At 48.4% G+C, this 71,801-nt stretch overlaps 1 pseudogene; it reads left to right on the forward strand.

Moving 5' to 3' along the window:
* The first annotated feature begins 13,496 nt into the window (after nucleotides 1-13,496).
* Nucleotides 13,497-14,306, forward strand: LOC128061262 (developmental pluripotency-associated protein 2-like; annotated as a pseudogene).
* Nucleotides 14,307-71,801: the final 57,495 nt, after the last annotated feature.

Genomic DNA, 71,801 nt, shown 5'->3' on the forward strand with positions numbered 1-71,801 from the left:
GATTGCTGTCAATTAAATATAAAGTTGGAAAAATTTAAAAGCAGATTTCTTCAACAAATAAACTGCAAGATGATCAGGGAACCTATAGATAAAAAAAAATTTAAATGTCAAGTTAACCAATCAGTGGATCCTGATTCAAACAGACTGTTTTTTAAAAAAGAGAGTATTTTTGGCATCAAGGAGACTATTCATAATACAGCATTGATGATTTAATTATGTTGAAGTTTATTTTTAGGTGTGGTGAGATTAAAAAGATTCTGTACTTTTTGTGCATTTAGAAATATTTACAGATGGAATAATATACTCTCTGGGATTTGCTTTAAAATAATAACAGTTGGAAGGAGAGGGTAGAGGTCAAGATGAAATGAGGATAAATTTGACAACATGTTGATGGCATGTGAGATCTTAGTCCCCCTACTAGCGATTGAACCGGTGCCCCCTGCACTGGAAGCATGGAGTCCTAACCAACGGAATGTCAGGGAATTCCCTATTTCTCTATTTTTCAAAAAATATGTTTGCAAAAAAAAATGTTTACAATTCCTCATAATGAATGCCCCATAATAAAAAAGTTGAAAAAAAATTTTTTTTAAAAAAGGACACACAGGGACTAGGATTGACCTTTTGTTGCAAACGGACTCAGCCACTGAGAGGTATCCCATGGGCTTTGTTGTTTTTTAGTTACTAAATCATGTCGGACTCTTTTCGACCCCATGAAGTGCAGCACACCAGGTTTCCCTGTTCTTCGCTAACTCTCAAAGTTAGCTCAAACTCATATTCATTGAGTTGATGATGCCATCCAGCCATCTCGTCCTCTGTCACCCCTTTTTCCTGCCCTCAATCTTTCTCAGCATCAGGGTCTTTTTCAATGAGTCAGCTCTTTGCATTAGGTGGCCAAAGTATTGGAGCTTCAGCTTCAGCATCAGTCCTTGCAATGAATATTTGCTGGGAAAAGGCTATTCAGACTGGTCCAGCCAGCAACTCCCTCCAGATGCTCCTTCCTAAGGCTCAGTAGGGCTTTCCAGGTGGCTCAGTGGTAAAAAATTCTGCTGTCAATGTAGGAGACATGGGAGGCTCAGGTTTGATCCCAGGAAAGATCCCCTGGAGGAGGAAATGGCAACCAACCCCAGTATTCTTGACTGGAGAATTCCGTGGACAGAGGATCCTGGCAGGCTGAGGTCCATGGGATTGCAGAGTCAGACATGACTGAGCAAGTGAGCATGTATGAAGGCTAAGTATCCAGTGTCCGCCAGGGGGCGACTGAGACCATGTTTAACTGACCCAGAGCCGAGGGGCTGGACTGCTATTTTCCGGACTCCCTTTGAGATGTGCTGAAATTTCAGACTCCGTGGGGAAAGTTTGGGCACATACCTAAAGATGTGCAGAGGGTCAAGGCAAGGGCTGAGATAGCAGGAATGTTGCTGAAAACCTGTGGATGAAAATTGGGCTTTCCTGCTGATTTCTCGAGAGAATTTTATTTCTTTGGCTTCTATCCCTGAGTTTCTCTAGTCTCCATTGTGGGTTTTTTATTTTTTTAATTGTTCGAGGGGGACATATAATTCATATATCATAGTGTTTACCCATTTAAAGTGTACAGAGTAATCATTTCTAGAATATTCACAGATATGTGAAACTACCACCTCCTTCAATGTTAGTTTTTTGTTTGTTTGTTTGTTTTTTAAATCCCCTCAAAAGGAAACTGCTGGACTTCCCTGGTGGTGAAGTAGGAGGGACTCCGCCTGCCAACGCAGGGGATACAGATCCGATCTCTGGTCCAGGAAGATTCCACATGCCACCGAGCAACTAAGCCCGTGTGTCACAACTCCTGAGCCTTTGCTCTGCAACGAGGGAAAATGAAAGTCGCTCAGTCGTGTCTGACTCTTTGCGACCCCATGGACTATACAGTCCCTGGAATCCTCCAGGCCAGAATACTGGAGTGAGTAGCCTTTCCCTTCTCCAGGGGATCTGCTCAACCCAGGGGTTGAACCCAGGCCTCCTGCACTGCAGGCGGATTGTTTACCAGCGGAGCCACAGGGAAGCCTGCAACAAGAGAAGCCATCACAGTGAGCAGCCCTTGCACAGCAACAAGGAGTAGACCCCGCTCACTGCAGCTAGAGAAAGCCTGCACGAAGCAGCGCAGGCCCAACACGGCCAACAACAGAAAAGAAAGAAACTGCAGGCCATCTGGCTGTCTCCTGACTACCTTCCTGACCCCTGCCCCTAGCTCTAAGCCACCACTGATCTACTTTCTGTCCGTAGATTTCCCCACACTGGATATTCCCTTGTGGTTTTGATGAGTGAGGAGGCTTTTTTCTCTCTCATCCTGGAAGTGAGAGCATTATGGGGACCCCCTCCCCCCGAGGGCCTCCTGTCCCTCCCTCTCCGTAAGCTTGGTCCAGAAGTTGCAGGTTGCCGTGACACCCTCTAGACTGCTCAATGAAACTGGCTTCTCCAAAATTAGACTCTGAGGAGGCTGGGGTCCACTGGATCACAGACCCCAGTACACACATGTGTGCACACGGGAGGAATTACAGTGGGCTAAAGAGCAATTTCAGTTCAGAGAGACTCCGAATGCCCTCATAGCTGGCCAGGGAGATTGTATAGCCCCTGTGGAAGTGAGTTGCCAGTTTCTCAGAAACTCAAAGTCACCACATGACCCAGTAATTCCACAACTAGGTTTACATCCAAGAGAATTGAAACTGTACATCTGTGCAACAGACTTGTACACAAATGCTCTTAGAAGCATTATTCACAATGGCAAAAAAACCCAGAAGCCACCCAATGGCTATCAACAAAGAAATAGATAAAATGTAGCATACATGTACAACAGAATACTATTCAGTCATAAAAAAGAATGAAGTACTGATACACGAATGAACCTTGAAAACATGAAGGTCAATGCGTGAAACCAGACACAAAAGGCCACGTATTATATGATTCCATTTGCAGGAAAGGAAATAAACAAATCCATGTAGACAGAAAGTAGATAAGTGGCCGCCTGGGGTTGGGGGAAGAGGGAACTGGGAATGACTGCTAATGGGGATGGGGTTTTTGGGGGGAGATGAAAATGTTCTGGGGTCAGATAGTGGCGATGGTTGAATGACCCTGTAAAAAGTTACAGTGAATTTCACACTTTAGAATGGTTAAAATGGTGAGCAGAGAAAAAAAGACTGAACCCGAGGGGCCGTCTTTCAGTCAGGGAGATGGGCAGTAGGTCTGAAGACTCCTTCTAGAACGGCGGTGCAGAGCAAAATCTGAAATGTTCCAGATCATGGGCTGCAATTGCCCTCACCGCTCCCCTGAAATGGCTCTTGTCTGGGTCACGGATGATATGCTCCTGGTTTTCTCCTGCTTCTCTCAGGGCTGATCTTCAGCCTCCTCTGCTGGTCCCTCCTTTTCTGCCTCCCAAGTGTCTCCAGACATCAGTGCAGCCTGAACTGTCCCTGCCTCCAGCCTCCCTCGTCCACCTGCCTCTCCATCTTGCTGAGATGCCCAACAGGAAGTTCAAAGCTAACTTCTGCACAACCGCTTCCGCCCTCCCCATCCCAGTCTGCTCCTGACCCCTGTGATCTGTACTCCATCTTTCCAGTGGCCCAGGCAGAAGACGCTGGGGTCATCCCTGGCTCTTTCTCTCACACTCGACATCCAGTCTCTCGGAAAAATTCTTTCAGTTTGGTGACGTGAGAAGATGCTCCGGATTTGACTGTTCTCACCACCTCCCCTGCTTCCTCTCTCGACCAATTACTGTAATAACCCCCTGGGGAGTCTCCCTTTTGCTCTTCCAGAATCTTCTCAATATAGCAGCCACACTGATCATTTAAAAAAATAATAATAATAAATTTTATTTTGGACTGCATCGGGTCTTAGTTGTGGGATGTGGGATCTTAGTTCCCAGATGAGGGATTGGATCCAGGGAAGCCTCACATTGATCCTTTTATTCATGAATCAGATCATGTCACTCTTCTGCTCGAAACCTCCCAAGGCCCCCATTTCACTGAGGGGGGAAAAAGCTGAAGTTTGTTCTGTTACCGAGTCTAAGCTTGTACTGCTCGCCTGACAGGACAATAATTGAGACATGAGTTGTTGGGGCAAGGAATCGCTTTATTCAGAAAGCAAGCAAACTGAGAAGATGGTGGACTCACGCTGCCAAGAACCATTCCAACTCTTGCCCGAGTTAGAATTCTGGCTCTTTCTATACTAAAAGAGGAGGGAGCAAACTCAAACACAATCTGCTTCCACTCAGACTCTGGAGGGGACGTGTTCATTTCTGTGCATCACCTTACGGTCAGCATCACCAACTCAATGGACGTGAATCTGAGCAAACTCTGGGAGATGGTGAAGGACAGGGGAGCCTGGCATGCTGCAGTCCATGGGGTCGCAAAGAGTCAGACACGACTTGGTTACTGAACAACAACAAGGCTGCAGTCATTGACCGATGGACCTGCTCAGGATGTTCCCTGTGAGCTAACAAAGGTGTTTTAGCTTAATGCTCATTACCTGGGAAGTAGGGTTCCCAGAGCTGGGCTATTATGTATAATTTAAGCTTATGGGCACCATCTATACAGTGATTAACTTCCAGCCACTTTACCCAGGGAAGGATGATTGAGCTGTGTGTCAGCAAAGAGGAGTCTGCAATGCCAGACTGCAGCCCCATTTAATTTTTTTATTGTGGTAAAATACACAGAAGTTTTCCAGGTGGCCCTAGTGGTAAAGCATCGACCTGCTAATGCAGGAGACTCAGGTTTGATCCTTGAGTCTGGAAGATCCCTTGGAAAAGAAAATGGCAACCCACTCCAGTATTCTTGCCTGGAAAATCTCATGGACAGAGGAGCCTGGTGGGCTACAGCCCATGAAGTTGCAAAGAGTCAGACATGACTGACTGAGCATGCATGCATGCAAAATACATGTAACATGAATGTTGCCGTTTAAAACCATTTTAGAGCATGTACTTCAGTGGCATTAAAGGCATTCACATGCCGGGCAACCACCATTATTGTTTGGTTCCAGAACTTTTTCATCACCCCAAAAAAAGACCCCACACCAATTAAGCAGCTGCTTTCAGTTCTTTCAGACTTCCCTGGTGGCTTAGACAGTAAAGCGTCTGCCTACAATGCGGGAGACCCGGGTCCAATCCCTGGGTCGGGAAGATCTCCTGGAGAAGGAAATGGTAACCCACTCCAGCATTCTTGCCTGGAAAATCCCATGGACCGCGAAGCCTGGTAGGCTACAGGCCATGGGGTCGCAAAGAGTCAAACACGACTGAGCGGCTTCACTTTCTTTTCAGTTCTTTCTTCCCTCCAGCCCCTAGAAATCACTTGTCTGCTTTCTGCCTCTATAGATATACCTATTCTGGATATTTCTTTTTTTTAAATTAAAAAAAAACTCAACTCTTAGTTGAGTCATGTGGAATTTACTTCCCCGACTTAGGATCAAACCTGAACTTCCTGCATCGGGGATGTGGAGTCTTAGCCACTGGACCACCAGGGAAGTTCCTCTATATGGGCATTTGCAGGGACCTGGGATGCTGGAATGACCAGGGGAGGGGGTCGGGATGGTCCCAGAGCTCCAGGATTACCCGCTAAGTCACATGGCTTTGCTTCTCAGGTTGAATGTGCTTTAGGCAGAAACATCACGACACAAAGCGGTTTCCTCTTACAGCCTGATAAAGAGGATCCAAGGAGGGCAGAAAAGCAGGCCAGGAACAGGAAGAAAACTCACGCTCAGATAGAACATGTGATTCCATGAGTATCTCAAATATGCTCAATCCAGCCAAGATCGTGTCTGCAATCAGGCCGATGAGAAGTCCTTGCACAAAAATAGCACCCTTGGAGATAAGAAGATGTTTCTTACCAGGAGAATTTTCTTTTGGGTCTTCACATAGTTCACCAGTGACTCTGGAGGGAATTTTGAGGAACGAAGGCAATAAATGTGATGAAGAGGTTGGAGGGCCTGATTATGAGTGAAGATGAAACGACAGCTTGGCCATAGCCTGGGTTTCGGGGAGTTATGGCCTCCATTTGGCAGATGCGAAGGGTCCCAGATGGAAGGAGAGGTTGGAGGAGTCTGGGAGGGTATAAGTAGGAGTAATGGTGTGATATTATGAAAAGAAAGCGATAGGCTGTGGATAAGGTGGTTTCTGGGCAAAGAGCCTGTTTAAGAAACAAATAGCCTCCGAAGGGCGGTGGATGTGCCTCATGGCTCGTTAAGGCAAACGTTTGGCAAGTCTTAGAAGCTGCTCTGTTGGGAGTGACCACCTCCTCCCCAACTCAGATGCTTCATCTCCACGCCCCTTGTCTCTTTCACAAGTTTGGAAGTGCCGTGTGGGTTTGCAACCCAGGTCTTCAGGGTGGTGGATGGAGTTCTGGGCCGTGAGCACAGGCTCAGAGGAGAGCTTAGCAAGGAGGAGCAGATAGATGAGCTGGCTGGAGAGCATCTTTATCTACCCAGGGAGAAGAGGATGGAGGGTGCTGTTGGAATCCTGGGGTAAACAACACATGTGCTTCTGGCCTCTGGCCTGAGCCAAGCAGATATTGGAACGGTCCTACCCGGGCCAGTTTCTTTGATTTCTATGGTTCCTCTGCCCACTGGGTTGTGATGCCTCAACGTTTCTGGTTGACAAGGCAGTTTCATGTCTATTACCTCCTTGATTGTCCTTACTATTTGAAGCTGACCCTTCGAGTGGCAGAAGGATTTGCATCATCTTGTCTGTTCCCCTGATTTGCTGTTGAGAGTATTGGGGCCCCCAAAGAGCAAGTGACTTGATCTGAGGTAGCTGGTGATTCCAGACCTTGCGTGTGGAACACTGGAACCACGCGTGTGACACATATGAGAATAGCGCTTTGGTAAACTCCAGAAGGTTGCCTCTGGGAAGAGAAATGGGTGGCTGGGGGTGGACAGGGGCTGGAGAGAGACTTACTGTGTTTGCCCATGTACACTGAAGATTTAAAAAAATATATTTATTTAATTTTCTGATCCAGAAGTTGCCCCTTTCTTTCTTTTTATTTATTTGGCTGTGCTGGGTCTTAGTTATAGCATGTACATCTAGTTCCATGACCAGGGATTGAACCTGGGCCCCCTGAGTTGGGAGCACGGAGTCTTAGCCACTGGACCACCAGAAGTTGCCCCTTTCTGACAGCAGAGACCATTTGGAATGTGGCCCACTCCTGTGTCTAGAATTCTGCCTGCTCTTTTCCCCAGGAGCCAGTCAGCTCTCACTAGGGAGGCAGCAACCTCTGAGCTGGTGGTGTGGCCACAGGGGCCTCAGGACAGCTCCCTTTGGCTGGTGTCCACACTGCGGTCAGTGGTCTGCATGGAAGGGGCAGCGCGGGCCCTGGAGCAGCCATCCCCTCTCACTGGCAGAACTGGACGCTCTTCACCCAGTATCTGGTTTCCTCGTGCTGCTTCTCCTTCAGGAACAAACAGTTCATCAAGAGCGAGTGTAAAACCTTGTTTTGTGGGTCGGGAAGGCCACCTCTCACTGCTCCATTGGAGGAACCCATTTGGCTCCTGGAGTCACCCCTGATGGCTAGTGGACAGAGACGAAGCTGTCCATCCTGGGAGCCCCACAACCCTGCACAGAGCCCTTGGATTGGCTGACCTCTGACCTCTGAGTCGGCTTGTTGGCAGATGGGCTGGCTAAGGGTAGGACCACAGCCAGACTGCTGCGATACAAATGTCACCCTGCCGCTTAGCAGCTGTGTGACTTTGGGCAACTTACTCAACCTCTCTGTGCACTGTGCCCCCAGCTTCCATAACATGTGGTAATAATAACACCAACTCCACCAAGCTCTTATGAGAATGAAATGGTTTGGTAGCTGCTCTTAGGACAATGCCTGGCACAAAAGGTTCTGTAAGTTCTTGTCACATAAACTGAAGCAAAGAGGGTGATCCTCAGCAGGACTCTGGCTCTCTCTCAGGTACCAGGGTACTTTGTCACTGTGCTCTTCTGGTGCTTAGCAATTTTTTCTTTCTTTGGCAGCGCTGCCTGTCTTTGTGGGATCTATGTTCCCTGATCAGGGATTGAACCCAGGCCCTTACAGTGAAAGCACCAAGTCCTAACCACTGGACTGTCAGGGAATCCTCTGGCACTTATCTATTTTTTAAAAAAGAAGATTTGTTAATTTTATTGATTCTTTTGGGTGGTGGGGAGGAATCAGTTTCTTCCATTGAATTTCTCTACTGTTTTCCCATTTTCGGTGTAATTGAGTTCTGCTATTTATTAGTTCCTTATTTATTTACTTATTTGGCTGCACTGGGTCTTAGTTGCAGTATTTGGGATCATCAATCTTCCTTGCAGCTGTGGGATCTTTAGTTGTGGCATGTCGGATTTAGTTTCCTGACCAAGGATCGAACTCAGACCCCTTGCATTGAGAGTCTGGAGTCTTAGCCAATGGACCACCAGGGAATACCCTGGTACTTGGCTATTTGTAACTTATATTATTGTTATTGGATCCAGGGTGGACATTGCCTTAAATATCTGGGCCCCACACACTACCTGGTGCAGCATCTGGGTCATAGCAGCTCTGGATGAGCATTAATGAATGAATAAGCAAATGAAACATCCCCCTTCTTCCACATTAATAGACTGTTCCTGGAACAATGAATCACCAGGAAACAACTTTTGACTTGTCTGCTGGGGCATCTGGGTCTGGTTGGGAACTTGTAGGGTCACTGTATGACCTCAGTGGGAGTGCATGAGCCACACAGGTGCTTCAAATCCAGGCAGGCGCCAGGTGAGTGGCTTGGCTTCTCAGAGTGACATGGAGCAGGACGTTATGGTCCTGTCCCCTACGCCCTCTGCCTGTCTTTTGTCTGTGGACAAACTTTAGTCAAAGAATAAGTTTAATCAGAGCAGTGAGAAACACAACAAAGGAAAATAGTCACAGGAGACCAAATGATGATAAGGTAGTCACTAAGCATCGTCAAGGACCTTCAGCTCCTTCTCAAAGACTACAGCTAATATTCTGGGCCATATCCTGTCAGCTGTCTCACAGAGACTGAAACAGCACGTGGAGAAAACTGCATGATGAGCAGACTGCACCCAGGACATGAGCTGCCACACTTCCGAGAACCGGCCACAAGGAAATGGAAACAGACTGACCCTGGAACTGAAGACTGACTGTACCTAAAACAACCAGGATGACGTTGCTCAGACACTGATGACCAATTTGAAGATGACTGTCAGAGCTGACTGTGCTGTTTCTGCATGGAGCACTCCCCCTACTTCTCTCTATAAAAGCTCTTGCCCCACTGGTTGCCAGTGTGGGGTGGGGAGTCAGCCTTTGGGCAGGTGTCCACCACCCTCCCCCAACAGTTGCTGGCATCTGAAAGTAAGCAAACTTTCCTTTCCACCAACCTGGCCTGTCTATTGGCTTCTGAATGGTGAAGAGCCAGATCCCACACACTCTTTTGGTAACGAGAGGAGGAGGCTTCCAGCCTGCCAGGCCCTAAGCTGCTGACCCCAGGAGAGAATTCAACAACAGGCTCTCCCCATACTGCCAGGAACAGTGGGGTCGATTCTTCCTGATCAAGTCCTAGGATGGGCCAGGTTATTAGAATGCTAGAGTCCTGGTGAGCGGTCTATCTGTGGAAGTCAGACCAGCAGCTCCAAGAGGCACCAAGTGTCCAGAGAGAAGACTTTTGCTCCCTGACCGATAACTGGAGAGACTAGGGAAGAAGAACCCTGGGAACAAACTAATGTTGCTTATCATTAGGGCAAAGGCACATGCACACCTTCATCCTTTGACTCAGGACAGTGGGGCTTCCCTGGTAGCTCAGAGGGTAAAGAATCCACTTGCAAAGCAGGAGACCCTGGAGACCCTGGTTTAACTCCTGGTTCAGGAAGATGCCTTGGAGAAGGGATAGGTTACCCACTCCAGTATTCTTGGGCTTCCCTGGTGGCTCAGATGTTAAAGAATGTGCCTGCAATGCAAGAGACCTGGGTTCGATCACTGGGTTGGGAAGATCCCCTGGCAGAGTGCATGGCAACCCACTCCAGTACTCTTGCCTGGAGAATCCCCATGGACAGAGGAGTCTGGCAGGCTACAGTCCATGGGGTCGCAGAGAGTTGGACACGACTGAGCAACTAAGCCCCCACAACACAATCAGTCCCTGGTACCCAGGGAAGTCCCACCCCATCTGCTCACATCTTAACTGGCATCCAGAGGGGTGATCCCTTCTGGGACACCCAGAAACAAGGAAAGATATGCCTGGGAGGCTCCTGGCTCCATCACACCAATGTCAGCTCCTGAGCCCTTCTCTGCTCATGGGAGACCCAGATGCTGCCTCTGAGTGCATGGAGCCAGCTGACCAGAGGCAGGAGAAACCTGACATCACTGCCTTGGCTGCAAGTCGGAATCATCAGTGAGAGAGGGCAACAGCAGACGACCCCCTCTGGCAGCCTCCAGGCTCTCACATTTAAAGTCATGAATGTGGTCACTATGAGAAGCATTAGACAAGCTTTGGGTGGTGTCCCATGCTGGGGGAGAGACCTTGGTGCTCCCCATATCAACAGTGGGAGTCGGAGGCCTTCCTTCGAGCAGGTCACATCTCTCTGAGTGCCCACTCCCCTTACCCAACCACGAGCGGGGTTGGGGTGGGGCTGTAGGGAGGGAAGGGCCCCAGAGTCCAATTTCAGTCAAAGCAAAGATCAATCATTGAAATATTAGACATTGCATCCTTGTACAGGACAAAATGCTTGTCTGGATGAAGGCTGCTGGATAAATTTAAACTCTATCTTTGGGGAAAATCTTGGGAAATAAGCTCTCTTTTCAAGCGGTACACTTCATTCAGTCAACAGACTTGAATGACATTCAAGTGACATTTAAATATGTCTTGAAGCCTCACCGTGGCCTGAGCACCTTACTGTCAGCAGGGAGCCAGGTGCATATTTGGCCCTGAGGATTCATGTTTGAGATGTGGGCAGATAATTAACAATGTGCAGGCAAGTGCTCTGACTGAACCACCCGCAGAGTTGTGGGGAGCCTGAGGGACGTGGCTCTTTGCAGGATGAGAGGCGGGGCACTGAGTCAGGGAAGGCTTTTCAGAGAAGGTAATGCCTGAACTGAGTGATGAAGAATGAGTAAGCATTTGGGGGTCGGAGGTGGGGGTGTGATGAGAGCATTCTGGGCAGAGGAGGCAGCAAGAGCAGAGATCCTAAGGAAGGAAAACATCGTGTGTGTGTGTGTGTCTGTGTGTGTATGAACTGTGTGGCTGGCATAGTAAACAAGATGGGGGGCAGTGGTACAAGGGATGAAGGAGGAGGGAGACAGGGCTGGATCAGGGAGGCTGTATGTTCCTTGCTAAGGAGCTGTATTTTACTTTATTAGGGATGGAGGTATGCAAAGGCAAGTGAGTGAAATGCCACATGTATTGTTTGGGTCTCTTTTAGTCCCATATTACAGAAACCCAGTTGCAATCAGCTTGAGCACAAAAGAACCTGATGGCCTTTCAAAAGTGAAATGTCTTGGGGACAGTTCTGTCTTCAGGCAGAGTTGGATGCAGGTGCTCAGACAATGTTGACAAGATCCAGCCTCCTGCTGAAACCTCCTGCTGAGTCTTCTGGCTAATTTATAATTAAAATAATATCTGGGTTTCTGTTCTTTTTTTAAAAATTATTTATTTATTTTTGGCTGTGCTGGGTCTTCACTGCTGCCAGGACTTTCTTCTAGCTGTGGTGAGCAGGGGCTACTTACTCTTTAGTTGCTGTGCACAGGCTTCTCATTGCAGTGGCTTCTCTTGTTGTGGAACACCAGCTCTAGGGCACCCAGGCTTCAGTAGTTGCGGCTCCTGGCTTGGTTGTTGTGGTGCATGGGCTTAGTTACTTCTCAGCATGTGGGATCTTCCTGGATCAGAGATCAAATCGATGTCTCCTGTATGGGCAGGCAGATTCTTTACCACTGAGCCAGCAGGGTAGCCCCCGGTTTCTGTTCTTGATCTTCCTACTCCTCTTTGTCCTAGCCCAAATCTGTTTGCAGAATTTGTTTGCTGAATCAATAAAAAGTAGTGAACATCAGGTGCTGTGAGCCACAGCTTTCCAATAAGCATCACAGTTGATGTGATGTTCTAGGTTATCTTCCAGGTCAAGATGACCTGTGGCGCGCTATGTTGGCTTCACAGACCATGGGTTCAAAGACACATATACCACAGATGATTCAGAAGATTAACCCCAGCGCCTATGTTCCCCTTAAGAAATCTCTAACTCAGAGACCAAGTTGGAGTGGATCTGAGACTTGTTTCCCATCCCCTTGCTTGGAGACCTGCAACAAAATCCTTGCTTTGTTGCAAACCCCCACTCTCAGAGTTTGCCTTTCTTTGCATTGGGCACAAGAGCCCTTTGCTTAGATGCAGCCCTTTGCTTAGATGCACCCTCTGGGTGGGTATCTTTCCCAGATGGGCACTCCTTCCATGATGGCAAAGGGTGGCTGCCAGTAACCCCAGCCTCCCATTTTGCTGATTCAGCAAGCCAAGCAGAGAGCACCTTGCTCCAGAAGAAGTCCTGTGACTGCTATCATTGCCTGGGATTGAGTCACAAGCCCATCCCTGAGCCAGTCAGGGTGGCTGATTTGCCAGACTTGGATCATGTGCATGCCCCTGCACACAGTGGGTAGGGCATTCAAGTGGACTGAAGGGAAGGGTGGGATGGCCTCCCCAAAGTAAAATGTGGGTGCTATGGTCAGCAGAAGGGGAAATGGTGTTCTGGGCAGCTAAAAACAACAGATGTCTAGTTCCATATTGTGTGACGCCATTTATATGAAATGTCTAGAGGAGATAAATCCAGAGACTGAAGGTGCATTGGTGGTTGCCAGGGGCTGGATAGAGTGTGAACATGAGTGATGGTGGTTTAACGGGTAGGGGGTTTCCTTTTGGCATGATAAAAATATTTTAGAACCAAACAGAGGTGGCGTTTGCACAACACTGTGAATGTACTACTAAATGCCATTGAGATGTTAACCACTTTACAGTAGTTAATGTATTATTATTCTTATTATTTGGCCATGGGTTACCCTGGCCATGGATTGAACCCTGTGCCCCTGCAGTGGGAGTATAGAGTCTTAACCACTGCACTGCCAGGGAAGTCCCAACAAAGGTTAATTTTATGGTATGTGAATCTGGTTGGATAGCATCACTGATTCAGTAGACACGAACTTGGGCAAACTCCAGGAGATGGTGAGGGACAGGGAGGCTTCATGTGCTGCAGTCCATGGGATCAAAAAGAGTTGGACACGACTTAGTGATGAACAACAACAACAAATGTGAATCCTACCTCAGTAAAAAATTAAAAAACAAAACAGAAAAATGGCACACCCATATTATGAGAATTCCTTTGAAGAGGCATTAGGTAAAGGAAAAATGATTATTACATTGGTTCCAGTTAATGAGAGAATCAACGTGGATCTGCTGAGTACAAGTGATCAAGTTCATCCTCCTTAAACAAATGAACAGTTTGAGGCTTGCCCCAAGTCTAGTTGCAGTAAACCAATTTCTCCTTGCTGACCATGATGCCTCCAATTGATAAGTTTCGTCAGGACACTTTGCAGAACTGGTGCCAACAACTTGAGTGCCAGTGGCCAGAAAATAGAGATTATCTGAGACTCCAGAAACTTGCTTATGCTGAAAAAGATGAGTAAATTCCTGAGTCATCTCAGGAGGCCAGATTGCAGTCATGTTGAAGGAAACACAAGATGGTGACCAAGAGTGCAAGCTTTCGGAAAAGTAGGATAAGTGAGAGCAAGGAAGGAACTAATATGGTTGAAGTGATAACTTCAGCTCAGGAAGCCATGCTGGCAGCATGGTCAGAATTGCTGAGGGACTTCCCTGATGGTCCAGTGGTTAAGACTCTGCACTTCCAGTGCAGGGGCCACCGGTTTATCCCTAGTTAGGGAACTAAGATCCCACATGCCCAATGGCCTGGCCAAAATAAATACATAAAAAGATGTTAAAAAAAAAAAATTGCTGCAAGCCATTCAACCTAAGGCTGTGAATTCATGGCCCCTTCCTATCTCTGTTTAGCCCATTCTGCCACAAGGTTCAGGTGTCCAGCAGTGTGTGGTCCGTGGCAGACTGTTCCCAGCAGACACAGAAGGTTGGGTTCACCTGCAGTTCCATGCAGGTCAGGCCTGAGTCCCTGACACTCCCAGGAGATGTTCTCTCTCTTCCTGCTACCTGCCGGCACTTTCCCATCCTCAGACCTAGAAGATAATATGGTATGCCCTGAATATGCTAAAAGAAATAAGAAAATTATGAAAAGATTAATTGCAATGGGGAAGAGGAAGAAACTTGGTTTGGACACACAATCAATGCTTTTTTGAAATAAAAAATTAGTAATTTATTTTTGGTTGTGCTAGGTCTTCTTTGCTGCTCTCAGGCTTTCTCTAGTTACTGTGAGCGGGGGCTACTCTTCTTTGTGGTGCACAAGCTTCTCATTTTGATGGCTTGCACAGGCTCTAGGTGCATGGGCTTCAGTAACTGCAGCAGGCGGGCTCAGTAGTTGTGGCGTTCAAGCTTAGTTGCTCTGCTGAACAGGGAATCTTCCCGGACCAGGGATCAAACCTATGTTCCCTGCATTGGCAGATGGATCCTTATACACTGCACAACCAAGGAAGTCCCATCACTGCTTTTAGATGGTTCATATCAGGAATCCCTGGTGGTCCAGTGGTTAGGACTCAGTGCTTTCACTACTCGGCCAAAGGGGGAGGGGGAAAAAAGGAATATAGATGGTCAGTGTCTTAATACAAAATAAATGGTTATCAGAAGGGAATGGGTTTGGGATGCGTGAGATGGGAGAAGTGGGGGGTAATTGTACGGTAATAATGGTAGCTAGACTATCATGGTCTACTATTTTGCAATGTACACAAATAATTAATTACTATGTCGTACATCTGTAACATAATGTTATATACCCATTTTACCTCAATTAAAAGATCTGTTAGAAAAAAAGAAACCCAGAACACCATGATATCAACTCCCAGGCATCCTGGGACACCTCTTTATTTCACAGGGCCGCCTGGATGGCATGAGTAGGAAGGCTTTCCCTTCCTTCTCTTTTCCGTTTTAAACCTCAGAGAGTTGGGGCTTGCAGTGTAGTTGAAGCCAGAGGTGATTTTGGGTGTGGCCGCTGGCAGAGCCACTGCCCACCACCGCGGCCGTGGAGACCTGGATGCTTGGTCCAGAAACTGAGCTCATAGCTTATCATGAGACCTGGTAGAGCGGGCTCCAGTGAGATGCCAAGGACGTCTTGTTCACTAGCTGTACCTGTTTTCCTCCCGGCTTTGGGTGGTGGACGGGAGCTGCACTCCACAGAACTTAACGCTGCAGCTCCAGCTGGCCAGGAGAACTTGGAACGCCGGATTGCCATCATCTCTTGGCACTGAGCATGCGCAGATGACGTCACTGCGAAAGGGCGGATCTCGGGGAAAAGCTATTGGCGCTTGGAATTGTAAAGGGGAGAGAGGGTTTTGGCTCATTCTCTGGGCCTTTCCAGATCCTCTGTGCTAGGGTTTGGGCAGAGCCCAGAGCCGCCCTGGGGCTCTCCCAGAATGAGCTTGCATTTGCTTCTTCAGGAATGGAAGTTTGAATCCAAAAACTCCTCCTTGGGTTGCTGGGCACCAGCTGGCTGCGCCAGGGTGAGGCCCTCTGGTCCCAGCAGGCCCGGCCCGCTGGACTCATCTGGCCTGGACTCTGGCTGAGCTGTGCTGCCTGTTTCTGCCTTGAGCTGGCGACACCGGCTGAACTTAACCCCAGAGTCTGATCTCAGTGATGCTTCAGGGCTTCTCAGGACATGGTTCTCAGTCAGCCTCCTGCACTTAGTCACCTGGGGTTCAGGGTCCTGTTTTCAAAGCCGACCCTGGTTCCCTGCCCCCACCAGCCGACTGGGTCAGAACCTCTGAGAGGGATTTTTTACAGACTTCTTTCAGGGATTCATATACCAACTGAAGTTAGAGAGTGCCTAGAGGATGGGCCCATGTTGTGCTCCGGAAAGCTGAGGATTTCCTACTTGCTTTCCCTCCTGCCTGGGAGTGCAGGGTAGGGATTCTCCCAGATATTGGGCTCAGGCAGAAACCTTAGAGAGGATCCCAGGACTGTGGGACCTGGGTTTGAATCCTGACTCCACCACTTTCCAGCTGGGGACTTCTGGACTAACTGCTTGCTTCCCTGCTCCCCAGTTTCCTCATCTCTAAACAGGGGTCCCCCCGGGGAATTCCTTCGTGGTCCAGTGGTGGTGGTGGTTATTTAGTCGCTAAATTGTGTCTGACTCTTTGCGACCCCACGGACAGTAGCCCACCAGGTACCTCTGTCCATGGGATTTCCCCACCAAGAATACGGTAGTGGGTTGCCATTTCCTTCTCCAGGCGATCTTCCTGACCCAGGCCTCAAACTCATGTCTCCTGCACTGGCAGGCAGATTCTTTATCACTGAGCCACCAGTGGTTAGGACTTCGCATTCTCACTGCCAAGGGCCTGGGGTTCGATCTCTGGCCTGAACAACAACCATTACACTGTGCTGTCTTTCGCAAGAGGGAGCAGAAGGAGAACCCGATCATCTCTCAGCAGTCAGCCTGTAGCCCTGGAGAGGACCAATCTGCCAAGAAGAGCATCCCAATGAGTCCAGGGGGCACCCGCCCTGCTGATGTATTGCCTCACTCCACGCCCTCCTGGCTTCCAGAGGCTGGAGCCCTGGGAGGCCCCTGGGAGGGAGTGGGAGCAAGGAGCAGGCTGGGCAGGGCAGCGGCCGACTCAGGGTGAAGAATGCAGGCCGCTGTGAGGAATCATGGCACGTGGGCCAGCGGCTGCCTGCTGACACATCACACCCCAGAGGCAGGACAGCGGTGACCTCATGCTGGTGTCAAACATTCGGGGCCCCTCCCAGCACTGCTGATGCCTCAGCATTGCCCAGAGGGAGCCGACCCCACCCCACCCTGCCCAAGTTTGTGTGCTCATCCCTCCCCTGCACACACAGCAGGACAAGCACACCGCCTGAGCCAAGGCTTCAGTGGAGGTTTATAATTTGGATGCTCCGGGACGGGCGAGGCCAGCAGTTTCCACTTCCCCGAGGGCAGCCACATCGTAAATCCTGGAATACGCACCCGCACATCTGCCACAGCTGCTGGGGGAGGGTGTGATGGGTTTCACGGGGACCGTTCCCAGCGTTCCCAGGGCTGGAGTCCCGGCCTCTCCTGCCTCCGTCGATATAAACAATGGCTCACAGTTGGGGAAACTGAGGCCCAGAGCTGCTAAGGACCTGCTACACACCTCCAAGTCAAAGCTTCTTGGCCACAGAGCTGGGACTGGAATGGAGAATTTATCTTGGACCAAGTTCTTGTCTATCTCCTGGACCAGGGTTGTCGTCTTCTCAGCCACTGCTGCAAATCTCAGCTCCCCTGATCCTGGAGGATGTTTTCCGCCCGAGTCAGGGTGCTGTGGTTCCTGGTTTCTAAAAAGCACTCTTATTTCCTTGGCCCTCACCTTCTGACCTCTGAAAGCCCCTGACCTGTCTTCCTGTGGACTTATCCTCCTGTGGTGGTGGTTTAGTCACTCAGTCATGTCCGACTCTTTGTGACCACATGGACTGCAGCCCGCCAGGTTCCTCTATCCATGGGATTCTCCAGGCAAGAATACTGGAGTGGGTTGCCATTTCCTCCTCCAGGGGATCTTCCCAACCTAGGGATTGAACCTGAGTCTCCTGTGTTGATATGCGTGTTCTCTACCGCTGAGCCACCAGGAAAAATCCCATGGACAGAGAAGCCTGGGGGGCTACAGTCCATGGGGTTGCAAAGAGTCAGACACAACTAAGTGACTGCTCACACATGCGCACCTTCTGGAGGTGAGTATATCTACCTTTAGCATTGATTTTAGCCCCATGAATGCCCTCTGTGTCCACCCCACCTTCAGAGAGAGTTTTCTTGAGACTCTGGCTTTGAGTTCTTAATGTTTCAACAGATGACACTGAGCAAGGATTTTTGAGAATCTACCAAGACTCAGGGATCTGTTCTCCATGCTAGATGGAGGTCAGGTGTCAGAGTATGCAGGGCACAGGCAGCCCCTAACCTGGACTTTGTCCCCCACGCTTCCCTGTGGGTGAGCCAAATCCTCGCACGGGCTTTGACAAGCATCTGGAACAACGGGCAGGGCCACTTTGAGCTCCCCAAGGCTCCTGCTTATTTATTTTACCATCATAACTTGAAGCCAATATTTAAGCATTACCAAGGCAACAGCCCAAATCTCCCAGCCCTTGGCCCCCATCCACCTCCACATGATGGGGACAAGGGCAGGAGGGGAGTAAGGAAAATGAGTCAACCATTCCCCACCCCGCGACCACCTGGGAAAACAGTGACCCAAAAATCAGATCCCAGCTTCTCTCACGGGGTAATTGGTCTTTTCCATGGGTCTACGACTCAGTGTTTCTCACACAAGAGGCACAGAATCGAGCAAGACCTCTGTCCTTATATTTGATTTTGTTTTTGCAGTTATGGTTGGAGACGAGAGGTTTTTCAAACATTTTATTGAAGCTTAAGGTACACAAAGAAAGTGGACAAGTTGTAAGGGTACAATTTTATGTTTGCAACCTGAACTCTCCCTTTCCCCAGCACCCCCATCAAGAGCAGCACCCCCAATTTTCCCTGTTCCCTCATCACCATACCTCAGGGTGACCAGGATCCTAGCTGCTCACAGTTTTGCCTGCTTTTCACCTAGAGGGAAGCATACATTGCGTTCCATCTTGGATTGAAGCCAATAGCATTTGTAGATTCTGGGAGGTTTCCTTGGCCCTTTTCACCGGAGGGAAGAGCACAGAGGAGCAGAAAGCGCCTTCTCTGCTCCACAGGTCGTGGGGGTGTTCTCAGGCTCAGGCGTAGAGAGTGGGCCGGGAAGTGGTTCTGCTTTCAGAAAAAAAGCCACAGCATCCTTTCCTCTTTTGATGTGTGTCTCAGGTCCCCACCTGATGTGCATCATCAGAGAAAGGAGGGGGTCCTCGAAGTCATAACAAAGCCTGCCCGGGGGCTTTTCTGATGGTCTAGTGGCTAGAAATCCACCTTCCAATGCAGAAGACTCAGGTACCCCATCAGGGAATTAAGATCCCTCATGCCTTGGGGCATCTAAGCCCATGTGCTGCAACTAGAGAGCTCATGTACTGCAACTAAGACCTGACACAACCCCCTCCCCGCTGCCAAAAATGGCCTGCCCAGGAGGTCTCCAGAGACCCCATTCCCAGAGTCCTCACTTCTCCTGGCAGGATGCCTGGGGCACCCACATCTTCTTTACTGGCCAGTACACCTTGTCACTGCAGGCCTGGCTCTGATGGCCCCTGTTTTTATGCCTGGTCGGGGCAGGACAAGGGTTTACCCCAATCTGTGTGTCCCAGTGGGGATGGGGGGCCTGGGCTCCCGGCTGCCTGGTCAGCGCCCCCATGCATCCTCCCATGGCTGCCGCTGCATGGATTTCACTTTCTCCCAAGATTGAGGAGGAGTTCTTTCCTTGGCGCTTCACATCCCTTGGGCCAGTGAGTATCTGCAGGGAAGAATGTTTTGTTTTCCACATTTCCAAGCCATCACAGACTGCTGCCTTTGCGAAATACAATAACCTTGTCACAGATGGGAAAAAGCAATGAAAGAAATAAAAGCTGTACAAAATACAAGCCCACATTTCTTTTCTTATTATTTTATTTCAGATATAATAGGACAAGCCTAAGAAGGAGTGAAAGGGATGTAGACGTTTCTTGGTGCTTTCTCTTGATTTCTATACTTACTCTGTGGAGCCTGTGATCCGCTCTTAGCTGACCAATACAGGTCTGAGGACCACACTTGGAGCAGCCTCACCTTAGACCGTGACTGGTCTCTACAGTCTGCATTTGCTTGTGATCCCCCTTCCCAGCTCCTTGCAGGGTTTGTCCTCTTCCTATTTCTATGCATGTTGCTTTAGCAGGAATAAAAGCAAGAGAAACATTTACCCATCTACTTTAGGACTTTATATGAGACTCTGAGGGCTTCCCAGGTGGCGCTAGCGGTAAAGAACTGCCGGCCAATGCAGGAAACGTAAGAGATGCCGGTTTGAACCCTTGGTTGGGAAGATCCCCTGGAGGAGGGCATGCCAACCCACTCCAGTATTTTTGCCTGGAGAATCCCACGGACAGAGGAGCCTGGTGGGTTTCAGTCCATGGGGTCACAAAGAGATGAACACAACTAAAGCAACTTAGCAGAGCACACACATGAGACCCTGAGCTCAGAAGCCTTGCTCTTTTCAGTTTCTTATCTTTGGGAATTGCACCTGGCTTCTTGTGACTTCTCTGTCTTAGATGTGGGACAAGTTTCCTCTGAAGGCAGGTTGGAATATTATACAGCTGACAAAAGGTGTCAATCCTGTCTCCTCCCTTCATCCCCTTCTACCCACTGCATCCCGGCATCATGGTGTCACTCTCCAGGAGATGCTGAGAAGCTGGGAAGGGTTCCTGGAGGGTGTTTGAGGCTCCTCTGCCCCCTCCTTGCTTAAGAGACTCCATCCTGTGGTTCAGTCCTGAGCCCTCATGTCCTGGACTTTTCCTGGGGGGAAGGCTCTCAGGATCCAAGTGGGCTGGCAGCTTCCTCCAGGCTGAGGTCACCACCAGGGATGTAACCAAGCCCTCCACCCCTTGCATCTTCTCTGTCCCCATAGGAAGCCCATAGTTTTGGCTCCTTTCTCTCAGGAGGGACAGCTCCTCTGCAGCCATCCATGGTGTGTCTGGCCCCTCTGGAGGGCAACCCACATGTGCTCTCTGGCCCTAAGTGTCCCTAGACCCATCTGACCATGGATATGTGTGAGACCATGAGCGGGGCAGACTGCGTTTTCCACTTGAGATTGGTTTCATCTGGGCTTCTTTAGGGACAGATGTGTTTAGCGAGGACCGAGTAGCCCCAGCTAGAGACGCAGGCAGATCCAGGGGTGTTGGTTGAGATTTATAAGCTGTCACCGGTCCTGCTGCGTACAAGCCTTCCTGCTGTTCCCTTTCCTCTCCTCATTCTTCTGCTCCTCCCCCATCCCCTTTTTAATAACCCTGGCTGCATATTTTCTGTAAACCAAACCATCTGTTTACTAGCTTTTCTAAGTGGTAATAAAGACAGTGGAGACCCGAGTGCCTGTTGGGTCCAGGCTCCTTCTCTGCCTGTTCCCAGGTGGCCCAAGAGTGGGGCTTGGAGGTCGCGTGTCCAGCAAGGTCCTTTCTGCCTAAAGTTGCCTGTTCAAAGCTGCATCTCCTTGGAAACCAGCTGTGGCTACCTCCCCACCGCTGTTATTTGCAGCTGTGATCCAGGACCATGGGGTCACCTGCCTGCGGCGAGCTGCCTGCTGGATGCGGTGCTGACGCAGAGGAGCAGGGGAGTGAGGCTGCTGGGCCATCCGGGCTGCCTGGGCTCCAGGTTCTCCTCCCAGGGAATGTACTGAGCTTGGAGGACAGGCGAGCCCAGGAAAACATTTCGACAACAATGCGGAGTGCCTAGGTGACGGAAAGAAAAAAAGAGGAGTCTGTTTGGGAACAGATTTCGGCCTCCTCTTCCAAGGCATTAGTAATTCAAGCAGCAGCGAGTGTCATATTTACTTGGGAAACTATGAAAAGTCATATAACAATGTTCTCTTCACAGCTTTCATCATCGGCTTCCTGGGTTCTGAGTGCAGTCAGCCCCCTAATCATAAACAGGGGTGTGCTCTGCATCTGGCAGCAGGAGTGAGAATGTTGCTGGCAGCTGGGACCCAGGCCCCCGCAGTGCCCAGTGCCCTCCCTCCCCAGGCCTGGTGTCAGCTGCCAGGCCCCAGGAAGCCCAGAGTGTCCCCCACCCCAAACTACCGAGGTCAGGATGGCAGTGCACACCGCTTGGACCAGGAAGAAGCCAGGGCTGGTGGTGCTGACAAACACATGTCCGGCCCAGCAAGATGGCCCAAGGAAAGATGAAATCTTAGATCAACAAACCTTCACTTGATTATGTTTGGCTCAGATGCTAAAGAATCCACCTGCAATGTAGGAGACCCAGGCTCGATCCCTAGGTCGCTTTATTATGTTATGTCATGTTATTTTTAGTTTTTGGCCACACCCCATGGCTGAAACCCATCCTCTGTTTCCGTCTTCTCCTTTTGCTTTCAATCTTTCCCAGCATCAGGGTTTTTTCCAGTGAGTTGGCTCTTTGCATCAGGTGGCCAAAATATTGGAGCTGCAAAATTCTCTGCTTTCTCTATGATCCACGAATGTTGGCAATATGATCTGCCTTTTCTAAACCCAGTTTGTACGTCTAGAAGTTCCTGGTTCATGTACTGCTAAAGCCTAGCTTGAAGAATTTTGAGCATAACCTTACTAGCCTGTGAAATGAGCACAGTTGTACCGTAGTTTGAACATTCTTTGGCATTGCCCTTCTTTGGGATTGGAATGAAAACTGACCTTTTTTCTGACTATTAGTGGGAGGAGCCAGTTCAACTCTTTACAGGCCAGGCAGGTAACCTGACAGTGAAGGGGGCAGGTGTGGGCCACAGGTGGCCTGTGGGGTGGTGGTACCAAGGAGACCTGGAAAAGAGGCTTCTCCTCTTCCCCAGCCCATCACTTCCATGCAAAAATGTGAGCCCTGGGCTGCCACGCATCTGAGTTTTTAAAGAATTCTTTTGGTGTGGAAATTCCCAAATTGAGAAATGTTGGCTCACATATTAAGGACATCTATAGGCCAAACAAATACCTCTGGATACCAAGTTGGCCTCTGGGCAATTGGTTTGCAACCTCTTGGTTACACAGTTTCTAAGTTTCCTGTCAGCTCTGAAGTTTAACAATTTTACAACCTTCAGCCAGCCGTCTCCTCTGTTAACTGGAAATGAATCACATGGCTTATTTTGAGTAAGAATAAGCAGACATAGATGTTACCAAAGCTGATTCCAAAGGGTTCATTCTAAAAAGCAGTTTCTCAGAACTTCCCTGGTGGTCTAGTGGCTAAGACCCTGTGCTCCCAGTGCAGGGGGCCCAGGTTCTATCCCTGGTCAGGGAACTAGATCCCACATGCTAAAGATGGGAAACTAAAGAGTCCATGTGCTGTGACTGAGACCTGGAGCAGCCAATACAAGTAAAATAAATAAATATTTAAAAAGAAGTTTTTCCAAAGGAGGCATTATGTTTCCAGAAAAATCTCAGGGAAAATTATTGCAAGCAACAACAGGAGCTGTCGAATTGGGCTCTAAAGAAAAGGGTAAAGAGATTGAACCAGCTAGTGTGAAAGTTGGAGATAAAGTTCTTCTCCCTGAATATGGAGGCACCAGAGTTGTTCTATATAACAAGGATTACTTCTTATTTAGAGGTGGTGACCTTCTTGGAAAATGTGTAGACAGAAATAAGTCACTACTGAAACGACATCACGTGATGCTGGCCATTCCACTGAAGTTCTGAAATCTTTTCATCATGTAAATAATTTTCGTGTTTCTCTTTTGTAATAAATTAATGAGTTTTTTTTTTTTTTAAGTGGTTTCTGCAAACTATCCCAGGCCAGTCTATTTCTCTGTTGATTTAGGCGCTGCTGTGAACTCAGGGTCGTTAAGATGTCTGCTCTAACCTGGAGGAACAGGGAAAGCAATATGCTTAGTGAAAGAGGCCAGACACAAAAGGTCACATGCTGTATGATTCCATTGATATGAAACATCCAGAATAAGCAAATTCATAGAGACAGAAAGTTGATTAGTGGTTGCCAGGGGCTGGGGGAAGGAGTGATGGGGAGTAACTGCTAATGGGTACAGGGCTTTCTTTTGGGGTGATGCAAACGTTCAGGAATTTGCTAGTGATGATGGTTACACAATGTGAGTATACTAGAGACTCCTGAACATTGTTTGAGAATGGTGAGCTTTATGGTATGTGAATTACGTCTTGACTTAAAAATATACTGTAGGGACTTCCATGGCTGTCCGGTGGTTAAGACTTCATCTTCCAATGCAAGGGGTGTGGGTTTGATCCCTGGTTGGGGAGCTAATATCCCACATGCCTTGTGGCCAAAAACCAAAACAGAAGGCACTGGCACCCCACTCCAGTACTCTTGCCTGAAAAATCCCATGGACGGAGGAGCCTGGTGGGCTGCAGTTCATGGGGTCACTAAGAGTTGGACAAGACTGAGCGACTTCACTTTCACTTTTCACTTTCATGCTTTGGAGAAGGCAATGGCAACCCACTCCAGTGTTCTTGCCTGGAGAATCCCAGGGACGGGGAAGCCTGGTGGGCTGCCATCTATGGGGTCGCACAGAGTCGGACATGACTGAAGTGACTTAGCAGAAGCAGCAGCAACACATTCAACAAAAACTTTAAAGAAGGTCCCCATACAAAAAAAATTCTTAAAAGAAATACTGCTAAGTTGTCAATTTTCAGATCGGTCTATAGATTTTATGCACTCTCAGTCAAAATTCCAGCAGGTTTTTGGGGGTAGAAACTGACAAACTGATTCTGGAATTCAAATGGAAATGCAGTGGACAAGGAATACCCAAAACAACTTTGAAAATGGAGGGGAAAGGAGGAGTTCTTATACCACCTGATTTTAAGGCGTGTAAAGCTACAGCAAGCAAGATAGTGTGGTATTAGCATAAAGACAAACAGGTTAGTGAAACAGACTAGAGAGCCCAGAAGTCGACCCAAACACTAGATCCCACATGCTAAAGATGGGAAACTAAAGATTTCTAAAGGTATGGGAAACACATATAGGCAATAAAATTTTCAAAAGAGTTTCAAAGGCAATTCAATAAAAGAATAGTTGCTGCAACAAATATTCTGAAACAACTGGATATCGATATGCAAAAAAAAAGAAAGAATCTTGATCCATACCTTATATCATATAAAAATATTAACCCCAAACATACTTAAATGTAAGCCTTTAAACTATAAAACTTTTATAGGAAAACACAGTAGAAAATCTAGTAACTTTGGCTTGTTGCTGCTACTGCTGCTAAGTCGCTTCAGTCATGTCTGACTCTGTGCAACCCCATAGACAGCAGCCCACCAGGCTCCCCCATCCCTGGGATTCTCCAGGCAAGAACATTGGAGTGGGTTGCCATTTCCTTCTCCAATGCATGAAAGTGAAAAGTGAAAATGAAGTCGCTCAGTCGTGTGACCCCATGAACTGCAGCCCACCAGGCCTTCCGTCCATGGGACTTTCCAGGCAAGAGTACTGGAGTGGGGTGCTATTGCCTTCTCTGCAGGCAAAAATTTTTAAAATATGGAATGAAAAGTACTACCCACAAAAGAACAAATTGTTAAAATGAATTCATCCAAATTTAAAAGTTTTGGTTGTTTTTTTTTGAAAGACACTGTTAAGGAACTGAAGACAAGCCATAGACTGGTAGACAATATTTACAAGCTATACGTCTGATAAAATATGTAAAGAACTTCTAGAAGTTAAGAAAACAACCCATTAAAAATGGGTGAAATATTTGAACAAATACAGAATGATTATTTTGTTTAATAAGCTTGTACTTTTCTTAGTGGACGGCCAATAAGCATAAGAGAAAATGCTAAAATCATTACTCATTAGGGAAATACAAATTAAAACCACAGTGAGATGCTGCTACACACCTGTTCAGTTCAGTTTCAGAGCTTAGTTGTGTCTGACTCTTTTCGACCCCAAGGACTGTAGCACACCAGACTTCCCTGTCCATTACCAGCTTCTGGAGCTTGGTCAAACTCATGTCCATTGAACTGGTGATACCACCCAACCATCTCATCCTCTGTCATCCCCTTCTCATCCTGCCCTCAATCTTTCCCAATATCAGGGTCTTTTCCAATGCATCAGTTCTTCACATCAGGTGGCCAAATTATTGGAGCTTCAGCTTCAGCATCAGTCCTTCCAATGAATATTCAGGACTGATTTCCTTTAGGATTGATTTGTTTGATCTCCTTACAGTCTGAGGGACTCTCAAGAGTCTTCTCCAACACCACAGTTCAAAAGCATCAATTCTTCGGTGCTCAGCTTTCTTTATGGTCTCCAACTCTACATTACCTTTTTCAAATGTAGGATGTCCCTACATAATCTTTAAAAAAAAAAAAGAAAACTTTAGCAAAACTGTATTTATTTGACTGTATCAGGTCTTAGTTGCAGCATGTAGGATCTTTAGCTGCTGTGTTTGGGGTCTAGTTCCCTGACCAGGGATCAAACCTGGGCCCCCTGCTTTGGGAGCCCAGAGTCTTAGCCACTGGACCACCAGGTAAGTCCATTAAGTTATTTTTAAAAAAGCAATTTCATGGGCTAAAATTTCAAAGGCAGTCTCCTCCAAGTGTCTTGGACCTGGTTTACTTCCAGCTCATGGATAGGTACCAGGACCATGATGATTTAGGGGCTTTCCCCCAACCACTCGTTTGACTCAGGCCAGGCTCCATATCACTTGCTTTCAGCCTGCAGACCAAACTTCCTCCTCCCCCTTACCTCTTCCTCCTACTCCAGGTCTCAGTGACAACCTCCATTCTGACAATCCCATTCCTGGGTATATATCCAGAGAAAACCATAATTTGAAAAGGTATATGCACCTCAATGTTTATTGTTGCACTATTTATAGTAGCCAAGACATGAAAGCAGCCTAAATGTCCTTTGATGAAGGAATGGATAAAGAAGATGTGGTACGTATATACAATGGAATATTACTCAGCTGTTAAAAAAAAGAATGCAACAATGCCATGTGCGGAGACATGGATGGACCTAGAGATTGTTATACTGAGTGAAGTAAGTCACTTCAGTGTTGGAGAAGACTCTTGAGAGTCCCTTGGACTGCAAGGAGATCAAACCAGTCAATCCTGAAGGAAATCAATCCTGAATATTCATTGGAAGGACTGGTGCTGAAGCTGAAGCTACAACACTTTGGACACCTGATGCGAAGAACTGACTCATTGGTAAAAACCCTGATGCTGGGAAAGACTGAAGATAGGAGGAGAAGGGGATGACAGAGGATGAGATGGTTGGATGGCATCACTGACTCAGTGGACATGAGCTTAAGCAAGCTCTAGGAGTTGGTGATGGACAAGGAAGATGCTGCTGTCCATGGGGTTGCAAAGAGTCGGACACGACTGAGCAATTGACCTGAACTGAACTGAACTGATGTAAGTCAGGCAGAGGAAGACAAATCTCATATGATGTTGCTTATATGTGGAACCTAAAAATATAGTGGCTTCCTGGGTAGCTGAGTGGTAAAGAATCCATCTGCAATGCAGGAGGCCTAGGTTGGATTCCTGGGTCCAGAAGATCCCCTGGAGAAAGAAATGGCAACTCACTCCAGTATTCTTGCCTGGGAAATCCCATGGGAAGAGAAGCCTGGTGAGCTACAGTCCATGGAGTCACAACGATTTGTACATGACTAGTGACTGAGCAATGAGAACAAAAGAAATGGTACAAGTGAACCTATTAACAAAACAGAAAGAGTCATAGATGGAGAAAACACACTCACCAAGGGGGAAATTAGTGGGGAGGAGTAAATTAGGAGATGGGGACTGATATATACGCACTACTGTATGTAAGTAGATAACTACTAAGAACCTACTGTTTAGCACAGGGAGCTCTACTCAATACTCTGTAATGACTATATGGAAACAGAATTGAAGAAAAGAGTGGATATGTGTATTTGTATAGCTGATTCACTTTGCTGTACAGCAGGCACTAACACAATATTGTAGATCAACTACACTCCAATACAAATTAATTAAAACATGTATACTAATCTCCAGGTCAAAAACATGGAGTAGGAAATGGCAACCCACTCCAGTATTCTTGCCTGGAAAACCTCTTGTACAAGGGAGCCTGGGCAGCTACAGTCTTAGGGGTCACAAAGAGTCAGACGCGACTGAAGCAACTTAGCGCGCAATGCACACAGGTCAAAAACAAACAAACAAAACCCTGTCTTGACAGACTTCTAAAAATGCCCTTCTCCGTTCTGTCTTGGTCTTCCCTGGTGGCTCAGATGGTAAAGAATCTGCTTGCAATGCAGGATACCTGGGTTCAATCCCTGGGTCAGGAAGATCCCCTGGAGAAGGGCATGGCAACCCACCACAGTATTCTTGCCTGGAGAATCCCATGAACAGAGGAGCCTGGCAGGCTACAGTCCATGGGGTGGTAGAGTCAGACATGACTGAGTGACTAACACATGCTATGTCTTAATCCTTGGAACCTGTGACTAGGAGGAGACATCACTCCTGCAGTTGTGTGATGTTGTATGGCACAGTTGATCTTAAGATGGGAGGACACAAGCCCTTAAAAGCAGAGAGCTTTCTCCAGCTAGTGACAGAAGAAGTGGAGGGATGCAGGGTATGAGAAAGACTAGACACAATTGTTGCTTTGAAGATGGAGGGCCACATGAGAAGTAATGTGGGTGCCCTTGAGTTGCTGAGAGTAATCCCTCCACCCTTGCTGACACCAGCCAGAATATAGTCCCTCAGTCCTTCAGTTCAGTTCAGTTCAGTTCCGTCGCTCTGTTGTGTGCGACTCTTTGTGACCCTATGGACTGCAGCACGCCAGGCCTCCTTGTCCATCACCAACTCTCGGAGCTTGCTCAAATTCATGTCCATTGAGTCGGTGATGCCATCCAGCCATCTCATCCTCTGTCATCCCCTTTTCTCCTGCCTTCAATCTTTCCCAGCCTCAGGATCTTTCCCAGTGAGTCAGTTCTTCACATCAGGTGGCCAAAGTATTGGAGTTTCAGTTTCAGCAGTCTTTCCAATGAATATTCAGGACTGATTTCCTTTATGATTTGCTGGTTTGATCTTGCCGTCCAATGGACTCAAGAGTCTTCACCAATGCCACAGTTCAAAAGCATTAGTTCTTTGGTGCTCAGCTTTCTTTATATTCCAACTCTCGCATCAGTACATGACTACTGGAAAAACCATAGCTTTGACTAGATGGACTTTTGTTGACAGAGTAGTGTCTCTGCTTTTTAATATGCTCCCTAGGTTAGTCATAGCTTTTCTTCCAAGGAGCAAGCAACAAACCTCAGTCCCAGCTATAGACTAAATGTTTATGTTCCTCCAAATTGAAGTGTTGAAACCTAGTCCCCAGTGTTGTAGCGCTTGGGAGTGGGGACTTAGGGAGGTGATTAGGTCAGGACTGTGGAGCCCTTATGGATGGGATTAGTGTCTTTATAAAAGGGACCTGGGAGAGTGCCTTTGCCCCATTCTGCCGAGTGAGGATACAACCAAAAGATGGCTGTCTACAAACACAGAAGTGATCTCTCACCAGACACTGAATCTGCTGGTGCCTTGATCTTGGACTTTCCAGTTTCTATTTATGGGCTTCCCAGGGTTCCCTGATGGCTCAGTTAGTAAAGAATCCACCTGCAATGCAAGAGACCCTGATTACTGGGTCAGGAAGATCTGCTGGAGAAGGGATAGGCTACCCACTCCAGTATTCTTGGGCTTCCCTTGTGGCTGAGCTGGTAAAGAATCTGGCTGCAATGCAAGAGACCTGGGTTTGATTCCTGGGTTGGGAAAATCCCGTGCAGGAGGGAAAGGCTATTGGCCTGGAGAATTGCAAAGGGTCAGGTATGACTGAGCGACTTTCACTTTTACTTTCACAGGCTTCCTAGATGGCTCAGTAGGTAAAAATCTGCCTGAAATGCAGAAGATGAAAGAGACATGGGTTTGATCCCTGTGTCAGGACGATCCCCTGCAGGAGCGCATGGCAACCACTCCAGTATTCTTCCCTGGAGAATCCTATGTACAGAGGAGCCTGGTGGGATACAGTCCACAGGGTCTCACAGGGTTGAAAAGAGTCAGACATGAGGGAAAGCAACTGCGCACGTGCACATGTATATTTTAAATATTTATGTTTGCATGATTTGGCTGCCCTGGGTCTTAGTTATGGCATGTGGAATCTAGTTCCCTGACTAGGGAGCAAACCTGCACCTGCTGCATTTGGAACGTGGAGTCTTAGCCACTGGACCACCAGGGAAGTCCCCAGTCTATAGTTTTCTGTTATAGTAGTTCCAACGGATTAAGACAGTTCTGTGGATGCTAGAAACGGGATTCTGTGAACAACTGGAGTGAGTCTGCAAGTGGATTCTTTCTAAGAGCTTCCAGGGAAGATTCCAGCCCAGGCCACACCTTGATTTTTGCTGTGTGAGACCCTGAGCATAGAACCCAGACATCTGACCTATAGAACTGAGAGCGAATAAATGGGTGTTGTTTTGAACTGTTGAATGTGTGGTAACTTGTTATGGCAGCAAAACTCATCTACTTTCTCAGAGAGACTCCCTGACCATCCCGTCTGCAGCAGCCCCCACCCCCAGCCACCCAACAACTTTGTAATTTTCTCTCAGCCCTTCAGTTACAGCAAAGCAGTAATTTTGTCTGTTTTGTCTGACTCTCTCTGATACTACGACTTAGCCAGGAGGGCAGAGACTATCTATTTTGTTCACCTGTGGATCTGGAGCCCCAGCCCCCAGGCCTGACCTGCAACTGGCCCTTAATTAGTGTTAGTGAGGTGGGGGGTGGAGGGAAGAGGGGAATAAATTGGGTGTTTGAGATTAACAGATACATATACTATATACAAAATAAACACTTAAGAACCTATTAGACTTCCCTGGTGGCTCAGATGGTAAAGCATCTGTCTACAATGTGAGAGACCTGGGTTTGAAGCCTGTGTTAGGAAGATTCCCTGGAAAAGGAAATGGCAACCCACTCCAGTACTCTTGCCTTGAAACTCCCGTGGACGGAGGAGCTTGGTGCAGGCTACTATCCATGGGGTCAAAAAGAGTTGGGCACGACTGAGCGCTTCACTTTAAGAACCTATAGCATAGCATGGGGAACTATATTTAATATCTTTATAATAATCTAAAGTGGAAAAGAATCTGAATATATACATATATGTGTGTGCGATGTGTAACGAAATCATTTTGTTGTATACCTGAAACTAACACAGTACTGTAGATCAACTATGTTGTTGTTGTTTAGTTATTCAGGCATGTCTGACTTGTGACCCCATGGAGCCTGCCAGGCTCCTCTGTCCATGGGATTTTCCAGGCAAGAATACTGGAGTAGGTTGCCATTTCCTCCTCCAGGAAATCTTCCTGACCCAGGAATTGAACCCACACCTCCTGCGTTGGCAGGCAGATTCTTTACTACTGAGCCACAAGGAAAGCTGTAGGTCAACTATACTTAGTTTAAAAATGTCAGTGAATAGATGAGCGATCCTTGAAGATGTGCAGCCTAACCTCCAAGGAAAGTCAGATGATCTTCCTTGCACCTTTCTCTCTAAGACATGCAATTAAAAGATGTGAAATTGAATTAACATATTTCTCAACATAAGTTTTTAAAAATGGGATTTTTAAAGTGTTATTTTGGATTTCATCTAACCAAAGTAACTGCTTAGCCAACTTTCTTAGCTAAAATTGGAATTTAATCCTCGTTCTTGTTTAGAATCTTTCTGGAAAGATCCAGTGATACTGTTATTGTTTTGCCCAAACATGACCGACCAATTCTTAGACGAAAAGGGTAGAGGCAGCCTGGCAATTCCTGGAAAGATTAAAGATAGAATTTCCACATGTATGTAGTGGTGGTTACACAATTCTGAATATACTAAAAACCACTGCATCGTATAACTTTAAAAGGATGAGTTGTATTGTATGTGAATTATATCTCAGAAAAAAAAATGGGTATGTTACAAAGGGAAGAGTAAGAAAAAAAGTGGGACTTCCCAGGTGGCCCATTGGTTAAGATTCCATGCTTCCAGTGCAGGGGGTGCCAGTTAGATTCTTAGTCGGGGAACTAAGGAAAAAAAAAAATGTGAACGGGGTGAGCGTTGTCAGCATCACAAAGGTAAAGGACGGATGGACCCATGAGAGGGAGGGAGGGACGGTGGAGTCCTTCCCACACCTACATTCCTCCTTGGAGGTCAGACTGCTTCCCTCAGTACCACTGCCAAGAAGCTGAACCTAAGAAAGCTCTTACTTTCCTGCTGAAAACACAAAGATATTTTCAGGTTTGCTCATTGGTATTCTTGTACTTCCAGGGGGGAAAAAAAATCTATCTGTAATTTGGCATGTTAAGGCCAAAGAGTGCATGCAAGCTTCATCTCTTCTCTAGGTGTGCCCGTGATGTCATACAGGGATCTTCTGAGTTTCTTTCTCAGGTTCCCTGCTGAGCCTTCCAAGAGCCCAGCCTCGTACCCTCTCCAGGCGGTGGCCACCTGCCTCCTCCTGGTGTCAGCCTGCAATGAAGTCCCTCTTGTCTGATTCCGAGTCCATGGCCGATCCTTCCAAGGAATAACAGAATGCATGGAAGGAACTAGGTTCCCAAATAGCACATATAGCAGAGAGAGAAATTCCTGTTTCTTTCCCATTTCCTCAGGGTTCACGCCCAGAGCCCCTGATTAACCCTGAACAGTCACATATGTGATTTACAGAAATCAAATCACCCACCTGTGGTATCTTGGTGTGGGACCTGGAAACATCACACATGTAAATCTGAGCCCGGAGAGATTCTTGCAGTGTCAGGCCTGCGTCCACCTACAGCTTCCTCTAGGTGTCAAGCTGAGGCCTGGAAAGCACAAAATTCATTTTCCTTGGCCTTTCACATACTTTTCCTCTTGACCCAGAAGATGAGTCCTGCTGCTGGGCTATTCAGAGACCAGGCCTTTTTATAAGCATATCGTCTTTGTTTTGAATCTTTCCTTGGAATTTCTGTAATCAAAGCTGACAAGTGCTTTTATCCCAAATGGACAGAGATGCTTGGTTCAACTCAGAGGCTTCCTGGTGTCTGCCTGGTCCCTCCTCACCATGGAGAACCCTGAGACCTCAGCAGTGATGGCTGACTGGCCATGGCTCCTTTTCCTGGGTCGGTCTGCATTTGGGACCAGGAGCCTGGACCCCTCTGGTCCCATCTGGTTTTCCATGATCTCAGCCCTTCAATGGTCTCTGCATCTTCCCTGGGATAAACACCTCCCTCCCCACTTGGCTAACATCTTAACTAGGTTTTCCCAGATCGAACCACGTCAGTTTCACACTGTCTGAGGATGCAGACTCTGAAGGATCATGAGTAAAGCTAGTCATCTTGGGTTTCGCACAAAGGTGAGAAGATGTTGTTGGGTGACTGGAGATGGAGGTTCGAGTCCACTGCCCTGGACGCCCACTCTGGGCGCTCGGTTGGGAAGTTTTGATCCGCTCTCGCCAGAGGGCGCCACACTCCTTTATTGTTCCCCCAGTCTTGCTTCCAGATTTCAGAGGCTCAGGTAAAGGGGGTGGGCGCTTTCTAGATTGTCACAGTCGCCGCTTGGCAAATGACTCAGAGGCATCACGTTGCCTGTTGGGGAGCTTGATGGTTTTAGAAGCGAAAACTCAGCTGACCTGACAAAGGCTCTTTGATCAAATGACCAGCTTTTGTACTGAACCACAGACGGCAAGCAAGAGTTTCCTTCTTGATTCCTATTCCATTTTATGACTCAAAAATAATTTCCTCCTTTTCCGAGGACAGCATCCACCCCATCTGGGATCTTTCGTGGTATAGAGATCCAGGAAAAAAAAAAGTGCATCTGAAAAAGTGGATCCTTTCTCTAAAAAGAACCTGTTTACAGACTTATTAATCTTGGGTGCAGCTGTACTACACCAAGAAAATGCACCAAGACATTTATCTTTCTTGGTGCTGCTGGTCATTCAAAGGAGGGCAGGACGGAAGCCCTCAGCCACACAGGAATTGGACCACTGTCCTCTTCCTCATGGGCTGGACAGGGGGTCCAAGGACAGACCTTCCATCAGCACAGCTCTCACTGTCCACGGGTGAGTGAAAAGCTGCTCAGAATACTACCTGGGGGAGCCCAGCCCAGGAGTCCTTGGAGATGGATCTTAACTCTCCCACCAGGGAGCAACCAGAGGCGTCATGCCATGGTGTGGTGTGTATGTGTGTGTAAAAGTTACAGGGGTGCAATCTGGGGGAGTCCCTCCCCTGACTCTGCCCATCGGTGCAGTTTGCACTCAGGATGCAGAAGCCGGGTCCTAGAGCTGTCTCTGTTCTTGTTCTGGGGATCTGTGCTGCTCTGTTTCCCCAGGTGGCCAGTCTCGCTGTGCCTCTTCCATCCATGGATGTTTCTGGCCTTACTAGGCTCCGTGTCACTGATAATAAAGGTGGCCTTCCCCCCTGGCCCAGTGCCCATGGGCTCCAGGGAGCCTGGAACGCTGGGGAGGGCAGCCCAGCAGGCTGCACAGCCTAGATACTTTAACTGCAGAGCCCCTCCGGGCCTCTCCTGGGATGGCTGGGGGCCCTGGATGGGAAAAGCAGCTCTGGTTTCATCCAGGGCCTCTACAGGTCAGCTCGCCTTGGTCCCCTGGGGTCTGTGTTCTGGCCACCACTACCCTGGCTGGGAGGCACGCCATGTCCCTCAGCCTAGTTTAAGCAAGTTTTTGCCCTGGAACTTTTTTAAAAAAGAATTTTTAAAATTTATTTTTGGTTGTGCTGGGTCTTTGTTGCTGCATGTGGGCTTTCTCTAGTTGCAGTGAGAAGGGACTACTCTCTAGCTGCAGTACACGAGCTTCTCATTGTGTTGGCTTTTCTTGTTGTGGAGCACCTGCAGGCTTTAGTAGCTGAGGTTCCTGGCCTCTAGAGCACAGGCTCGGTAGTTGTGGTGCTAGGGCTTAGTTGCTCTGAGCCACGTGGGGTCTTCCCAGGTCAGGGACTGAACCCATCATTGGCAGGTGGATTCTTTACCGCCTGGGGCCAGGGAGGCCCCACAAGTTTTAAATATAATTTTTAAAAGAAATTATTTTGGGGCCACGCTGTCCAGCATGCACGATCTTAGTACCCCAACAAGGGATCAAACCTGCACCTCCTGCAGTGCAAGCACAGCCTTAACCACTGGACCACCAGGGAAGAGCCTGTCCTGGGACATTTTTACAACAGAGAATTCATGTGGTGGTTGTTGTAGGGGTGGAGGCTCTCAGAAAGACATCAGAAAAACTTGTTTCTCCCACAGGCCATCCTTCTGGAGCCCCATCCCCGCAGAGGGCCTGGCTCCTCGGTGCTGCTGCCAAACTGGGTGATGGAGAGGTGCTCTCCAATTCATGGCTTCCCATGGTTTTCTTTTTAAATGGAACCACTTCTCATGTTTGCCAAATAAGAACTTTAAGGGCAACAGCAACATACTATTCTCCTTCTTTTAAACTTAGCCCTGTTGCAAGGCACAGGGCTTCCCTGTTGGCTCAGACAGTAAAGAATCTGCGTGCAATGAAGGAGACTCAGGATCAATCCCTGGGTTGGGAAGATCCCCTGGGGAGAGGAATGGCAACCACTCCAGTAACCTTGCCTGGAGAATTCCATGGACAGAGGAGCCTGGTGGGCTACAGTCCATCAGGTCACAAAGAGTCGGACACGACTGAATGACTAACACTTTCACTTTGTGAGGTGTATGGGATCTTAATTCCCCAACCAGGTATTGAACTTGAGCCCTCGGCAGTGAAAGTACAGAGTCTTAACCATCAGATCACCAGGGAATTCCCTATTCTGATCATTTTTTAAAAAGAAAGCTCTTCCCAGGAAAATTGTTTACTCTCAGAATGAATGACCAATGTGTGTGTGTGTGTGTTTTTTTTTAATTTATTCTTGGCTTGGTGGTGTGGCTTGTAGGATCTTAGTTCCCCAGTCTGGGATTGAACCCATGCCCCCTACAGTGGAAGCTTGGAGTCTTAACCACTGGACCACCAGGGAAATCCCCGGATGGCCTTTAAATGAAATACAGCTTGCTTTATGAAACACTTGGCACATTCCCCCTGGTATTTTTGCATTTCCCTGCTCATCTGTGACCCTGTTGTCAGGCCCCTGTGTGCCCTGCAGACCTGGGGCCTCTCTTCCACATTTCCTCCTCTCCCTTGGGTCCTATGTCTACCTCTGGTGGGACTTGGCATTGGTTTTTCACCAAGACACTTACTTGCATTGCATGTCTCTGCGTGCTTATCCTAGCACGTCTCCCCATGGCACCTCCAAACCAGCCTCATTACCTTGAATGGCAGTGGGTGGGGGCTCTGCTCAGAGTGGCTAAGCCAGTGGCATCCAACTTGGAAGTTTCCCAGCTTCCTCTACTAACCTGTGACCAAATGGGTATGGGACAGAAATATGCAGGTGAGGGAGAAAGTTTGGATTTGCATTGAAAACCTTTGAAGCGTTCCAAGAAGAAACCAAGTTTGAGTCAAACACTGAAGGGTCAGGAACCTACCAGAACTTTCAGTAAGTTCATAATCCCTCTGTAGAGTAAAGGCACACTGAGAATTTATCACCCCTGGGGGCTGAGGACCAGGTGATGCCCCTGGAGATACTCCCTTAGGAGCACAGCCCAGACCCGCTGGTCCAGAGCATCCTTCAGCTCTGGCCTTGATGCCACTGGGCTCTTCTTGTTCACAGCTCAGAAAATGGTCTCAGCCCGGGGGATGCCTTTCAACTTCTGTCTCTCATGCGTGCAAAACATACTTTCTCCTTCCCCTAAACAGCTTCTCTTTCATCTTCCCTGTTTTGTCATCTCCCTTCCCCAATCTTCCTCATCCCCAGAGTTGACCCCATGAGCTGCTCCTCTTCCCTCCATGAGCTCCATCAGTTGTCCTGGACTGAACATTCTTCCCTTACAAGGTCATGGGGAAGAGCGCTTTTCCTCTTCTGTCTGCTCCCAGCCCACAGGCCGATTCCACCTCTGCTTTCTACACTTTACACAGGGTGGCCACCCGTGGAGCACGTGATTAAATACTAAGTTGACGTGCTCTAGGTTGTCTTGTCTCCTGCTAAAGAAAAAACTATTCAATGACACTTAAAAAAAAATTTTTTTTTTATATTTATCTGGTTGTGCTGGGTTTTAGTTGGGGCATGCAGGATCTCTTAGCTGTGGCATGTGGGATCTAGTTCCTGAACCAAGGATGGAACCTGGGCCTCCTGCATTGGGAGCGTGGGGTCTTAGACCACCAGGGAAGTCTGTAATGACGTTTGCTGAAGGCAGGAGAGCAGACTTTTATTTTAACAGGGGCCATGGCAATGGGTACAGGGACCCCTGCAGTGGGATCTTGCAGTGGGAGAATGATCTCAGCTCAACACGGGGTGGGCACATAGGGGTTTACAGCCAGAGACCAGGGTTGGGTGGGGTTGGTGGATGGAAAATTCCTAAGAGGAAACATCAGGGGTGAGCTAAACCAACCTCACCGGAATTTTGCTAAAGGCAGGCCAGGGTGGGCAGACAGCCCCTGGAGGCTGGTGGGGGATGAGAAACTGATCAGATTTCGAGGGTGGAGACTTCTTGCTAAAACTGGATTTTGTAAGGAAGGGCACAGATGGGCCTAGAAAGTTCAGGAGTCTGAAAAAGTTTGATCAAGCAAAGAATCTTCATTCTTTCCCGATATTTGCCTATTGGAAGTACCGATTTTTCTTGTCCCCATGTGGTGCCAGGTATTAAGTGTATCCCACAGCTTCTCCATAAAGCTGTGATGTGGGAAAAATGACCTTCTTACCCACGAGATCAGCATTCTCCTCAGGGAACAAAAGGTCTTTGTTTAGGAAAATACCCCATGAAGGGGTGAAAGGTGAAAACCACAGAAAAGGAGACAGGAAACCAAGCCAAACCCAAACCACTTTAAACTCTTCTGCATAGTCAAAGAACAGGTATCTGGGGGGAGAGAGAGAAGCAAGAGGTGGGGGTATGAAGGAAGAGATGGTTGATGGATGTTTAAGAACAAGCAGAAGGCTCATATTCTGTTATTAGCATTCATAAACTTGCTTCAACTCCCCAAACCTTCAGCAAGAATGCAGAAGTGTCTTTTGACATTATTATTATCCTTACTTGGTTTTCATACAGAAGGCATGAGGTCACACCCGTGCCAGAGTTGATGCCAAGCTGGAGATAAAGCAACAGGCAGAATCAGAGCAGGAGCAGGGCAGATTGGACTGCGGGGCAGAGAAGTGTGATGGGAAGCAATCTTGGGGAGGCTTGGACCTGCCTAAGGGGCTGGAGGGGACGGTGCCTGCAGCCTCATCCAGCACTCAACAAGCCTGCCTGGACTCATCTTGTGGATGGTCTGCATGCCACCTCCAGACAGGGAGGTGTTAATGTTAAGAGTTCGGTGAGTCTTCACTTTCAATAGACATTTATGCTGCACCGACTGTGTGACAGGCACAGTTCCAAAGGAGACACAGGAGGAACCAGCTGATCGGTCCACAGTTTCCATTGCTCCTTGGAATAATGCTCGCTTCCTTGCTTAGAAAGCTTTGCCAGCTCCTCCTGCCTGGAAGTGATGTCATCATTAGCACATGTTCCCCAGTGTGGCCGATGATCCCTTCGGGCCCTGCCCCAGTTCACCTATTCAGCCTCCTCCTCTGAAATCCCTCAGGAAGCCCCTCGCCCTCAGTTCATGGCTGATTCCTGGATATTCCCAGGATGCCTCAGGTCAGGCTACAAAACCTCCACACACCAGATTCTATTCCTTCTTCCCTGGACCTTTCCTGTCTATCTTTTCAAGCCAGGTCATGGCTGGGGGGCCTTCCTGACCACTCCTTCCTCTCTCCCCAACCCCTCTCCATTCCCCAGGGCCCAGCAGCCTCCACCATGTTGGTGTCTGTGTTCTCATGGTGCTCTCCATGGGCCAAGATGGACTGCATTATCATGATCCATTTTCATAGGGCCTCCCCTCTTGGGCGGTAAAGAGGAGAGGGACCAGTCTTACTCATCTCAGGGCCCACATGGCACCTGGTGCTCTATCAGCATTGAACCGTCCGGACAGTGAGGCTGAGAGATATTTTCACCTGAGGATCCCGAGAACTTTCTCCAGCATCAGTAGGACAAGGAACAGCAACTATGGCTGCAGCCTGCCCTCTGACTCATTTTCATCCAACTCCCAGTATAAATAGCTCCCTTTCCCCATATCAGAAGCCATCTGCTCCCACTAGCTGCCCAGTCTATAAATATCCTGTTGGATCCAGCCTGCCTTGGCACAGCGGCTGAGAGGACTTGAGGGGAATGAACACCAAAAGAGATGAGGGCGGTGGGAGTGAAGATGCAGAAATCGCCCAATCTCGCACTTTTTGCATCTCCAGCCACAGGCTGACAACACTTCTCACGTGGGCTTGGAAACCCCCAAAATATTCCTGGGAATCCGGCAGAGACAGATAAACATCAGCTACTCCTGGTCTGGTGGTTTTCAACACGCTGTCTGCCGCGTCTCTCACCGGCTGAGACACAGCTTGGAACTCAATTTGAGGCAACCCTCCCCATTCCAGTGGGATTCCTGCAGGATGGGAAATGATACGGCTTTGAAAGGAGTTGCTTTTCAAGCGCTTTTCAAGCACATTTCAAACAGAGTTGTGTAACGCTATGCTCCTCGAAGCTCCTTTTTACATTTAACAAATGAAAGACCTCCATTCCGCACGGTATTGTGCTCTAAAACCTGCACAGCTGCCAAGGAGGCAAAAAGGAGGCTAGTGTTTGGGAGAAGGGACCTGGGGTATGTTCCGGCTCCTCCTGCAAACACAAGCCCACTGCAGGCATCACGCACCCTGTTTGTGAAACTGCCTGGTTTGTGGGTACAGCAGAGTGAAGCCTCTTCTTTACTCTTCAGGGCCCACCCCACACACCTGGGGGGCTGGTTTCTTTCTAATATCATCCTTCCCCCCCCACCCCCAACCAGGGCACTCTCAGCAGCCCTTGCCTTTGAGCAGCCACTGGGTGGTAGAAAGTTCTCTGGTCAGTTCAAGTCTACAGGGTCTCTCCACAAGGCAGATGGGCAGAGGTTCAATTTCTCCCCTCCCCCCACCCCCAGCTCTGGCTGCACCCAGCCAGGACCCTGTGGTGGGAGATGGTAGATGTGCCTTTCTTCTTCTATTACTTCTTTTTTTTTAAATATTTATTTTTAGTTTTGGCCGCATCAAGTCTTAGTTGCAGCACGTGGGGTCTTCTTGCGGCATGCAGGCTTCTTTCTAGATGCGGTGTTTGGGCTTAGTTCCCCCAAGGCATGCAACCAGGGATGGAACCCGTGTCCCCTACATTGAAAGGCAGATTCTTAACCACTGGACCACCAGGGAAGTCCCCTTCTTGAAGTCCCCTCTGTGTTTTCAGCTGGGATCTCCAGAGAACGGTTAGGAGATAGAGGTATGTTTTCACTCAAGAATTGGGCTTCAAGGATCATGCAGGTGAATGTGTTCAAGATCTGGAGACGGTAAGCTGGAGACCTGGAAGAGATGAACTTCCCTAGTGGCTCAGACTGTAAGGAGTCTCCCCGCAATGCAGGAGACCTGGGTTTGATCCCTGGGTTGGGAAGATTCCCTGGAAAAGGAAATGGCAACCCACCTCCGTATTCTTGTCTGAAAAATCCCATGGACATAGGAGCTTGGCAGGCTACAGTCCACGGGGTCCCAAAGAGTTGGACATGATTGAATGACCTCACTTCTGTCTTGGGAGAGATGAAGGCATGCATTCCAGTGGGAGCGAGAGTCTGAAGGCAGAAAGCAGACGATGTCCCAGTTTGAAGACAGTCGGGCAGAGAGAGAGCTTTCTTTCCTACTCAGCCCTTCAGTGGATTGGAGAGGCCCACTCACAGGGTGTGGGGGTGGGGAGAGAGCTTTTGGTTTCATTCTGTCTGTGGTCTCAAATGCTAAGCTCATCCACAGACACAAGCAGAAATAATGTTTGGCTCAGTCCCTAGGCCCCCTGCACCTGGTCAAATTGACACATGGAATGGACCCCCACACTTGGTTTCTCCACACTGTCTGTCTACTCTCCGCCTTCCCACTCACTAGGCTCCTCCAGGGTGAAGTGGGTGGGGGCACCCATGTCATCAGCCATTGTTTCCTTTGGTCATGGCAGACATTTAAAGCTGTGAGGGGCTTTGAGATCCCTCAGAGGCTCCCAGGAGCTGGGGGACGGCTCACCTGTGGTTCCCTTGAGGGGGATGGAGCCTCACTCAGCTGGGGTTTTAGCTTCATGGCTCAGCCTCCGTCTCAGGGCAGCCGTCTGGGGTCAGCTCTTTCTCATGGCCCATATCTGGTCCATGGGAAAGGCAGGAGGTAGAACTCTGTCCCTAATTGTGCAGCCAGCTCTCCTTGTAATGACTTTAGGGCTCCTTGCCATTAAGATTTCTCTAGTATGTGAATCACTCCAAGCTCCTGGGTACGTATGTCAGCCCTGTGAATGGCATCCTTGAAGTCCTCCTTACTAGGCCCCCTCCTCCCATCCATGGGTGGGACCACAGCCTCCAATATCTCTCTTTGAAGACTTCTAATTGAAGTCTTCTAATTTTGATGCAGATGTATAGAACGGACATGTGGACACAGTTGGGGGTCAGGAGAAGGAGAGGGTGGGACAGACTGGGCTATTAGGATTGACATGTATTCCCTACTATGTGTGAAATAGACCGCTGGTGGGAGCTGCTGCATAGCACAGGGAGCTCAGCTTGGTGCTCGGTGACGACCTAGAGGGTGGGTGGGGTGGGAGGGAGACCCGAGAGGGAGGGGATATGTGTGTGCAGATAGCTGATTCACCTTGCTGTACAGCAGAAACTAATGCAACACTGTAATCCAATGTTACTGATATTCCAATAGAGAAAACAGAAATCATCTAATTTTCAATCTCTCCCTGTCTGCCTTGCCACCTCTGGTCTGTGGTTGGTCACAGCTCTTTGCGGCCATGCCGACATGGTCCAGTGCCTCCTTGGAACATAGGAGTGGTTGGTACCTACTGGTTTGTTCTCTGCCTCAGGACCTTCACCAGAGTTGAAACAGAATAACTTGTTAATATCTTACTCCATTTGTATTAGCTGAGGGTACTAGGCCAGCAGTTAGTTTTAATAGTACAGTTGTCTTCTTTGGATTAATGATAGGGATAGATTCAAGGCATGAAAACGTTTATCAAACTCTAGGACAGGGCTTCCCTGGTGGCTCAGTAGTAATGAATTCACCTGCCAATGCAGGAGACACAATCAATCCCTGGTCCAGGGGGATCCCACATACTGTGGAACAACTAAGCCCGTGTGCCACAACTACTGAGGCTGTGCTCTAGAGCGCAGGAACCGCAACTACTGAGCCCACGTGCTGCAACTACTGAAGTCCGCAAGCCCTGGAGCTTGTTCTCTGCAATGAGAAGCCACTGCAAAGAGGAGCCCACGAACCACAACTAGAGAGTAGCCCCTGCCCGCTGCAACTAGAGAAAAACCGGAGTGGCAAATGAACCCAGCACAGCCAAAAATTTTTAAATGAAATAAAGTATATGTACGTACTTGAAAATGGTGAGTAGAGAGGCCTGGATATATTTATTTTTAGAAGCCTAACCCATTGCATTCCCAAGGCCTGCCAACAAGTTCTTCCTCCATATTTGAGATGGATGTCGTGTCTGGCGGTGGGACAACACCCCCAATATTCTTCCATAAAGACATTTATTCAGGCTGCCTCACCTCGCTCCGCTTCCACCTCCCTCCAGCCCACTGTGGGGCTCCCGGTGCCTGCTCCGAGCACAGAGAACATTGCCAGGTCAGCAGTATGCACCATCCCTCAGACACGAGGAGTATTATTTAGTCTACAAGCTCTCAGAGGAAATATCTGCTTGCACGTGAAAAATCTCTGGAATTTCTCTGTTCCTCTCAGTCTTGCGTCCCTGTATCTGTGAGACCGCCTGGAAAAGCCTCTGTGTATACAAGTGCTGCATTGTTCTGGGGCTGGCAACCATAGGCCCAGCTCCAGGACACCTAGATCCCCATCAGCGTCACTCCGAGCTGCCCCTGTCCCTCTGAGACATGTTGTGTCCGGGAGGAGGAAGGGGAAGAGGAAGAAGAGCGAGAGGAGGAGGGAGGAGGGAAGACGGAGAAGGGGGGGGAGGAGGGAGAGGATGAAGGAGGATGGAAGAGGGAGGAGGGAAGAGAGGAAGAGGAGGAGGGAGGAGGATGGAGGAAAGACAGGAGGATGGATGAGGCAGGATGAAGGTGGGAAGAGGGAGAGGATGAAGGAGGATTGAAGAGGGAGGAGGGAGGAGGACCCTCTGAAGATCAGAAGTGAGAAGTCCTACACAGCTGAGAAAATATAGGAACAAAACCCACAGCCTTAACCCCCCTGGTCCTTGAGTATCCAAGCCTTAATGCTTTTTACTAATGAACCAGAGGAAGATTTGGGCTCTAGGTGATAATGCAGACTCCTAACACCCAGCTCACCCACAGGCTCTGCCTGGGCTGCACATCCCTCTATTCCCAGCCCCACTCACTCCCCTTCTAGATTCTCCTTCTTCCTCTCTTGAGTGTCCCCTGCTCCCCGCCCCTCCTACAGGCAACTGACTGTCCACAGATCTGGAGTTTATTTAGACAAGGTGCCCTGGATCCCAGGGGGCATCCAAGGGCCTACTAGACAGGCTGTGAAGGCATAAGTACTGAGGATCTGCCTTTAACTCTTTCACACGAAACCAGGGAAACCCTCTTCTTCCAGTCTCCCGCGCCTCTCTATCCCTCATCCTCATCACTGTCTCCAGGGCTGTCTTGTCTCCATCCGAGCCCAGTTCCGGCAGCACAAGACCACAGCTCTTCAGCTCCTTTTAAAAATGTCCTCCTCTTCATGCCTTTGGGTTGGGTCAAACCCAGCAGGTTGGGTTAAGCCAGACTAGCACGGAAAAGGGAAGGTGGAAAAGAAAATTCGGGGGAGAGAGGGTACCCTTTGGAAAACAAGAAATAGTCAAGTACCAGGTGTGAGCGTTTTAAATAGAAACCTGCTTACATTGCACTTGCCATAACAACAGCTGGGCTGGGAGGTCCTACTTCTTTTCAGAAGACTAACATTTAACTTCCAGACGGTTCCGGAACAGTCTTACCATCACATGAACTCATGACAGCAAAGGCCCAGTGGCCTGGCCTGCCTGTGCATCTCAAATTCCTGGTTCTAAGTTAGGTACTAAACCGCTCACATTCGGACACACACACATACAATGACCCTGTTTTTCAAAATGCAGTCCTACATGGGAATTTATGACATCAAACCCTTAAAAATGTGGAAACTTCAGTTTCAAAATACTTCATAGGGGAAAATAATAAACCTCTTGATTCACAACGCCTTTGCTCTGCTTATGGTTCATTTCTGAAACTGTGACTGACTCGGGACTTAAGAGGCATAATCGAGTATTCATATATGCCCAGGCTTAGCACTGCAGACTGCTCCTCTGATCTGGAAATATTTTCCCTTCAGACAGGAATAGAGAGGTTACTTTTGGGTCACTCCCAACCTCACAAAAAGGCTTTTCAAAGAGGAGGAAAGAAAAAAAAGTTCTGATGTGTCGGGAGAAACCAGTGAGCTTTCAAATGATGAAGACGTGGTGAGCCTCCGGGGCTGTGAACCGCTTGGGTGGGGAGTGGGTGAGAAAGGCAGGGTTCCAGGGGGGTGGAGAGGGGTGGAGGCCCTGTTTCCCCCAGGTGTCCTTTACACAGACTTTCCAGCCTGGCTGCTGGCTGCAGGTTCCGTCCCTCTCCTGTGGCTGGGGCATCAGCTCGCGCGATCTTTCTGGAAAGCTTGTGTAACGGCCGTCCGCCTGCCTGTGGCTGCCGCACCCGCCGCTCCGCCAGTCCCGGGACTCTGTTAGCAACCGGGGAGGTGACAACACGTCAGATGCATTTCCTCCTCAGGAGCTCATAAAAAGCAGAGCCGGTTGGCCCCGGCAGAGCGAACACCTGCGTTCCTAAATCATCGAAGGTTCTGCCTTTCCTCTGGAATGACCTCCCCTTTCCTGTGTCTGTTGGAAAAGCAGAATATACAGAATCAAGGGGGCAGCGAGGAAGAGAGGCAAACTATTTGTCCAACTCTTCCCATCTCTTTGAGGAATCAGAAAGCTTCCTTCAGCTTCTAGAACTATTGAGTTCCTTTGCTGTTGTTGTTTAGTTGCCAAGTCCTGTCTGACTCTTTGTGACCCCATGGACTGCAGCACGCCAGGCTCGTCTATCCTCCACTGTCTCCCAGAGTTTGCTCAAACTCATGTCCATTGAGTTGGTGATCCCTTTCAACCATCTCATCCTCTGCCGCCCCCTTCTCCTTTTGCCTCAATCTTTCCCAGCATTAGAGTCTTTTCCAGTGAATCAGTTCTTCACATCAGGTAGCCAAAATGTCGGAGCTTCAGCTTTAGGATCAGTCCTGCCAATGAATATTCAGGTTGATTTCCTTTAGAACTGACTGGTTTGATCTCCCTGCTCTCCAGTGGACTCTCAAAAGTCTTCTCCAGCCCCCCAGTTCAAAAGCATCATTCTTCAGCATTCAGTCTTCTTTACGTCCAACTCTCACATCTGTCAGAGAAGGCAATGGCACCCACTCCAGTACTCTTGCCTGGAAAATCCCATGGACGGTGGAGCCTGGTAGGCTGCAGTCCATGGGGTCTCTAAGAGTCAGACACGACTGAGCGACTTCCCTTTCAGTTTTCACTTTCATGCATTGGAGAAGGAAATGGCAAACCACTCCAGTGTTCTTCCCTGGAGAATCCCAGGGACAGGGGAGCCTTGTGGGCTTCTGTCTATGGGGTCGCACAGAGTCCAACATGACTGAAGCGACTTAGCAGCAGCAGCAGCTCACATCTGTACATGACTACTGGAAAAACCATAGCTTTGACTATACAGAACTTTGTTGGCAAGTGATGTCTCTGCTTTTTAATATACTGTCTAGGTTGTCATGAAGCACAAGCTGGAATCAAGATTGCCAGGAGAAATATCAATAACTTCAGATATGCAGATGACACCACCCTTAAGGCAGAAAGTGAAGAAGAACTAAAGAACCTCTTGATGAAAGTGAAAGAGGAGAGTGAAAAAGTTGGCTTAAAGCTCAACATTCAGAAAACTAAGATCATGGCATCTGGTCCCATCACTTCATGGCAAATAGATGGGGAAACAGTGGCAGACTTTATTTTGGGGGGCTCCAAGATCACTGCAGATGGTGACTGCAGCCATGAAATTAAAAGGTGTTTACTCCTTGGCAGGAAAGTTATGACCAGCCTAGACAGCATATTAAAAAGCAGAGACATTATTTTGTCAACAAAAGTCCATCTAGTCAAGGATATGGTTTTTCCAGTAGTCATGTATGGATGTGAGAGTTGGACTATAAAGAAAGCTGAGTGCCAAATATGCTTTTGAACTGTGGTGTTGAAGGAGACTCTTGAGAGTCCCTTGGACTGCAAGGAAATCCAACCAGTCCATCCTAAAGGAGATCAGTCCTGAGTGTTTATTGTAAGGACTGATGTTGAAGCTGAAACTCCAATACTTTGGCCACCTGATGCAAAAAGCTGACTCGTTTGAAAAGACCCTGATGCTGGGAAAGATTGAAGGCAGAAGGAGAAGGGGATGAGAGAGGATGAGATGGTTGGATGGCATCACTGACTCAATGGACATGAGTAAAATCCGGGAGTTGGTGATGGACAGGGAGGCCTGGTGTGCTGCTATCCATGGGGTGGCAAAGAGTCTGACATGATTGAGTGACTGAAATGAACTGAACTGAACTGAGCTTTTCATAGCCTTCCTTCCAAGGAGCAAGCGTCTTTGAATTTCATGGCTGAAGTCACAATCTGCAGTGATTTTGGAGCTCAAGAAAGTAAAATCTGTCACTGTTTTCACATTTTCTCCTTCTATTTGCCATGAAGTGAGTTTCTTAAAGTAGAGTGAATGCCTAATCACTGAATAGACTTTGCAAAAACATCCAGTGTCTCGGCTAGTGCCCAGTGTGCAGGGAATGCTCAGGAAATCTTTCAATGTGTATTTAATGTTCAGTCACTAAATCATGTTTGACTCTTTGTAACCCCATGTATTGCAGCACAACAGGCTCCTGTATCCTCCACTATCTCCCAGAGTTTGCTGAAACTCATGTCCATTGAGTCAGTGATGCCATCCAACCATCTCATCCTCTGTCGCCCCCTTCTCCTCCTGCCTTCAGTCTTTCCCAGCATTAGGGTCTTTTCCAGTGAATTGGCCTTTCACATAAGGTAGCCAAAGTATTGGAGCTTCAGTTTCAGCATCACTCCTTCCAATGGATACTCAGGGTTGATTTCCTTTAGGACTGACTGATTTGATCTCCTTGCTGTCCAAAGGACTCTCAAGAGTATTCTCCAACACCAGAGTTTGAAAGCATCAATTCTTCGGCACTCAGCCTCCTTTATGGAGGAAATGTAAGCCCTATTACAGGTATTGGGCTGTGACAGTGAACAAAAAAATGTCAAATCCCTGCCCGCACAGAGCTGATGTTCCAATGAGGGAGGCAGGCAGAGAACAGACAGGTAGCAGCTGCTGTTACAGATATGGATGAAAGCTCCAGGGATCATCTGTGTGGAAGGAAGACACACAGGGGTGGGTGGCTGGGGCAGTCCAGGGAGGAGCGTGGTTGGGAAGGTCTCACTGGCTGGCAGGCATGTGGATGAAGACCTAAAGGAAGGGATCGAGGTAGCCACGTAGGTGACCCCAAGAGTGTGTTCCAGATGGAGGAAGCAGCACATGCCAAGACTCCAGTTGCACGTGTGTCTGATAAGTTCAAGAATCAGCAGGATGGCTGGGGTGGCAGCAACTGAGTGGACAAAGAGCTGAGGTGATGAGGCCAGAGGGGGTGAAGGAAGGAACTTTGTTTAGAGTCTAGTGTTCAAAAATTCCCAGAAGCACATGCAAGGGAAAAGATTGTTTCGATTGGAAGGTGACATGACAATGGTGGCTAGAACAGACAGCAGCACTGACAGCAAGTCATGGGGGTTTGGGTCACAGGAATGAGTGGATAGAGCATCTTGGGGCTGACACAGGTTGTATTATTTTTTTTTTTCAAAAATATTTATTTTTGGCTGTGCTCGGGCTCAGTAGTTGTGGTGCACGGGTTTAGTTGCCCCTTGGTGTGTGGGATCTTCTTGGACCAGGGATTGAACCCGTGTCCCCTGCATTGGCAGGTGAATTTGCAACCACTAGACCACCAGAGAAGTCTCAGGTGGTACTCCAGAGGGAGGATGTCAGGGAAGTGATCTGAATCCGACTCAACTCGAACGGGCTCTTTAGATCCTCCAGTGGGCAGAGATGTTCTGAGGTCTCCTGTGGCCCCAGGGCTGACCCTTCGGATGAGAGAGAAAGCAGAGTATTCCTAAAACAACCGTGCTGAGGTCAAAGGAGGAGAGTGCTTACGTCTTTACATCTGGGACTGTGGCTCCTCCACGCTGCTTTCCGGCATGTGTGTTAGCAGCCACCGGTCTCATTGCTCTGTTAGGAGGTGAGAACGTGGGTTGTGGCATGTCCTCTGGCTTGTCAAGGTTGAGAAAGAGGAAGCTTCCTTGTTGAATCTGCCTTTGCCTGCAGCTCCTAAACCACTTTCTACTCCAGATTCCCCTCCACTCTGCCCCAGATTTTAAGTGAAACCATCTCAGCATATGATTCCCATGATCACTGTGGAATCCAAAACAAATTGCTATCTCTAACCTTCCTAGGACCTTATCTCATTGAGATAAAGACATTCTGGGCTTCCCTGGTTGCTCAGACAGTACAGAATCTGCTTTCAATGTGAGAGTCCTGGGTTCGATCCCTGGGTTGGGAAGATCCCCTGGAGAAGGGAATGGCAACCCTCTTCAGTATTCTTGGCTGGAGAATAGTCATGGACAGAGGAGCCTGGCTGACTAAGTCCATGGGGTTGCAAAGAGTCGGACATGATTGAGCAATTAAACACACACACACACACACATACTCCAGAGCTGAGAAATAGCTGCTTCAGACTCAGACTCCAGGCTTTATCCTGCGGCCGACCCGTGGCTGAAGTCAAGAAGAAGGGGAGTGGGTCAACGACACTGAAGTCTACTGCTGCCCATGCAGCCTTGGGAGCTTAGCCCTGCCTTCCCCTGGAGCATCATCACCTTTCCTCTCTGCCCTCAACAGTTCTCCCAGTCGCCTCCACAAACTTTGGGGATGTCACTCCATAAACGAGTGTCTGAGCCCTCCTGAGCTTTTGTTCTTGTTTTCATTGTTGTGGGGAGTTGGCCCAGAGGACACTCTGGCCTGTGGGACATAGTTACCTCTGGAGGTGGCTTCCAAGGCATTCTGAGTCATTCTCACGCCACACAAGTGGAACCATCCTGGAATAAATAATTAAAAAAAAACAACAACACATAAAAAAACCCCAAAAACCTACCCAGTTTCCTGGCAGTTCTGAAACTCATAAGGGGCAAGATGTTGCAATACCAGGGGGGCAGGTTGAAGAGTGAACCGTTGTACTGTGGGAAACTTGGACGTGATCTCATCGAGCCCAGGCTGCTGCGCGGGCTCTGTCTGCTTCTACAGGGAAGTGTCAGCGAATTGAGGAGGAGAGCCAAGCCCCAGAAAATGCCAGAGCGAGTTGCTAATGTGGGTGAGCTGTGAGAAGGCGGCCCTGACATCCCCGGTCAGATGCGAGTGAGGACGCGGTCTGCTGACCACTCTGGTTTCTTTGCTGAAAGCCCAGCTGTGCTGGGAACTGACCTCATTCATGAAGTAAACACTGAATCAGATACCAGCAGGCCTAGCCCTGGGTAAGTGGGAACAACATAGATGTTTCCATAATTACGAAGCTGCCAGCTGGATCTGGGAAGAGCAGCTCTCAATATGTCAATCGGAGTGAGTTCATCACCTGCTCCTGCCAAAGGAATCAGAAGCCAGTTTGCCTCGTTGCGGTTGAAATTATTTATGTGAAAATGCTTTCCTTACGTTGTCGTTTTTATATCCCAAATAACGTACTGGAAAGCAGTGCAGTCTAGCAACTGGAAGACGAGATTGGGAATCTGTGGATTGGCGCCCAGTCCTGGCCGGGTCTGCAGCCCTTCCCTCCTCTGTGCCAGTGGCCGCTGTGCTCGGGATCTTGTTACTGGAAGGTGGGGGTCATAGAGCAGGGACCTGTCTCATGATCAGGCTTGGCTGCGCTCCTGGGTCCTGGTGATCACGTGTCACACGTCGAGGTCACACTCACTGTCGGCTTTTGCCGTCCACTCGGGATTCTGCTAAGCCTGTGCACCCACCTGAGAAGTTATTCATGCCCTGACTTCCCATTTCCACCTGGCTCCTTCTCCCTTTTACACACAGCTCATTCAGGGGGTGAAAGAATCCATTTGCTCCTCCATAAACAGCTGAGACCACTCTTCGCAAGATATTCATGACTGGGGGGAGAAATTACTTTTAATCCTTGCCACATTTTGGCTCAGAGGGTGAAGAATCTGCCTGCAATGCAGCAGACCTGGGTTCGATCCCTGGGTCGGGAAGATCCCCTAGAGAAGGGAATGGCAACCCACTCCAGCGTTCCTGCCTGGAGATTCCATGGACGGAGGAGCCTGGCAGGCTACATACAGTCCATGGGGTCGCAAAGAGTCAGACACGTCTGAGTGACTAACACTAACTTCTAATGGGTATTCCATTTTTGTCCTCATTTACTTCTCTTTCCTGAGAGAAGTAAATGAGAGAGCTGGGCTGCCTGAGTCCCAAGCCCAGCTCCTCTGCCCTTTAGGACGGGTGACCTCGGGCAAGTCACTTAAACTCTGCTCTGTGCCTTCAGCTCATCATTTGTGTGGGGGGGGGAGGGGCGGGGGGGGGAGTGAAAACAGCACTGACTCTGCAGAGGTGCTGTTGGGATTAAAGGGTTAAGTCGTGTGAAGCACTCAGGACTGCACTTGGCACACACACAGGACAGCTAAGTAGCAGCCTTTGTTATCATTCTTACGGTTATTATTAGTATGAATGAGCAAGATCACACAGCAAGGAATGGCCATCTTTACGTAAGCTGGTGGTAAATTTACAAGGTGAAAAATCAACAACTAGTTCGCAGACATGGCTATAAGAAGCCAGGTGGCCAGAGTTAGGATTGACTCATTATGTCACTTAAACCAGTTACTTAATTTCTCTTTTAGTTTCTTTATCTGTTACATGGGGGTGTTTACTGTTCCTTCCTTAGAATAATCTTGTCTGATTTTTTTTTTAATCTTATTTAACTATCTATTTGGACTTCCTGGTGGTTCAGCAGTAAAGAATCCGCCTGCCAAGCAAGAGATGTGGGAGACTGGAGTTCGATCTCTGGATCAGGAAGATATCCTGGAGAAGGAAATGGCAACCTGCTCCAGTATTCTTGCCTGGGAAATTCCATGGAGAGCGGAGCCTGGCAGGCTACAGTCCACGGGGTCGCAAAAGAGTCACACACGACTTTGTGTATTATGTATTAAATTAGTTTTTGGTCATGCCACATGCCATGTGGGATCTTAATTTCCCAACCAGGGATTGAACCCACATTCCCTGCACCCCTGCATTGGAAGTGTAGTCTTAACCACTGGACCACCAGGGAAATCCCAGAGTGATGACTTCTGACTATAGTTTGAAAGTTTCTCATGAAATCTTTATGGACAAAATAGTGACCAACAGCCTTCAAGAGCTCGAAGGGACAGTAGATAATCACGTGTCACATCTCCCTCTAAGGTGACACCACTTGCTCAGGCCACACAGCTAATCATTGTTCAGGCTGGAATCTGTGCCTGGCCCCTGTCCCTGTTGCAGGCTCTGCTCCCTTCTCCCTCCTCCCCGTGGCTCCTGGGTGTGGTCAGGTGGAATCCAAACAGCACCCGGGACAGTGTCCTCCCAAGGCGTTCTCCAGTGGCCTGCCCAACAGTCCTATCCTTGGCCCTAAACTCTTCAACATCTATCAACAACTCGGATGAAGCCAAAGATAACTGCTTATCAACCGTGCAAATAACGCAGGGCTGTGTGGGAAGGCCAATATGTCGGAATCACAGAATTGGGATCCAAATTATCTCAACAGGAAGGAATGATTGATGGAATCCAGCAAGATAAAATGTAACTGGAATACATGTAAGCTCCCGCATCTAGCTCCAAAACTTGATTGCAAAAGTATAGGATGTGGTTGGAAAACGCGTCCAGCTTCACCCGTAATCAAAGAAATGAAATGGAAGCAAGCGTGAGATAATCACTCTTCCCTATCAGATTGGCAACAATTAAAAGAGTGAAAATTCCCGTTTGGTGGCGAGGGAGTGAGGAAATAGGCTCTCCTATAAACTGACTCTGGGCATACAAACAGAAACCACCCATTCTGGAGGGTGATCTGGAAACATAGAGCAGAAACTATAAAATGTACCACTTATCCCAGTGGTTTCTCTTATCAGAATGAATCCAAAGGCAGTTATGTTAAGATTTATGTACAAGGAGAGTCATAAAATTACTGTTAAGAGAAGAACACTTTTTGGGGAAGGGGGTGGTATTCAGTTTGGGGACAGAAGTTGCAACACCATGCAGGGCCCTGTGGAGCTCCTGGGCACAAGGCCTTTTTGTGTCCCCCATTTCTTTTTTCTTTTTAAAAAATAACTTTGCTTATGTATTTATTTTTGGCTGGCCTAGGTCTTCGCTGCTGCACGTGGGCTCTCTCCAGTCGTGGAGCATGAGTTTCTTATTGCAGCGGCTTCTCTTGTTATGGAGCATGGGTTGTAGATCACAGGCTCAGCGCACGGACTTAGCTGCTCTGCGGCATGTGGAACCTGTGTCCCCTGCATTGGCAGGCGGATTCTTAACCACTGGACCACCGGGGAAGTCCCCCCATTTTTTTGATTATAGGAAAGAGTCTTCATTCAGCCTCCATGGCCTTCTCTAAATTCCAATGGGCAGATTTAAGCCCTTGTTAATTAGGGAAGGGAGGGGATGTGAGACCAGGGAGGAATAAACAGTCAAGAGCAGCCTTGGAGCAAGGGCCCATTTCCCCATCAATGTATACACACAATATTTTTGAGCTATTTTGCAGACACTGAAACCCCCTCCAGGTGGGAGAAGTTAATGATTAACGATGGCATGCTGGTCACAAGCATGCAGACCCCAGAGCAGATGGACCTGAAGGTTGAATGATGTGGAATCCTACCTACCTCACCACCAACCCATCGGAAGAATGTCCATGAGTTAATCACCCCCTTTGAACAACTACTAGAAAACTTCTGTCTTCCCCAAGTTGGGACACATGGTTTTGAAGGCCTGCTGTGTCCCCTTTTGCCTGGCGAAGCAATACAGCTATTTTTTTCTATTTTACCCAAAACTCTGTCTCTGAGATTCGATTTAGCACTGGTGTACAGAGAAACTGAGCTTTTGGTATCAGTCTTGGAGGCCTAAGAAGGGTACCAAACAGCTATTATCAAATACTTGACTCTATAAAGAGGAGGCGTTAGGGTCTGTGTAGCTCAAGGCCAGACCAGGACTTACAAGAGGTAATATATATATGTGATACACATGCTTAGCCGCTAAGTCGTGTTCAACTCTTTGCGACTCCGTGGACTGTAGCCCACCAGGCTCCTCTGTCCATGAGATTTTCCAGGCAAGGATACTGGAGCGGGTTGCCATTCCCTTCTCCAGGGGATCTTCCCAACCCAGGGATCGAACCCAGGTCTCCCACATTGCAGGCAGATTCTTTACCATCTGAGCCACCAGGGAAGCAGCAAAGCAGATTTCAAAGTTCATTTGGCCCCCAGTTAGGATGGGCTGTCCTGTAGATTCCCAGTCACTGGCAGATGGGCCCTTGTCCAGACTGTCAAAGTGGATAGTTATTGCTCCTTAGCCCCTGAGATGAAATGCTCATCTTATTTCCCTCCAATGCAAAGAAGCAACAAACTTTGCTGCATGGAGTCATCAGGGGGTAGACTCACCACTCTCCACTCACCAAGGTGGGAGGGAGATGACACCGGGTTTCACTTCCTGATACAAATTCTAGGAATGAGCTGAGAACCCTCTGTCCCCACCATTGCTGAGAGTCTGTGGGAGATGACCACTCCCTTTACCCCAAGTCTTTTAGGACTACATGCTGTGTATCCATTTCACCAAAGGTAAAACCTAAGGGAAGCTTTTTAGCTGGGCCTGAAAAAAATAAAGATGAGTGCTCCCTCTCACCAAATCATTTCTACTGTATTTTGGCTTCCAGGGCTAAGTGTTCATCTGCTCTATCTACACATTTTCTCTTTTGTGTTAGTTTTATCTAAAACGTTCAGTTTCAATCACAAATCACATCTGTCTTAGCTATGTTGTATCCAACACCCCCGAATGTGGGGACTGGTTTCTTTTAGATGCTTCTCCTTACTATGCTTCTGTGTTTATCATTTCAGTTTGTTAAGCCTGTGTCTGGTCTCTTTTTCAGCTCTCTATCAACTGTGTCGGGGGGCACTATACTCGTGGTTGAGGTTTCCCTGGTGGCTCAGTGGTAAAGAATCGGCCTGCCAATGCAGGAGTTTGACTGCTGATCTGGGAAGACCCCACATGCAGCGGAGCAACTAACACCAAGCACCACAACTACTGAGCCCATGTGCTGCAACTGCAGAAGCCCGTATACCTAGAGCTATGCTCTTCAACAAGAGAAGTCACCCCCGTGGGAAGCTCATGCACTGCAACTAGAGAGTAGCCCCCGCCTGCCTCAGCTAGAGAATAGCCCCCTCTTGCTGCAACAAGAGAGTAGCCCACGAAGCAATGAAGACCCAGCACAGCCAAAAATAAAATACATAAATACAATTGTTTTTAAAAATACTCGCGGTTGACCCTTCATTGAGCCCTTGAATGAGACACTCATCATGTAATCTATCAGATAATCCTCATTAGCCCACAACCTTGGAGCTGGGGACAGCCTCCGTCCACTCATTGTCCTTAGAGGAATCTTTTCATAAGACAACACTTATCACATCACCAATCACAGGCCTAGGTGGCTTCCAGGGCCCTGCTGCCTCCAGACTCCAGTGTATCTCTTACCAAGATCCCTCACTCCAAGCTCAAGCCACATAGACCTATCGTTTCTTCCAAGCTGTCATACTCTTTCCAGCCATGGAATTTCTGCGCATATTCTTCCCTATCCCTGGGGTTCCCCTTGTCCCATCTCTCCTTCCTATGCATCCTTTGGGCCTTGATTGATGTTATTTCCAGCCCTCAGTACCTCAGAATATGACTGCTTTTGGAGACAGACCCTCTAATAAGTTAACTATGTTAAAATGAGAAAATTAGAGTGGGCCCTAATCTGATCTGGCTGCTGTCTTCATGAGAAGAGATTCGGACTTCTGGAGAGAAGTCAGCTGGTTGCAAGTGCAGAGAAGAAAGGCCTTGTGGGACTTCCCTGGTGGTCTAGTGGTTAAGACTCCACACTTCCACTACAAGGGGTGTGGGTTCAATCCCTCTTCTGGGAACTAAGATCCCACATGCTGTGCAGTATGGACAACTTTAAAAAAATTTTTTAAAGCCATGTGAAAATGCAGGGAGAAGGTGTCAGTCTGTAAGCCAAGGAGAGAGGCCTCAGGAGGAACCAAACTTGTCTGCACCTTGATCTTGGACTTCCAGCCTCTAGAACTGTGAGAAAATAAACGTCTGTTGTTGAAGCCACCTGGCCTGCAGTATTGGGTTGCAGCAGCCCAAGCTGACTAATACTATTAAGAAGTCACTTCTTCAGAGACATCCTGCCCCGCCCCCCCCACCCCCCCACCCCGCCTTCAGCACTATATTGCTTCTCCTCATGCACATCAGTTTGTAATTCAGTTCAGTTTAGTTCAGTCACTCAGTCGTGTCCAACTCTTTGTGACCCCATGAATCGCAGCACGCCAGGCCTCCCTGTCCATCACCAACTCCTGGAGATCACCCAAACTCACGTCCATTGAGTCGGTGATGCCATCCAGCCATCTCATCCTCTGTCGTCCCCTTCTCCTCCTGCCCCCAATCCCTCCCAGCATCAGAGTCTTTTCCAATGAGTCAACTCTTCGCATGAGGTGTCCAAAGTACTGGAGTTTCAGCTTTAGCATCATTCCTTCCAAAGAACACCCAGGGCTGATCTCCTTTAGACTGGACTGGTTGGATCTCCTTGCAGTCCACGGGACTCTCAAGAGTCTTCTGCAACACCACAGTTCAAAAGCATCAATTCTTCGGCACTCAGCCTTCTTCACAGTCCAACTCTCACATCCATACATGACTCCTGGAAAAACCATAGCCTTGACTAGACGGACCTTTGCTGGCAAAGTAATGTCTCTGCTTTTGAATATGCTATCTAGGTTGGTCATAACTTTCCTTCCAAGGAGTAAGCGTCTTTTAATTTCATGGCTGCAATCACCATCTGCAGTGATTTTGGAGCCCCCAAAAATAAAGTCTGACACTGTTTCCACTGTTTCCCCATCTATTTCCCATGAAGTGATGGGACCAGGTCCCATGATTAGTTTTCTGAATGTTGAGCTTTAAGCCAACTTTTTCACTCTCCTCTTTCACTTTTATCAAGAGGTTTTTTTAGTTCCTCTTCATTTTCTGCCATAAGGGTGGTGTCATCTGCATATCTGAGGTTATTGATATTTCTCCCGGCAATCTTGATTCCAGCTTGTGCTTCTTCCAGCCCAGCATTTCTCATGATGTACTCTGCATAGAAGTTAAATAAGCAGGGTGACAATATACAGCCTTGACGTACTCCTTTTCCTATTTGGAACCAGTCTGTTGTTCCATGTCCACTTCTAACTGTTGCTTCCTGACCTGCATATAGGTTTCTCAAGAGGCAGGTCAGGTGGTCTGGTATTCCCATCTCTTTCAGAATTTTCCACAGTTTATTGTGATCCACACAGTCAAAGGCTTTGGCATAGTCAATAAAGCAGAAATAGATGTTCTTCTGGAACTCTCTTGCTTTTTTGATGATCCAGCGGATGTTGGCAATTTGATCTCTGGTTCTTCTGCCTTTTCTAAAACCAGCTTGAACATCTGGAAGTTCATGGTTCACGTATTGCTGAAGCCTGACTTGGAGAAATTTGAGCATTACTTTACTAGCGTGTGAGATGAGTACAATTGTGCAGTATTTTGAGCATTCTTTGGCATTGCCTTTCTTTGGGATTGGAATGAAAACTGACCTTTTCAGTTCTGTGGCCACTGCTGAGTTTTCCAAATTTGCTGGCATATTGAGTGTAGCACTTTCACAGTATCATCTTTCAGGATTTGAAACAGCTCAACTGGAATTCCATCACCTCCACTAGCTTTGTTCATAGTCACTTATTTGGAAGACTACTTGGATGTCATCTGTATCCCATCCTCAGGATCCAGACACCCAGACAGGAGGAAATGTGTGTTTAGGTTCTCCATAGAGTCTCCAGCAACTAGCAAGCACAGTGCTTGCTGGACACATGGGGTGAGGTGTTCCCTGTTGCTTAATGAAAGTCTGAAGTATTATTTCACTGACATTAAGAATGAGGACATGGAGGTTCAGTTAAGCTTCCTAAAGCAGCTAAGCAGCAAAGGGGGACTGGAACTCTTGCAAGCCCCTAAAGCTCTGACTGGTAACCACTACTGAACCCTCTGGCTTGAAATGCATATTCATTGCTTCCTGAGCACCCATCACTTGCTGACTTCTATCTAGGCACTTGGAATGCAGCCATGATGGAATGGACAAAATCGCTGCCTTCACATTAAGAGGGATGTCAAACAAAATGAAGAAGTTATATGGTATTTTAGTAGGCAATAAATGCCATGAAGCCCAGTGGAAGTGTGGGATTATGTAACTGAAAATCAGAGGTTAGAGAACACCTTTCTTTTCTCCACCTCTCTCTCTCTCTCTCTCTTTCCCATGCCTTGAGGCATGCGGGATCTTAGTTCCCAAACTAGGGATCAAGCCCACTCCTCCTGCACGGAAAGCACAAAGTCTTAACCACTGGACTGCCAGGGAAGTCTGAGAATGTCTATCTGAATAAGGACTGTCTGAGTCATGCCTTGATGGAGGTGAGAGAGGGAGACTTGGGGCTATTTGAGGACAAGCTCCAAGCAGAGGTAAAAGCAAGTTCAGTGTCCTTGAGGCAGACAGAAGCCAGGCAAAATGATCTATATGGCTGGAGAAAAGGAAGTAAGTGAGTTGAAATTAGGAGAGGGGCTCAGAAAGCTTCCAGGAGCCAGGTGACGGAGGACATTTGTGCGTGTGTGTTCAGCTGCTCAGTTGTGTCCGACTCTGCAGACCCCATGGACTGCAGCCCACTATGTTCTTCTGTCTATGGGATTATCCAGGCAAAAATACTAGAGTGGGTTGTCTTTTCCTCCTCCAGGAGATCTCCCTGATTCAGGGACCAAACTGTGTCTCCTGGGTTGACAGGAGGATTCTTTACCACTGAACCACCAGGGAAGCCCCGGAGGACATTTGTAGCCATGGTCAAACTTTGGCTTCTACTTAAGTGAGAGAGAAGTCTTTGGAAGGTTTCGCACAAAAGAAGCCATGTGGTATGACTTTGAACAGAATTACTCAGGCTGTTTTCATGTGAGACATAGACTGAGAAAGAGATGGGTAACGGTAGAGTCTGGGAGAACAGTTTGCAGGCCATTACGATAACCCATTTACAATAATCTATGAGACATGCGGGGCTAGGTCTAAGATGGTGTAAGTGGAGGTAGGATTCTAGGTATATTTTTAAGAAAAAACCAATAGGATTTGTTGACAGATTGGATGTAGGATGAAGAATACAAGGTTTGGAGTCTGAGAGCTCAAAGGTCAGGTGTTCCATTCCCTGAGAGAAGGAAGAGCATGGGGGAGCACCTTTTGGTGAAGAGGAGTTCTGTTCCAACAGGATGAGTTTGAGTAGCCGACTGGAACGCAAGTTTTGATTCCGAATAGATAGTTGTATATTTAAGTACTGGGGTTCGGGGGAGAGGCTCTTATCAGCATATAGATGGTCTCCAAGGTCCTGAAACTACATGAGATCACCAAGATACAGTAAGTGGAAAGAAAGAAATTCAGGGAACCAGCACTCTGGACACTGCAACATTAAAGTTCAGTGGAATGAGGAAGAACTAACAATTGAGACTGAGAAGTAGTGTAACCGAAAGTGGGGTTTGGCTGCTCACTGCTCAAAAGCCATTAAAGAGGCCAGGCTGGTTGAAAGGGGCGTTTCCTTTATTTTGGATGCCAGCAACCAAAAGGAGGGTGGACGCCTGTCCAAAGGCCAACTCCCTGTCACTGATAGTCAGTGGGCAAGAGCTTTTAGAGGCTGAGGGAGGGGGCTACATACAGAAACAGAACTATCAGCTGACAGTCACCTTGAAACTGGTCATCGGTGGTCTGACCAGCGTCATCTCGACAGTTTTAAGTACAGTTAATATTCAGTTCCAGGGTCAGTTTGTTTCCATTTCTTGCATCCAGTTCTCGGAATTCCAGTGGCTTATATCATGGGTACAGTCTGGTCATGATGTAGTTAACTTCTTCCACCTGGGGTTTCAGTGTCTGTAAGACAGCTGACAAGATATGGCTCAGAATATTATCTATAGCCCTTGAGAAGGAACTAAGAAGGAACCATGCTTAATGGTACATTATTATTATTTACTCTTCTTTGACTGTTTTTCTTTGTTTCTGTGTTTTTTTACTTCTCTGATTAAACTTATTCTTTGGCTAAAATTTTTTTTTCCCCCCCACAGACAAAAGGCAGGCAGAGGACGAGGGGTACAAGGACCATAGGGTCCTATTCAGTTTCAGTAGGAAGAAGAAAACCGAGACTGGGCAGGCCTGCAAGTCAAGTGAGGAAAGTGTTTCTTGGAGGTGAGGTGATAACCTGTTTCAAATGTTGCCGACAGAGCAGGTGAGAAAACAACAGGAAGAAACTGTGCAGTTAAAGGATTCAACAAAGAGAGGGGACAGGGGGCCACTGGGACTACAAACACTCTTTTAAGGAGCTTTGATATTTGGAGAAAGGTAGAGAGCGGCCCTGTGAGTCCGAGGGAGAAAGGAATCAAAGAGTTTCTTAGTAAAAAATATTTTCATGCTTATGGGAAATTGAGGCTCAAAAGATTAGGTTACCCCGCCCCCCAGGACTAAGTCCTCTGGTCCAGATTCTTCTTCCCATCCCTACGCTGCTTAAGTGATGAATTTAAGCCTTATTGGGGTCTCTCTGCACGGGCCACAATAGGATCTAGGGCAGTTAGAATTTTTACTTTACTTGGACCAGAGGTACAACCGAAATTTACTACCTTAAGTCAAGAAACCCTTCAAATTAAAATTTGGACTCTGACTCTAATTTTGGGGGGTTCCTGGAAGTCGCCGGGCGAACTTCCAGACGGCGTCTGAGTTGCCAGGGGAACCCATGCACACAGAGACCTACAGCGCCGACCGCAAGCTTTCGGAAAGCTTACCAACATCAGCTGACCGGCTCTGCTCCAATCTCGTGTCCGGGACGGGGCTCAACGCCCCGTCTCCACAGCAACGTGTTTGTCTGAGCCCAGGGCTTGTGTACCGTGGGAGGCGCGCTCGGATGACGTCATGCACCCCCGGCGCTTGCGTGATATCAACTCCAGCGCAGAAGCGGGCTCAGCCTGCCCGCAGGTATGAAAACGAGCAAGACCCCGGACACTGCGCACGTGTCATTTCAGGTTGGCGCCTGTGTAGTTCTTAAACACCAAGTTGTGAGCGAGCACTCTTAAAGTCTGCATGCCTGCGCTGCTATGCCTTTAATTTTAGCCAGAGAAACCATCAGAGATTTGCTTCAGTTCCATCTGGCTTTCTAAAGGCCTAAGGGGTAGGGGAGCCTGGTGGGCTGCCATCTATCGGGTCGCACAGAGTCGGGCACGACTGAAGCGACTTAGCAGCAGCAGCAGCAGCAAGGGTGTTGGAGAAGACTCTTGAGAGCCCCTTGGACTGCAAGGAGATCCAACCAGTCCATTCTAAAGATCAGCCCTGGGTGTTCTTTGGAAGGAATGATGCTAAAGCTGAAACTTCAGTACTTTGGCCACCTCATGCGAAGAGTTAACTCATTGGAAAAGACTCTGATGCTGGGAGGGATTGAGGGCAGGAGGAGAAGGGGATGACAGAGGATGAGATGGCTGGATGGCATCACTGACTCGATGGACGTGAGTTTGGGTGATCTCCAGGAGTTGGTGATGGACAGGGAGGCCTGGCGTGCTGCGGTTCATGGGGTCGCAAAGAGTCGGACACGACTGAGCGACTGAACTGAACTGAAGGGCAGATACCTGAGAATCAGACAGTTTGTCTCTCCTGTCTCTTATCGCTCCTGGTGCTGCTGCTGCTGCTAAGTCGCTTCAGTCGTGTCCATCTCTGTGCAACCCCATAGACAGCAGCCCACCAGCCTCCCCTGTCCCTGGGATTCTCCAGGCAAGAACACTGGTGTGAGTGTGTGTGTGTGTGTTAGTCACTCAGTTGTGTCCGACTCTTTGTGACCCCACGGACTGTAGCCCACCAGACTCCCCTGTCCCTGGATTCTCCTGGCAAGAACACTGGAGTTGGTTGCCATTTCCTTCTCCAATGCATGAAAGTGAAAAGTGAAACTGAAGTCGCTCAGTCGTGTCCCTGGTGCCGTTGCATCCTTAATGCACCTACTAGTCTTGAAAATTCTAGTTGAATTCCCAGATTGTGTTTCCAGCAGGTTTCCTCTAGCAGACCATCTCCTTCCTAAGCCAGTGCTTTGTAAGGTCAGCAAGCAGACTTTTTAACAGTTTAACAAGTTTAACACTTGTTGTTCAGTCACTCAGTTATGTCTGACTCTTTTTGACCCCTTGGACTGCAGCAGGCCAGGCTTCCCTGTCCTTCACCATCTCCCAGACTTTGCTCAAACTCATGTCCATTGAGTCAGCGATGCCACCCAACCATCTCATCCTCTGTCACCCCCTTCTCCTCCTGCCCTCAATCTTTCCCAGCATCAGGGTCTTTTCCAATGAGTCAGCTCTTCGTATCAGGTGGCCAAAGTATTGGAGCTTCAGCTTCAGCATCAGTCTTTCCAGTGAATATTCAGGGTGGATTTCCTTTAGGATTGACTTATTTGATCTCCTTGCTGTTCAAGGGACTCTCAAGAGTCTTCTGCAGCATCACAATTTGAAATCATCAATTCTTTGGTGCTCAGCCTCCTTTGGAAATAGGTAAATTAAGGGTAACCCAACTGTGACTGAGAGCCTGAAAAGTTCTCTTGAAGTAAGTATTTGAACTTTTAAGAATTTGTGACTTCTGTTGACAGCTTGTGGTTCCTTCTACCTTCTTTCAGATTTTTAGCCAGGATCTAAGCAGTCGACCTGGCTAGGTAAATGACCCCCAGGTAAATGAAATGTCACTGTTCAGGAACTTTGGAAGCACCCAGGGGTGCTGAGCCCCAGGGGATACAATGATGATGACAGCCCTTGCCATCAGTGATAGCTCATTTCATTGACTCATTCCAGAAACATGAATTTGAGCACCAGTTGTGTGCTAGATATGGTGCAGCCAGGAGTCAGACTTGATTGAAACTTGGCCCTGCTCCTGACTTGCTGAATGATCCAAGGGTGAGTTATGAGCCGCCTCTGCATCTCAAAGGCCTGCGAGGCAGACCTCGTGCTATGGTTTGGCTGAGGGGGCTGTTCTTTGCACTTCTTTATGTTTCTCCCCTTCTCAGTGTCTGTCTTTACAGGCCTTACACATAGGACAACACCACTAGTGGGAAAACAGCCCCCTGACCAGCACACAGCCTCAGAGGCCATCCACAGATTCTGCTCAAGTTATTTCAGAGACAGCTTTCATCCAGGCGCAGTTTTTTGTGGGTCTGTATGCTGAGGCCATGACTGAGCAACTAACACACACAGTCATGCTGAGGCCAAGTTAGATTTAAGCAGAACTCTTCCACTTCATCTGCAAACAAGTTCCTCTTAAACCACCGAAATCCAAAAGAAGAAAAACAAATCCTTTTCTTGAAGTGTGTGGAGGCTTGACACTAGGTGTTGGAGGGCGGCCTGTGAGGTTAGGTCAGATCCTGGGTCACCGTCGGGGAGGGATGAGGCACCATAAGGATTGGGGAGCGAGTGTCTGGCTCCCTTGTCACCACAAGCCCTGTGGTTTCCAACCCTGTCTGCATCCCCGTCCCGCTAAACAACAGAGGGAGAGAAAACAGACATGCACACAGGCGGACACACGCACACACACACACACACACACAGAGCCTTCAGAGGAAGTGAAGCACCAGATGTTCTGGGTTTCCTGTTCGATGCTTCCACAGCTGGTCGAGTCTGTGGTTGTGGTTTGTCTGTCTCGGGCTCATGTGAGAGACAAAAGCTGGGCTGACGGGAAACCTCCCCTCTCGGCCCACCCCCTTCCTCAGCTCTAACTGATCAGTCACACGGAAACCTGGCAGGTCAGACATTTCCTGAAACACCCAGAGCCTGGATTCTCCCAGGAGGAGGCTGAGTCCCCCTAGCCCTGCAGAGCAACCCTGGCGCTGATGGTCGGCTAGATCCTGGGGACAATAGAAATCTCTCCAAATATACTAATGATATAGATCTGCATTGCTGCAGAATAGAATGAAGCTGCAGAATAGAATAGGATGACAGTGGGTTGCCACATGCACTAAGCCAGTGTCTGGCATAGAATAACCATTCAGAAACAGCACATGGAGGAATGAATGAGGGACAGGGAACTTCATCTTGGGGTTCAGTTCAGTTCAGTTGCTCATGTCCGACTCTTTGCCACCCCCATGGACTGCAGCACACAGGCTTCCCTGTCCATCACCAACTTCCGGAGCTTGCTCAAACCCATGTCCATCGAGTCGGTGATGCCATCCAACCATCTCCTCCTCTGTCGTCCCCTTCTCCTCCTGCCTTCAATCTTTCCCAGCATCAGGGTCTTTTCCAATGAGTCAGTTCTTCACATCAGGTGGCCAAAGTATTGGGGATTGAATACTTTGGGGTTGAATTTAAAAGTCCTGGCTCACCATCGCGTATCATAAGTGGCTCTAGATTCAAATTGACAACGGATTGAAGCAGCACTGTGCTACTGACTTACCACAAGTCATTTAACTTCTCTAGGCCCATTTTCCTCATCTGTAAAATGGAGACAGTAATATCTATTGCCAATAATATGCCAAGAACCTGCCTGCCAATGTAGGAGATGTAAGAGAGCCAGGTTTGATCCCTGGGTTGAGAAGATCCCCTGGAGGAGGGCATGACAACCCACTCCAGAATTTTTGCCTGGAGAATTCCATGGACAAAAAATTCCATGGAGGAGCCTGGCAGGCTACAGTCCATGGGGTCATAAAGAGCTGGACACAACTGAGCCACTGACACTTTCATTAAAGATCATCACCACATCATAAGGTAATGGCGATGCTTAAATGAGTTAATGTATGTAAATCACTTAGAATGGCTGCTGGCAGTTAGTAAGGGATAGATAAATATTAACTGTTGTCAGTGTTCAGTTGCATTTGATTCTGACAGCAACCTAACTACAGGTAGGCTCTGTGAGTAGTGCCATTTCACAGATGAGAAAACTGAAGCTCAGAGAGATGAAGTCACTTTTGCAAGTTCACCGAGGTAGTGAATAGTAAGACTGAGACTCCTCTCCAGTTCTGTCTGACTCTTTCTTGTGTGTGCAAGTGTGTGTGAGGTTTTAACCACCTCCTGCAGGTGCATTTTTTTCATCTCCTCCTGGGAGCCCTCCTCCCACCCCCACCACACAAGGCCCAGCCTCCTCCTGCAGACCTCCCTGCCTACAGCCTCTAGCTACATCCCTGCTTTCAGAGGAAGGTCTTGCTTCCCTGCAGAAATGTACCTTGAAGAGTGATGTCTTGCAGATGGTTGTGCCTAGCTGGGAATAATCAAATAAATGGCTCATTGGGGAGAATTTCACAAATAGCAGCCTGGCCAGGAAGACATTTTGTTGTGGTGGTTTTGGCTGGGGAGGTGGTCCTTTTCTGTACCCCTCAATCCCATTGCTCCGATGGTGGCTTTGTCTGACAGAAGAGGCAGTGGAATATGGTGTGAAGTCTTATGCTCAGATTTAGTGAGCATCATTATTGCTGGAGGAGCTCTGAAAATGCAGATTCTCAAGCCCCACCTTAGAGTCTGTGAGAAATGTATTTTCTCAAAATACATTTTGAGAAATACTGGTGCTGTGGCAAGAGGCGCAGACCTAGGTTCAAGTTCCTTAAATAGCTGTGCAACCTTAGGAGGATATTGACTCCTTCTGAGCTTTAATATTCTCATCTTTAAAATAGGAATTAAGCCAATCCCACCCACCTCATGGGGGACCACCAGTGAAAGTGCTTCATTCCCTGTGCAGTGGGAGAATGTGAGTGGTGACCGTTTCTGTGTTCATGCTCAACCACGTGCCGTGGAGAAATTCAAAGGAAGGCACAGACCCAGGCCCAAACCTCAGAGAAGTTCCTTAAATCTTTGGTGAGACAAGGAACTGTGGGCCCCTGAGCGTAATCACTTCTTTGGTGAAGGCTGTTGGTCAGAAGGGGAGGAAGTATGCTTTTCCACCTCTCCTACACTGGTCTCTCCCAGTGAATAACATGGCAAAGTGCACCAGAGCCTGAATCAGTCAGGGCATTCCAGGTAATGGGGCAGTAATGAACCAACACTGGGTCTCAGTGGCTAAACACATTAAGGGTTTCTTTTTCTCTCTCTTTTTAATATTTCTTTTAATTTATTTATTTGGCTGGGCTAGGTCTTGGTTGCAGCATGTGGGATATTCAGTCCTCCTTGTGGCATACAGAGTCTTTAGTTGCAGCATGTGAACTCTTAGTTGCAACATATATGGGATCTAGTTCCCTGACCAGGGACTGCACCTGGGACCCTGGCATTGGGAACTTGGAGTTTTAGCCATTTACACCAGGGAAGCCCCAAGGATTTATTTCTTGATCACGCTGTATATCCCAGCGGATCGGCAGTCAGTTCTGCTCTGCAAACTCATGCAGGGACCCAGGCAGATGTTGGGCAGAAGTGTGCCACCTGGAACACTCTTCCATCGTCAGAGTGGACTAGAGATGGGGGCCTGGGCGATTTACTCCCTCAGCCTGACCATGGCATGCATCCCTTCTGCTCAGTTTCATCAGCTGAAACTAGTCAGATGCATAGCTGGGAAAGGCAGGGGAGCAAATGGCATGTTTGGGGAGCACTGTTTACCCAATTGTAGGCTAATGTAGTGTTATGAGCACATTTCGGGTAGGCTAGGCTAAGTTATGGGCTTCCCCAGTGGCCCAGTGGTAAAGAATTCACCTGCCAAGCAGGAGACGTGGGTTAAAACCCTGGGTCGGTAAGATCCCCTGGAGAAGGAAATGGCAACCCACTCCAGTATTCTTACCTGGAGAATCCCATGGACAGAGGAGCCTGGCAGGCTACGGTCAATGGGGTCCCAAAGAGTTGGACACAACTTAGTGACTAAACAGCGGCAGCCACGGCGGCAGCATTGTTTTTGCTGCAGGGTGCTTCCTGCGTCGAGTAGGGAGATCTGAAAACTCTTGGCCCAGATTTCCAGCAAGGGCACAAAGACCAATGTTTCTCAGAGAGAAAAGGAAGGACGATTTCTCTGTCGAGTTGCTTCTGCACCCTATATGCTGAGAAGCTCAGCTTTCCTGTCTGGTAAAGCCGAGTTTTATCTGCTTGAGAATGTAGTAGTTGTTTTGTTTTTTTTTTTCCTCCCCTCTCTCTTCTTCCTTTTTCTCATTCTTGCCTGCCCTCAAAACATGGGAAGAGAAGTAGTCTGCCTTGAGCAGCCAGCAGTCTGGCCCGGCTCCCTGGGCTGGAGGGGAGCCATCTCCCAGCAGGCTGAGAAATACCCCAGAGCTCCCAGGCTCCTGTGGGCGCTGGGTGGGAGGCTGACACAGCCTAGAGGCGGTGTGCCTGGCTGCCAGCCCCACCCTCCTCGGAGTGCTCTGCGCAGAGCGGAGCTGAAAGCAACCCAAATATCTTCGGAAATGGAGAACGCTGGACTGGAACCCAGCAATTTGGGGCAGCAGTTTTTCTGGAGCACGTAGCTGGGGAATTCGCCTTGAGAAATCTCATTCCTCGAGTGTTGGTGGATAAATGGCACTTATTTGTTTAACCTCAAATCAAGCCACAGTCCCCATTTTCTGGGCTGCTTTGAAAGGGTTGTTTTAAAAGAGCTGAACAAGCTGAAAATCACGGGTCTGGTTGTTGGAATGGCTTTGCAGAAAGTGGTGGGCTCAGAAAGTTCCTGAATTTTCTGTAGAATGTGACTGGCTGTGGGGGAGCGGGGTGTGGGTAGGGAGGGGGGGAACACAGCCTGGACCCTTGTCCTGCATATTGACTGGACTGTTTCTATGAGGGGTCCAGCCTTGTCAGGGTCAGTGTTCTCTTGACCTGGGTTCCCTTGACCAGAGTTTCAGGTGGGAGGAAATCCTGGAAGATTCCTTTCTGAAATCTGTTCAGGCAGCTTTGTATAAAGTGGAGTTCTTCCCTTCTTTCTGTCTGACCAGTCTCTACTTCCTCCCCCTCTTTCATAACAGAAGGTGTTTCCCACCACCCTCTCAAGAAAGGTTTTTTTAATTAAATTTATTTATTTTTAATTGAAGGATAATTGCTTTACAATATTGTGTTATTTTCTGGCATACCTTAACATGAATCAGTCATATGTATACTATCTGTTCCCTCCCTCTTGAACCTCCCTCCGCATCCCACCCCTTTAGGTTGTTACAGAGCCCCAGTTGAGTTTCCTGAGTCATACAACAAATTCCCATTAGCTATCTATTTTCCCATTGGCCATCTATAGGAAGGATTGATGCTGAAGCTCCAATACCTTGGCCACCTGATGCAAAGAACTGACTCATTGGAAAAGACCCTGATGCTGGGAAAGATTGAAGGCAGAAGGAAAAGGGGATGACAGAGAATGAGATGGTTGGATGGCATCACTGACTCAACGGACATGAGTTTGAGCAAGCTCCGGGAGTTGGTTATGGACAGGGAAGCCTGGCGTGCTGCAGTCCATGGGGTGGCAGAGTCTGACATGACTGAGCAATTGAGCTGAACTGACTGATCTATTTTATATATAATAGTGTATATGTTGGAGCTTCCCTGGTGGCTCAGTTGGTAAAGAATCTCCCTGCAATGCAGGAGACCCAGGTTTGACCCCTGGATTGGGAAGATCCCCTGGAGAAGGAAATGGCAGCCCACTCCAGTATTCTTGCCTGGGAAACCCCATGGACAGAGAGGAGCCTGGTGGACTACAGTCCATGGGGTTGCAAAGAGTTTGACACGACTGAGCAACTAAACCGCAGTGTGTGTTTCCATGTTACTCTCTCCATACACCCCACCCTCTTCTTCCGCTGCCCCCCATGTCAATAAGTCTGTTCTTTATGTCTGTGTCTCCACTCTGTGCTAAGTCGCTTCAGATGTTGGTTGCAGTTGGCCGTGGTGGGAGCACAGGTGGACCTCAGAGATACTGCAGGGCCTCCCCCCGCCCCCTGACTACCACAATAAAGCAAATAGCACAATAAAGCAGGTCACAGGCTTTTTGGCTGTGTTCTTAGGGCTGTCAGAGAAGACCACTTCTTTCCCTTGGCATTGTTAAAGAGGTAGGATGTCAGTAGTCATCTTGCCAGACACAGGGAGAGAATTTCTTAGAGATCAAGGGAGCAAAGGACACTCATGATGTCACTTGAATGCCTGAATCCAGCCATACCTGAAGCTGATATTTTCCTGAATGTTCCAGTTACACAGATCAATATTCCTCTTTCTTTGTCTAGGTAGCATGAGTGGAGCTCCTGCCAACTGTCAATAAAAATGCCATGAATAATACATATGGGTCACCCATGGCCAATTAAATAGATTTGGTGTTTGTCTTGATTGTGGTGGTGGTTTCATAGGTGTATTTATCTGCCACAACTCACTGAATTATACACTTTGAGTGCGTGCATCTTATTGTAAGTAAATTATATCTCAGTTAAGATGCTGCTGCTGCTAAGTCGCTTCAGTCGTGTCTGACTCTGTGCGACCCCATAGACAGCAGCCCACCAGGCTCCGCCATCCCTGGGATTCTCCAGGCAAGAACACTGGAGTGGGTTGCCATTTCCTTCTCCAGTACATGAAAGTGAAAAGTGAAAGTGAAGTCACTCAGTCATGTCTGACTCCTAGTGACCCCATGGACTGCAGCCTACCAGGCTCCTCCGTCCTTGGGATTTTCCAGGCAAGAGTACTGGAGTGGGTTGCCATTGCCTTCTCTGAGTTAAGATGCTACAAATTTAAAAAAAGAGGGGTATGTGTGTGGTGGGTGGGAGTGGCTTTCTCATATCTAATTCTGCCAGGTAAAGACTCAGATAGGAAAAGAAGATGAAACCAGAAGGATGGTTCTGTAACTCACACCAACTGGTTCCTGCTTCCACCTGTACTGTGATTTTTACCCACCCATCCATTTACCAGGGGCTTCCTTGGTGGCTCAGTGGCAAAGAATCCACCTACAATACAGGAGACCCCCTGCAATGCAGGAGACGTGGGTTTAATCCCTGGGTTGGGAAGATCCCCTGGAGAAGGAAATGGCAACCCACTCCAATATTCTTGCCTGGAAAATCCCATGGACAGAGGAGCCTGACGAGCTACAGTTGCAAGAATCAGACATGATTGAGTGACTAAACCATGAACCACCACCACCATTTACCACCTGGGACCTCTTAGAGAAGAAGAAGGAAGGATGGAAGGAAACAGCCCTCTTGAAGCGGGGAGAAGCAGAACTGAAGTTGGGTCTTCTCTCTCCCGCCAGCCCTGGAAACCTGTCAAGTTACCGTGACCCTTCATCCAGTGATAAGAGCCTTGCAGAGCAGCAATGTGACCACAGCAAATGGGCAGCCCAGCAGAACTTCACCTGCTGGTCCTTTGAGAGGGAGTTGAAACAAACTCCTATGGGCTCATTCTCCTCTTCTGTCTCTGGGGTATGGGAGAGGGTGAGCTCTAGGTTGCAAATAAGGAAAAGCCTGGATCAGGCCTCTTTCCTGAATCCCACCCCTGGGTCCTGGCTCAGGGCCCTAAGGCTGCTGTTCCCTCCTGAGCACCTGGGACAGCATCCTGTTTCCCACACTGCCTGCTTAGTCTCGAGGGGAGTTAAGAAATAGTGTCAGGACTTCCCTGGTGGTCCCGTGGTTAAGAATCCACCTTGCAATGCAGGGGACTCCAGTTGAATCCCTAGTCTGGGAAATAGGATCCCACATGCGGGAGAGCAACTAAACCCGCATGCTGAGACTACTGAAATCCGTGAGCCACAGCCAGAGAGTCCACACACTACAACGGAAGATCCCACAAGACGCAACAAAGATCCTGTGTGCCCCATCTAAGACCTGAAGCAACCAAATGAACAAATAGATATTTTTAAAAAAGAAATAATATCAATGACAGCAGCTACTTCTACTTCTTTCCTAGGAGACCATCTGAGTGCCCACCCCATGACTGACTCCATAAGCAGGAGATGACTTCATCCCCAAATGCTGAAGGTAAGTTCTCTTAGTAATCGCCATCATACAGCTGAGGAAGCTGATGCTCAGAGAGGTTAAGTCACTTGAAGGGGTCACACAGCTAAGGAGAGGCATGGCTGGGCTTCAGACTCAGGTCTTTCTGGTCCCAGACCTGGCTTCCAAGCTGTACAGAGTGCAAAGCAGCGTAAATGACATTTGTCTTTCGCACCTGGTGACACTGAATTCATAATCAGCAGGCCCACACAAGGTGAGCCATCCTGGGCAGATGGATATCAAATGCCTGCCGCCAGTGTGAGTGTTCCCTGGGCAGTGGCCAGGGTGGAGATTTCCCAGTCCCTGGCATGGATCCCCACCTGCAGCCCATGGGAAGGTCCTTGGGAGATTGCTGAGGGCAGAAGCAGGCCTCCCAGCTGCAGATCAGCCTGGAATGGGCTCAGGACTCTGCAGGAGTAGCTGGGCGCTCATCTTCCCCTGGCTGTGGGCGTCTCTCCAAGAGTGACAGGAGAGCTATTTCAGAACAAGCAGGAGGCCTCAGTCCAGTCTGCCCCAGCGTGTGCCCCTCAGATGACTGCCTAGCCCCAGAGAGTGCAAGGGCTGAGCCAACAAGACCTCCACAGCCATCTGGGGCTCCCTGCAGGATGGACACAGGTGTGGCTCCTGTGCCCCGTTCACACCGGTCATGCTCAGGTCCAGTCCCCTGATGCTCCCACTGGAATCACCTCCTTCCCCACTGCCACCCTGTCCACAGGACTGCTCAAGGAAGGTCTTGCCTGGGCTGAAATTTTGGCTGGGTTCCAGGGAGCTGGCTTGGTCTGATTGGGTGGCGAGGATGGGGGAGGGGGAAGAGGTAAGGGGAAGAGGCTGCAGGTGTGGAGGGAGACAGAGGAGTGGGGGTGCACGGTGGCCAAGTGGTCGGGCGGCGGCGGGGGGCGGTGTGGACAGACAGGACAGGGAAAGATGGAGCACAAAGGGGCTCTGAGGCCAGAAAAGGGAGGCGGGCAGCATGCATCCCCAGACTGGAGGGAAGAAAAGCATCAGAATATTTAGAGCAGAGAAGCAGAGCCGAGTGGGTCGTGTGTGTGTGTTAATCACTCAGTTGTGTCCAACTCTGTGACTCCATGTACTGTATCCCACCAGGCTCCTCTGTCCACAGGATTCTCCAGGCAAGAATACTGGAGTGGATTGCCATGCCCTCCTCTATGGAATCTTCACGACCCAGGAATTGAACCCAGGTCTCCTGCATTGCAGGCAGACTCTTTACCCTCTGAGCCACAAGGGAAGCCTGAGGGGAGTTATAAAATAGTTATAGTATGGTTATTGATCAAAGCCATTGGGTGGGAGGGGCTGAGGGGTCCCCAGTTTGAGGGCGGAGATGCCCCAGTTTGGGGATAAGTGCTGTCTGGGTATGTCTGGCTGGCAGGAAATGAGGTAGGGCCAGGGTGCTGGGTTTTGGCTCTAGTGTCTGTAGGCACAGAGAGCAGCTGCAGGGCGCTGAGCCCCAGAGCCCCAGTGCTGGCCTAGCAGCTAGACGTCTGAGGTGTTTGGTGGTGAGGATGTTTAACTGTCTGCTTACAGTCCATATGACTTGCATAGCAGTCAACCTACTCAGCCCTTAGCACATGTTATGTCATTCAATCACCCAAGCCTCCTGCAGACAGGAAAAGAGGCCACGACCCTGGTCTCCTCCCAGGTAGCGAGTGGAGGGACCAGTGTTGGGACCTGGGTCTTTCCCCTGGGCGTGTCACCTGGTGTCCACGGACCT

Source organism: Budorcas taxicolor, chromosome 16, assembly GCF_023091745.1.
Source record: "Budorcas taxicolor isolate Tak-1 chromosome 16, Takin1.1, whole genome shotgun sequence".
In the NCBI taxonomy this organism is placed as follows: domain Eukaryota; kingdom Metazoa; phylum Chordata; class Mammalia; order Artiodactyla; family Bovidae; genus Budorcas; species Budorcas taxicolor.